Below are 72,089 nucleotides of genomic sequence, written 5' to 3' on the forward strand. Positions count from 1 at the left end.
AATGAGGTCTGCTTGTATCATGATCTTCTTCCCCTAAAGTTTATATAAACAATAAAAGGGGAAAGGAAGTATTAGAGTTAGTTCTTTTCAGAGCAAGAAGAGAGACAAAGCTGGGATGCCCTTGCAAAGATTGGTCGAGGACTCTGCAGTGTCCTCTTAAACACATCCTTTGCCCAGCCCTACCCAACTCATCCTGAAAAATGGCCCGTTGTGCACTAGCTCTTCAGAACCATTTTCATGGAGGTGTTCTTTGCACCCTCAGGAAGTTCCGAGTTTAAGACATTTGTATTAAATAAGAGAATAATGACACTTTCATTTATTCATCCATTCTATTAAGTGACATTCCCCCTATTCTGTGGATGACCACCCTGGTCTTCATGGAAATCATAGTGGGGAAGCTAACAGAGCAATGACATTTCTTTATAAATTGTCTCATTAGGGGAGGGTGTGATGAAAAATCTCAAGCAAAATATCACAAGGCAACTTTTCGCACACGTGCATACAACTCTTCCGCCAGCCCCTTATACCTGAATTCTCCATAATCAAGCACCTTATACCTGAATTCTCCATAATCTTGATTATGTCCAGGTCGAGAAAAGGCCTGGACATATTCCTGAACATTCCAGGAGGCTCGTACAATGAACCTCGTGACAATAAGCAACTTATTTAGCCTCTTAAAATATCAGCTTCCTCATCTACACAATGAAGACAGTCTGACTGACCTCATGGACTTGCTGTGAATGTTCATGAGCTACGCGCAAAGCCCTTCTCCTGGTGCCTGGAACACAGCGAGCAGGCAACAAAGGCAAGTCCTTGCCGTTTATCAGTCGTCATCGTCGCTATTGTCATAATATTTACCATTTCTGTTTGTGTGGCTTTTTCACAACTTATACAGAACCAACACATTAATATGAAGAAAAAAACTCCACAAATGCTCACAACACCTGATGAGTGTGCAGAGAGACCAACCTGCATAAATCCTGAGACTACTACTGAGCTCCTCCTAATTACACCCAAGAAAAGGGCAAGACATTAGAGAAATGAGCTCAACATCTCACCGGGCAAATCAATGACCACAAGACGCTGAAGAAGAACAAAGGAAGAAGACAAACCCAAGCAGGTGTGAGGACCCACCTCAAGTCCTTGGCCCCTCTAGGGAATGGAGACATTCATCTTTCTCCCCACATCTCAGACCCTCTGCTGACACCCCCAGCTGGGTCCCCTAGGAGACGATGAGTTGCTCATTCGATTGCTCTGAGCCCTGTACTTCCGCTGCGCCACGTTCACTGCTGGATGCAGTTATTGTGCCTTAAAGGTCTGCACACTTGAGTGGATCTCCCTCTGGTTTTCCACCCCCATTGTCAGCACATCTAGACAGGATATAGCAAGCAGGGGACTTCAATGAACCCTCCTCCAGGCTTAATCCACCTTCCCCACCTAACATTTTATTGCCATGCACTAGGGGGTTTGGGGTGCTTACCCAGCTATTTAAAAAGCAGTACTTTCTTTCCCATTTAGCTGTTGCTTCTTGCACATACTGTACTTTCCTTACTCAGGAATCCTTGGGAGAGCAAGACTGAATGTTGGGGCAGAATTGGAGCATGCCTTTGTTTGAGTTCCCCCAGAAGCAGACCCCTGAGACAGTAATCTGAGTGCAAGCTGTTTTACTGAAAGTTCATGGAACACTGGACTGAAAGTGGAGAAATAATACAGGGGAAGGAAAGCAACCAATAAAAGGTACATTAACAACCCAATTTCCACAGTGGGCGACTGAAGCTTAATCCCACAGGAAAACTTTGCAGAAAGGTGTAAAATGCATGCCTTAGTGTTGGGGAGCTGGGTTACATATACATACCCACTCCCATCAGACATTGGGTGAGGACTGCTCCTGGGGCTGTTAATTCCCTGGCACATCCAGCCTGCCTTACACATGAGCAGAATGGCTTTCCAGAAAGGCAGAGGACATGGGGGAAGCAGAGGGTCCTGTTCTGGGAAGGCCCCATAGGGTCCTGCTCAGTTACACTTCCAAGGGTTGGTATGAGCTGTGGTTAATATCTTGGTTAATACCAACCGCTTGGGGTTAAGTGGGTTAATATCTGTAATGTGTCTGACACCTAGTAAACATTATGTAAGGGCTAAATAAAATAAATGCATCTGGAGGGAAGCCCAGTAAGTTTGAGAACCATCATGAGCCATTTATTGGGCTGGCTGATGACATCCATTACTCCATAGAATCCTTGCGAGAATCCTTTGAGCTAAAGATGACTGTTATGATTTTTTATACATGGAGACTGACTCTCAAAAGCCACATACTCTACCTCATTCAAGCAACTGGATCCCCAGCATACCACACGTAGCACTTATGCAAACAACCAGTTTTATAAGAAACCGATCTAATAGTACTAATACTTCCATAATCATTCCTGTACCATGTAACTTTAGCAATAATTACTCAGCCAATCAGAATAATTGTATAAAGATGATTCCCTGGATGATGAATTGGTTTGATAATAACTTCTAAAAGAGTCGTTTTGAAGCCCATTGAGGAATTGGGTCCTTCTCCAGGAACTGGTCCAGGGCAAATCCACTCTTGTGTCTCTTAAGACGCTCTAACGAGATGGGGAAAGTTCCAAGAAAAGGAATATCAGAGCTGAATAGCAGCGCCAGCACCTTGGAAATGCTTTCAAAGACACAGGCTCATGGTTTTAATTCTCATCACATCTACTGCAGTTCAGCTTTCCTTGGGATCTAGGCATTGAATATGAGCACATTGTCTTCCCATCCAGTTTCTGGCATCCTTTCTTACCATCCTTCCTTCCTCGGGTACAGTACTGATCGTTTGCAGATCAGCTCTCTCTGTCCTCTGGGTGTTTTACCTTCATCAGAATTAAACTTGCCTTTTTAGACTTCCTGCTGACAACCGAGCCAGCCCTGGCATCCACCCTGTTTACCCTGAGTTTTTAGATATGCAGGGTTTTTCACTCCCAGAGCCAAAGCACCAGTGATTAGAGCTGAGCTTAATTAGACCAGATCTCTATCAGCGTCTCCTCCCATATGCTTGGTGCTCAGGTACCTAGAGGTCCCTCACCTCCTCCAGCAGCTCTCATGGAAGATAAATTACTTTCTTTTTTTTTTTTTTCCCTGCAAGACACTCGTTTTGGATGAAAGAGACTTTGTGAAGTAATGAAAATGTTACTGAAACTGGAGTCTGGCTACTCGCCGCTCTAAAACCAATATTCGAGAGGCAAAGTTGGTGGAAAGGAAAGTTTGCTTTACTTTGGAGGCAGGAAACTGGGGGAGAATGTGGACTCAAGTCCAAAGACCAACTCCCCCTTGACAATTGGTGGGCAAGAGTTTTTAAAGGGGAGTTTCAGGGGTGCACAGGCGGAGGGAGGGGCTACAGGCAGAAAGAGCACAGTCAGCTCTGACAGTCGTCTTGAAACTGGTCCTGCAGTGGTCTGATCAGTGTCATCTTGACTGTTTTAAGTACAGTTAATCTTTGGTTGCAGTGTCAATTTGTTCCCATTTCTTTGAGGCCAGTTCTTGAAATTGTGGCAGCTTATGTCATGGCTACAGTCTGGTCATCATGTAATTAACTTCTTCACCTGGTGGAGGTTTCAGTTAACTGTAAAACAGCTCAAAGGATATGGCTCGGAATATTATCTATAGCCCTTGAGGAGGAACTAAATGTCCTTGACTTTGTTTAATGCCTAAACCATTATTATTTTGTCCTATTTGACTGCTTTCCTTTGCTTCTGCATTTTCTCACTCTCTGATTAAACTTTATTCTTTGGCTAAAGTTTTTCTACAGACAAAAGACAGGCGGAGGACATGGGGGTGAGGGGGAAGGACCATAGGGTCCTGCTGCATTTCAAAAACAGTCTGGGATACATGTTTAGATAAACTGAGATTTAAACCCTATAACATACAGCATCTGATCATACAGCATCTGATCAAGTTGCTTGACTTCTCTGAGCTTCCAATCCCTCATCAATAAAGTGGGAAGAAAATACTAACTAGGAAGCATAAGGCCGTCTGATGAAGGTTAAGTTAAAATATGCCTGGTATCGGAGCCTGAAATGCCATCGGGCCTCACAAATAAATTCCTATTTGTCTAATATGCATACATACCTACTGTACTCCACGCATGCGGGTTGGCTGAGATTACAGTCGTGAATATGGTCCCTGCTATCAAAGACTTTATCTCCCGGAGGGTTCCCTAAGAGTAACTGTTGAAAACTGTTCACACATCACCATGTATCCCTGGGGTGAGAAACTAATTTTAAAGACGGTCTCCAAATCTCCCAGTTTCTCAGCTGATCTTGGCACGTTCTGAAGGACCTCCTCTCTTGGGTACCACATTTCCCAAGGTGTGTTGGTACATTTCTATTGCAAAGAAAGGCTAAGTTGAGCAAAATACTTCCTTACTCTCCGACTCAGCCATCCTAAGTCACATACACTTTGAAACTGGTGCACAGCCTTGGGTCTTCAGAGTTGGGCGCATCTTCCCCCTCCGAAATTATCCCCTCAGCCTCAGGAACAAGGTTTCTGGCAACCCAACTCGTACTGGACATCACACTCCTCAGCCCCCAGATAATGTTAATCAGACCAGTGGTGAATATCTCAACAAATCTGGAGAAATTGGATTTTCTCTCCCAGGAATTTGGAATCAGGACTTGAACTAAGACAGGAGAACTCTGGAGGTTGTCCTTTGCCCAGAGATGGGCAAAGAAGCAAAAAAAAAAAAAAAAAAAAAAAAAAAATTCCCCTGTGGAGAGAGAAAAATTGATCATATCTACAGAAAGAATCATAAAAAAGAGACCAGGGAGTTTTGCTGCCTTTCCAGTCCTGGTTCCTGATTCTTGCTGAGAGGCTTTGATATCTTTCAGTAATCCCCTACCCTCTCATCTTTTATTTTCTTATTCCAGTTCCAGTGGGGTTGTACCAGCAACTAAGATGACTCCTTGAAAGCCCTGGACCCTGTGAATAACTCATGTTTTCAGCCAGAAATCCTTCTGCCAGTCACATCATTTTGCGGTCCCTCCATAGTCACCCATTCATTCAACAAACACTTGTCCAATGCTTTCTGTCAGCCTGGCCTTGAATTAGGCTCAAGGAATGCAGAGATGAATGACAACCATTACAAGACCAGAAGTCACCTTCATGGGGGACGTGGGGTGAGAGCAGGTTTAAGTATCTGAGATCATGAGGCTGCATTGGAAAGTAGAAAACAATTCTCATCTCTGCAGCTAGGTTATCTTTGTGCAATTCCTAACGCCACAACGTCCGAGCTTCGGCAAGTTACTTTTCCTCTCTAAGCCTCAGCTTCCCCATCTTTAAAATAGGCATTGAAAGTACAGATTATTGAGAGGATTCAACAAGAGAACCCAAGGAACATGCTCAGAACAGTGTCTGACACATTTAGGAAATGTTGGCTTGGGGAGAAATAATACCTTTAAGCTCTTTACTTCTATCTCTTGAAAGAAAGGTGCCTTGGTACCCTTGTAACAGATAAATAGGATGATTGACTTTTTTCTGACCAGCGTTTATCACATCTTAGACTCTGTCACCACAGGAAGAAAAGTGAGAATGACTGCAAGTTGACCAAGCACAACTGCATGGGAAACAGTGTTATGGATCCCAGGATTGAAAGCTGGTAACGGGAAGGTGGCCAAGGCTTAGTTCGAAGGATTTCATGTTGAATCTCATTCTCATGCCTGCATTCGGTTTGGGAGGAGAAACATTGGTCCAGCCACAGCCTGGCCATAATCAAAGCATCCGTGTACCAAGGAAAAAGCAGGTAATGTAACCTAGTGAAATACCGTGAGTTGCAAAGATGGCCAAAATCTCCACTGCAAAGAGATGCCAAGAAACACACCCTGAAACAAACATGGAAGGTTCTGGTCTTTATAATGAGATGTCACAGCACTGCTGGACACCCCAGGGGACAGCTGGCCTGGATGGGGAAAAAAAAAAATCCTAAATCCCACTGCTGAGGCTGAGAAGCAAAAGGAGAGTCTGTCAGGAAGCTAAGTCTGCGGAGGGAGAGAGAATAGCTGGTGAATATCCCCAGCTGAGCTTCCTGCTGCCGGGAATACACAGACCAACCTGCTGGAGTTTGTTAGCATGGTGTTTGGGGTGAAACTTAGAGAAATGAAATTCCCTCACTTGGTACCACGTCAGTGATCATTCAAGATGGTATGGTTTGTGAATGGACCAGGTTGCCTCCTTGGGAAACTTTTGAAGTCATAGCGAATACTCTGGTTCTGCTTGCCCCGGGCATTTGTGGAGGCCACATGATTTCCTAGGAGGCAGAGGCAAGACAACAAAGGCCTCTGACAGCTGGTGTTGCTTCTTTGCCCACCACCTGCCTCCTCGTCCCAGTTACGATACCCCAGCCAAGCGCATACCAGGCTTCCTAACTCCCATCCTCAATGGCCTGAAAAATTATCTCCCCACAGCACAGATGATGATAACAATAGCATTAATAGTAACATTGTTATTATGGAATATTACTCAGCCATAAAAAAGAATGAAATCGTGCCATTTGCAGCAACAAGGATGGACCTAGAGATGATCAGACTAAGTGAAATAAGCCAGACAGAGAAAGACAAACATCATATGATATCACTTATATGTGGAATCTTTTAAAAAATTATACAAATGAATTTATATACAAAACAGAAATAGGCCCACGGACATAGAAAACAAACTTATGGTTACCAAAGGTGGGGGGAGGGATAAATTAGGAGTTTGGGATTAACATATACACACTACTATATATAAAATAGATAACCAACAAGGACCTACTGCATAGCACAGGGAAATATAGTCAATATTTTGTAATAACACATAAGGGAAAAGAATTTGGAAAAAAATAGAGAGATATGTATAACTAAATCAGTTTGCTGTACACCTGTACACAATATTGTAAAGCAACTATACTTCATTTAAATAAATAAATAAATATTTTTTTTAAAAATGCTCTCCTGAAACCTATTGGAGAGTTTGGGCTTTTTGAGTACTAGCTGTCCTGAACTCCTTGCTTGGTGCCCTGCAATAAACACTGCACTTTCCTTCATCACAAAAATAATTAATTAATTAATTAAATAACACTGTTTTTAACATCTATTGAGCACTTACTATGTGTAAGTTATGATGTTAAGCCTCTTTAACATCCAGTTCTCAACTATCATATAAGAAAGACATTATTATTACCTTTATTATGCTCGTGAGGATATGGAGAGTCATACAGGGTTCTTGTTACTATTCCTGCCTAATAAACAACCCTAAATCTTAGGATGTGATACAACAACCATTTTGTAATCCTCGTAGATTCGATGAGACAGGAATTTAGATGGAGCACAACAGAGATGGTTTGTCTCTGCTCCGTCATGTCAGGGGGTTCAGCCTGGAAGACTTGAGGGGCTGGGAGGTGACTCATGTGTGGAAATAACTGGAGGTATCTTCACTCACATCTGACACTTGGACCGGATGAGTTGAAGGCTCGACTCCGGGGAGCTGTCAACTGCAGCAACCATACATGGCCTCTCCAAGTGGTCCAAGCACAATATGGTGGCCTCTGAGTGAGCCGGCAGCAGCTACTTGGCTTCTTATGACCTCACCTTGAAAGTCACATGAGTCATTCCTCTGTACTTTATTATTTGAACCTACAAGATTCAAAGGAAGAGAACACAGAGCCCATGTCTCAATGAAAGGGTGGCAAAAAATTTGCAGACTTTACTTTCACCCTCCACAAACAGACACTTAAAGAGAGCCAAGATTCAAATACAGGCTTTGAAACTCCAGAGTTTGTCCTCTTAACTATTCCTACACCTGCCATGTAGGTAGGTTATTCTGTCATGATGCCTCACATTTCGGAGCTCTTGACAACAATTCCTTAAACACACAGAAGAATCACTTTATCTGAAGCATCAGAAGGGCTCCATATTATCAGTGCCAGTCAGGGCAACAGACAGAAATAGAAGATCTTAGGTTTGAATCCCACTTTCTCCTTGTGTGACCTTGAGCAAGACCCTTCAGCCCATCTCAGAATCACTTCACGTGTGTGAAATGAGAGAGTTTATATGAAGCACTCTTGTTAACTGTGATTCTACTTTGATTTACCCATGAAGATATCAAAGGAAAACTTCATTATTTTCCCCCCATGGACTTTTTTTAAAATGGAGCCTCAAGATCTCCACAAGGATGTATTTTACTTCAAAGCTGCCCACAAAGCAAGAAGGGGCCAAATGATCAAGAATCCTGTGAAATGAGGCAGACGACCAAGACAGGATCCTGGCTATAAGAAGCTAACATAGATCAGTAGTTGCCAGGGGTTGGGGTGGGAGGGAGGGGGGGATAAATAGGTGGAGCACAGAGGATTTCCAGGGCAGTGAAAATGCTCTGTATGATGCTATAATGATGGATCCATGTCATTATACACTTGTCCATACGTGCAACACCAAGAGTGACTCCTCATGTAAAATACGGACGCTGGGTGATAACAGTGTGTCAATGTAGGTTCTTCAGTTGTGACAAATGTACCATCTGACGGGGGGTGGGGGGGTGTTGATTATGAGGGAGGCTGTGCATGTGTGGGAGCAGGGGGTAGATGGGAAATCTCTGAATCTTTCCCTCAATTTTGTTGTCAACATAAAACTTCTCTTTTAAAAAAATACAGCATTTTAAAATTAAAAAAAAAAACTTTTAAAGAAGCTACCATAAGGTACATATTATATTACTGACCCTGTCTGACAGATAAGGAATCTGTGTTCAGGGAGGTTAAGTGACTAATTCAAGGTCAAACAGCATGTATCTATATTTGGAAAACACAGTCTCCTTGCTTTCAAAATTCCCCTTCCAGTTGGGGTATTGGTTGCTGTTGAGCAGTTTTCTTAAGACTTTTCAGTAATAGCCTCCTTCTTCTTCTCTCTCTCTCTCTTTTTTTTTTTTGGTTTCTATTCTGGTTGAACAACCATATGACAAATTGCATATCTAATTAGGGCCGGTGAGATAAAGAGGTACATGGTGATCTTTGCAGGCAGCGTCTGAGGTTAGGCTTTGAGAATGTGATGAAACGCCATCACTAATCAAGTTGACGAGGTCAGCCACACTCCTTCCCTTCATTCTTTTCATTCTTATTAGGATAATTTTACACTTCCTGTGCTCGGCAATTGAACAATGATTACTTTGCTAAATACTACATGAGTTTTGACAAAACAAACCCCTGAGGAATCAAAATAAGTAATTTCTATTCAGCAGAAATCATTCTCAGATTAGTCTGTGTGCCATATTATACAACCCAATTATCTCAATACACAGACATGTATAATAAGTAAAGAGCACACCACCTCCAGCATCTCACATGAGCTGGGGTTAGGCGAGCGGTGGGGTGGCAGCGTTTTGAGTTAGGACCTGTTGATTTTTAGCCTGGGACCTCCAAGAAATGGGGTGCCAGGAGCACTCAAATCTCCATCCTAGCAATGCTGAAATTCTTTTGTAGGAGACTTTTCAGCTCCATACGTGTCATAGAGATGTGTTTGCTTATTTATTTAATGTTTGGATTCAGAACACATTCGTTGGTCCTTATGTTTGTGTTCAGTGTGGTTCTGGGGATCTGACATGAACACAACACAATCCCTGCCTCATAGGGTTGTGTTGGATTTTACATGTGTTGGCCTGGGTAAGGCATGTAGTACCGTGCCTGGTTTGTAGTCGGTAGATGCCCTAATTAGCATCCTTTTCTCTCCCTCCTGCAGACCCTGATTGATGGTTCAACCCACCATCTTCTTTCATTCATTCATTCACTGCACAGTGTTTGTTTGTTTGTTTGTTTGCTTGCTTTTTGGCCGCACCGTGCAGCATGCGGGATCTTAGTTCCCCAACCAGGGATTGAACCCATGCCCACTGCAGTGGAAGTGCAGAGTCTTAACCACTGGACTGCCAGGGAAGTCCCTGCACAGTCTTTACTGAGCCCTTCTTATGTGCCCATCCCAGAGGCAAGCACTAGGGATACAGTGGGGAACAGAAGCCACTCCAGTGCCTGCCTTCATGGAGGCTCCAGGCTGCTGGGAGAGACAGGCATTAAATAATTGTATGAGCAAATGTCCAACTGCCATTGTGACAGGTATCAGGAAGAAGGGTACTCAGTACGGTGGGAACTGGTAAGAAGCCGATATGCCCCAGCCAGAAAGATCAAGGAAGACTTCCCATGAAATAGCATCTCCTAAACCAAGAGTTCAAGAGAGCAGATAGAGGTTACCAGGTCACTGAGGGCGAGAGGAGAAGGTGCACATCTCAGTTAACTTCACAACACTGTAAGGGAGGCCCTTTAGAGATGCAGAAATTGAAACTTAGAGACTTAAGATTAATTTGTCCAAGATCGCACAGCGCATAACAATGAAGCTAAGATCTGAACTCAGGGCTGGAGCCAGCAAGGGGGCCTGTTTCAGTTTGTGGCCTCTTTCTGAGGGCTATCGCTCACTCTTTCGGGTCCCTTTGACAGTTGTCATCTGACATGCAAAGCAGAAAAAACAGAAAAATGAAAGTAATCAAGACTGCACAGATGGTCCCTTAGACTTAACCCAACCCTGCACATTGCCGGCATTACCTTTTGAGTTCACACCCAGGAGCAGAAATAACAAGCCGCTGAGTAATCCCTACACCGGGGTGGGTGGGGGGGGATTTATCCACTGCTGTCTGCGCCGACATAGGAGCAAGCAGAGCGCTCAGTGAAAAAACAAATTGTCCAATAACTGGGGGTGGGGGGTGGGGGGTGGGGACAGAGCAGTATTCAACCTTCCCAAAGTGTCTGAGAGATGCCTGACCTTCCAAAGGCCTTGGCTTTGAATATGCTTCAGAGCTTCGCCAGTTCCATTTTCTAAATAAAGGCTAAGGCCAAGTTTGAGCCCCTGGGTTATTTATTAGGCAAAGCAAGGCATTCAAGGTTCCAGTCAGTGAACAAAAAGACTGCAGTGAGGAGCTCTTCCTGATTAGATGTGCTCAAAGGAAGCCTTGTAAAACAGGAGCTTGGCGCTGTAATTGAACAAGTGGCTCCAAGCAGAGCCAAGACATTAGCAGTGAAGGAGAAAGGGCATTAGCACGGGCAACATTATCTTTGCAGAAAAAGGCCCCTGAGATCCCACCCGCATTTATTGCATTTATTTATTTATTTAGCCCCAACCCAACCCCACAAAGATCTGAGTCACTTAGAGAAATAAAACAAAATAAATACAATTTTTAAAAATCAGAGTAAACATAATAGAAGGAGTAGGAAAGAAAGATACAGTCAGGGACAGAGTTATACACAAAATGCATGGCCGAAGTTCTGTGCACTTGCTCGAAGTGGGGCTTTCATTTGACTTTGAGCCTCCTGGCAGCCAAAGCAAAGAGGGAAACAGTTTTCAGAAAATTAAAATGTAGCTGCTTGGGTAAGGTGCACATTTCCCTGATACTGAAGCCTGAGAGAAGTTTGTCCTGACGGGAACACTGTTTTATGACCTCAACCACATCCCACAATAAATACATTAACTGGTTTTAAGTCTAGGTTTCATATCTTACAGTGAAATGTCTGTCAAAGAGAAATTCAGTACAAATAGTGAGGAGGGGCCAAAGAAAGATGCCAAGTACAAAGCTCCCTGGTCTCCCTTTCGTTAGAATTTAGACTTTACAATATAGAAAACAAGCTTCTAAAACTGGGTCATGTAAAACACTATTATCCCAAGTGGATCCATCCAGGTTAAAATTGGTTTGGCAATTGATTTTGGATATTCATGCTAAAGACTCTGAGTAGTCCTCTAGTAAAGAAACCTGCTTATCTTGCACACACATATATGAGCACTGGACCGTTCTTATTTACATCCCATGTTACATGCTCTAGGGATGACTAGCTCAACAAGAAAATGCTTATTAAGTGTCTAGTGTCTACCGTTAGTGACACCCCTATAAGTGGCTATTATATGTATCATTATTTCATTTCATCCTTAATGGTCCCTGTAAGATGAATGGCATGCCACCCCTTCTACATTTGGAGAAACTAAAAACCAGAAAAGTTAAGATCATTGCCCAGTCATACCACCAGGAAGCAACAGAGCCCTAATTTCTCCACTTCCTGTGGTCCTGGCAGAACTGCCAATCACACTCCCTCGGTGTATAACACAGGCCAGCCAATCCTTAATCCCTCCCACAGCTACTGTGATTGGCTCAGGGTTGGGCACATGATCCTAGGCAAGGCCAATCATTATCTTTGTCAGGGATTATGAAGGAAGGGCACTTTCTACTCCATGGCTGCCGGCAGCCATCTTGCCTACCATGGAGTGATTTCCCCTGTGAAGAATGATGTCAGGCTGACACAGGCAGATTTGTGAAATACAGAGTCAGAGAGAGAAAGTGCCAACAACGTATTTGAGTTTCAGGATCAGACAGTCTGATTCACCCTTGGACTTCTCACTTGCACAAATCCATACATTTCCTTTTAGCCAGTTTGATTTGGGCTTCTGTCACTTACAACTGAAACCATCTTCAGTGAATACAGCATCCGTGTTTGTTTGTTTTTTAATGAGTGTGTGTGTGAAACAAATTTGCACCTGAGCCACACAAAAGAGTGGTGATAAAGTCCATTTTTCTAAATATCAGAACCTATAATGGAACTAGACTCAACCAAGAAGAATAGTAATAAGGGTGGAAAAAAAGATATTTAAAGCAGAGTCTGAAATCCCCAAAGAACTCAGTTTAGCCTGGAAATGCTGACATAAGCTGAACCACAAAAGCACAAACAGCCCCACTATAATTAGTTTACCTTTCAGTTTTATCCGAATTCAACTCCTGAGGACTTCGAGCGTTCCGAGAGGAACAAAGTCTCGGCCACCGGTGTCACCACCAGAAGTCCCTGCAGACGTCCTATTGACTTTGCTCAGTTCATTCTGAATAACCTCAGAGCGGCCTAGAAGATTGCTAACCGCTGCCTGGAATTCCTTATGGGGCCCAGACTCTGGATCGCTGTCTTAGGGAGACCAGTCGGCAGGCTCTGCAACATTCCAGGCGCAAGGATGTTTAATGAATACAGAGCACAGAGCTAGAGGGGCATTTGTAAATGGAGCGAGGGAGAAGATCTGGGTACAAAGCAAGGCTGAACGCAGTATACTGCTGCTGTTTAATTATATCCAGCTCCTGAGTCCTTTGCTGGTGCAAAGGCACCCGCACATACACACACAAACACACGCGCACACACCCCACAAAGAAAAAAGAAAATCCATGCCAAGCATTCACAGTGCAGCTCTGATTGATTAGCTAGCAACCTCCAAAGTCAGTGATGCCAGCAACCCTAGTTTCTGCAAGCTCTCAGCTTCTCTTTCAGGAAAAAGAAAAAAAGAAAAGACAGAGGAGTGCTAGCTCTCCTCTGTCTTTGAAATGGTTATGAAATAAAATTATAGGAAGATAAGAAAACGTCGTAGTCACATATGACAGCATAGGAGAACTGAAGAAAAGACAGTATGTCACCAACCATCAATGCAAATGGCACCCAGTTGAGTTGTGCAGGGCAAAACAGTTCACTATGTGTGGAGGGTCTGGATGAGAGAAGAGTCAAGATATTCTGCATGCCCATTTCCCTATTGCTCCCAATGTTATTCCTGTAAAAAAAAAAATTGTGTTTGTAAAAAAATCCCTGACTCATGGCCCCACGTCTTTATCTGTAACATAAGGTGTTGGACCAGAATCTCTGAAAGGAATTGTCTAACTCCAAGAATTATCAATTATATCTTTGAGATGGGAATGACCTATAAAGGTTATCTGGTCCACCACCATGTATTTCAAACTCTTAAGATGAATGTAGTTTATTGGTTAAGGATGTAGACTTTGGTGTGAGACAGAACTGAGATAGAGTCCCATTTCTTCCACTTCCTAGATGTAGGTAATTAAATGAATCATCCCCACCTATTTTCTTGTCTGCAAAATTGGGTGATAATAGAATCCCAGATCATAGAGCTATTTATTCCATAAAATAAAGCACGTAAAGCTAGGAGTTCATGGCTGGCCCATGGTTAGCAGTTTTTAACTGTGGCTCTTGTGACCATCAATGTTATGATTATGCTCATTTTTCATATGAAGTGATGTGGGTCCCCCAGATGGTAAGGAAGTAGAAAGGGGAGAACGTCTCCCACTTTAGTGTTTCTTAACGCTCATCATTGTCACAGGGCAATGGCAACAAAGGGGGAGATAAAATTTCTTCAATGGAAGAGGTGAAACGGTACTGCCTTCATCTCCATCCTCACCCCTGCAGCTCCACAGTGCTGACCATGGAATCTAAAAGAATCAATTCAGAATATATAGCTGAATTTTCAGGGCTCTGAGAAGTCCCCGAGTCCTCAAAAACGTTTCCCATCGAAAGGAAAGATCTGAAATGTCACCATGAAGAGTTTCACCATGTAGGTAAAGACTCTGATCTCCATTACAAGCCAAATATCCATGGGAGAGAGTTGAGTTACTAGGAATGAAAACAACCAAAGGGCAGGTTTTTGACTGAAGGAGGAAAACTGAAATATTAGAGACAGGAAATAAGTAATGCATCACCAAAAGGTGAGAATAAGAGCTAGGAACTCCAACTTTACCCAATTTCCCCCTTACCAAGGGCTGGTATGAGGCTGTAGAGAATACATACTAACGTTCACGTCTTTGGGTCTTGGGTTGAAATTTAGTAAAATTTCCGAGAATTTAGAGAAACCTAATCCTATCCCCCAAGAAAACCAAGTCATTGAAAGGATAAAAGGACTGTCCGAGGTCACATAGCAAGTTGGGTAGAAGAGCTTACCCCTCCAAATGCCCAACCCTTGGTTCTTTGCATTAAATCATGCCACCTCCTCACACCATCCTTCTCATAAAGGAGAAGCAAAGGGACAAGCTAGATTAATTCAAATCTTCTGGTGCTGCAGAGAGTTAGGACTTCAGAGCTATTCCCAAGAAACCCCAACCCTGAAAAGGCAGTTCCAAGGACAAAGGCAGTGCTTCCATTGATGGATCCTGCCACGCGGAGGTGGAGGTTGCAGACTCAAGTCCTGATGGATATGTGACCTTAGCCTCGTTATGAAACCTCAGTTCCCTCAACTGAGAAACAGCAGTCATGGTCCTCCTTACTGCACAGAATTGCTGGAAGATTCATGAGATGCAACGTGAGAAATATTCTGTCAGCCTCTGATGCGTTGGATCAATGTCTCTCCTTTTTGTTTTTCCAAAATCCCTTTAGATCTGATTCTTGACCTTATACTTAGAGTAAGCCCACATTCAACGCCCCCCCACCATTACCTTTTCTCAATTTTCCCCGATATCCAGTGCTCCAAAGTTCTGATTAAATGCGGAGACCCACACCTAAGTGTATTTGACAAATGTGTCTATTTATTTTCATTTCTATTCTGCGCGATGCGTACCAGTCTGCAACTATCTTCACAATCATATCTTGTGAAGAATACCTGAAGGTACCTTTCTGATTGACTTCCTCAATCTATATGCAGATTTGTGCTAAGCCAGTAAATAATTTGTAACAATTTGCATTGAGTTTACGGTTTCTCTAATCCAACCCTGATCATTTGTAAATTGTTTCTATTCACGTGCAGATCAACTGTAATAAGATTGCTAATAAAAGAGTGGTTAATAAAATTTATAATGGGAAGACAAAGCATAATTTAGAGGCAGGTATTTTTGACATAAGGGCTTTTCCAGGCTGTAGGTGAAAATAGATTAATACAATTCTATTTGTTTTTATTTTACATTCTAAAGAATACTTCATGGTGAAATGTGGTCTTGAATCTTATTTCTTCCTCCTAGCCTTGACTGCTGGTCTTGAGTGATCAGGTTTTCTCTTGTCTTGAAAAACTTTTCCAGTAAGGGCTCAGCCTCTCAGCAACTTCGTTTTAGTGGTTAGAGAGATGAGTGGTTTGTACGCATTCACCTATTCATCTATTCAGGAAACATTATTTGAGTATCCACCGTGTTGCAGATACCATGACAGGTCATGAAATGCCAACGTGAGTGAACCAGGGCTATTCCATCAATGAACTGACAAACTGCTGACAGTCAAGACTTTATAGGTATTGTTTACCATTAGGTCCCTGGTGCCTAGGAAAATACCCAATACCTAGTTATGTGACCAATAAATGTTTGTGGAATGAATAGATCTACTGGAAAAGTTAGGCAATAAACCAGGCTAAAGCTATCAAACCTCATCCCATTCACCCATTACTCTGGGATTTTAGGAAGGAAGGCAAAGTCCATTTGGCTGAAAGAATCATAAAATATTTTATAGTCACATGACATATGTCAGAACATTGGAATCAGGTAAAACCCATACCAAATCTGACTCCACAAGAGAGGTTTTCTTCAAGATTTCTGAATTCTCCTAACTACTATAGCATCTCTGCAAGATGGGTGCTATTGTTTTATTTTGCAAATGAGAAAACCATGATTCATAGGCTTGAGCAACCATCTAAGGTCACAACTAGGAAGTGGCACATCTGTCAAACCAGAGCTCATGTTTGTGAAGAGCTGTATTTCTTTAGGTGTGTTTAGGGGGATGGAGAGAGAGAGAGGAGAAAGTCCAGGCATGTTATACTAACAGAGATTCTTCCACGTGGCTGTAAACATTATGAGGATGGAGGATGCCCCCCTTCCCCACAAAAGTCTCTTCTGCTGTACTTTGAACCTATTTCTTCTTATTTGATCTTTTGTTACCAGGCCCAAAACTTAATACCCCATCCTACACCCCAGGAAAGACAGCCTTTCTTGTGTCTGTACCTGTCATCCTAGACTTCTCCTATTACAAAACAAGCTCAGTTATTCCTTTTAAATTATCCTCCATCAGTTCCCCAAAAGGAAGTGTGGAATCCCCATGGAGGAGAAGTCAAAGGGTATATTCTCGGAATAGAAAAGCCATTGCCATCGTGGGCCAGACACATCAAGTACTTCATGGGACTACAGCACGACCAAAGGCTGTGGCGTGGTCCCAAGGGGCAGCTGCCAAAGGCATGTTGTAAGAAGATGACCTCAATTTCCCCTTCTGTCAGTCAGGCCATCTTCGCAGGCCCTGTGTCTAATTCTGTGCACTTCAAATTCACCCCGTTTTGCCCCTGGAGCTCAGGGACTCGAGCCCATGGCTTCCATAGCTGTCTTTCTCTTTCAATGCTTTTCTAGAATAAGGAGTGATTGAGAGTGGGAATTGCAGATCAAAAGGAGACAGCGAAATGTCATCAGCATTACATAATTTGTACTATCACTTGTCAACATTGATCCCCTTAATACTATCCCTTTGACAGATGAACGAGGCAGGATTGTAGAATACTAAGAAGTGAAAGAGGGGGATAAAAAGACAACCATGTTTGATTACCCTCTGCAATCCAAAGGATTTGAAAGTCATGACACTGGTTATTACTACGATCTTTGGAGAGATGAACAGAAACTTAATCTATCTAATAAAATTGCCTCGAGAGATAAATTTAATCTAAACTTCCTTTCAGCTATCTCTCAGTATAATCTAATGGATTTTTCTTGGTCTCCATTGCAACACAAGACAGCTGGGTAGAAGATAGACCCACCACGTTAATTAATCCACTTCACTCTTGTCAAATGGGCATGGTGTGTGGAACAGAGGCTGGTGCTTCTGAATGTATCGGGGTCTCATATTTAATAGGACTCAACTGATGGGACAATCACAGCCTTTCAGACCAGGGAGACTGCCAGGGTGCTGGTGAATGTAGCTTGCAAAACTTTTGGAGGAAGATGATAGGGAAGTGCCGGGGGAGGGGAGATGGGGAGTCAGGGATAGCCAAATGCATCCTTTGAAGAATTTCTGAGCTGTCACTATAGAGAAGTGCTTGGGGGTTGGGAGAACTGGCTGGTCACCATATGCCAGGAGTAGTACTGGACCCTGGGGTAACAATGGTGTATATAACAGAGAGCCTGTCCTCGCAGAGATTATAGTCTAGCACAGAGACAGTTGATTTTAAAAGCACATTTCCTGGTACAGACTATATGCTGGTTGACACCTGGCTGGAAGAACAGGTTGGGAAAAGATATTGCATTGGGTCAGGCACCTGTGTCCCTGCTCAAGAGGAGAACAGACTTTTCCCAGGAAAAGCTTGGTCATGCTAACTTCTCCAAGCCCTGTGAGATACTTTCTTCCCCTGCTTAGGTAATCAGGCCAGAAATCAAAATCAACCAGCATGTACTTGGACCAAGAGTGTGTAACTAGAGGACTAACCAGTCTCAAAATTTATGTAGCAGGGTCCAGTGTGGGCAATTTCCATCAGCCTTTCTTCCCCGGATCCATTTCCTCCCCTGAAGGCTGAAGAGAGGTGCTTGGAATGGAACCAAATCTTATTTTAAAGCCTGTAGCCCACACTGATAGAAATCATGCAGGACTGAGTGACAACCGTTCATGTGCAAAGCAAGTAATTTCCTTCTCCATCCCTGGAGAAGGGGGTCCCCACTGCTTTCTGATGCCTTCTCTAAACTCTATTTTTAATTTTTTTTCCCTTCTACTGCATGCCTTCACATATGGGTTAAGGGAATTGATATTTATGCATACTTAATATGAGCCAGACCCTTGCTCAGTGATTTGGGTAATTATGAAGACATTGTCTTTTTTTTTTAGCAGAAGGGATGGAGAGAGAGTCACCGTTATTGACGTAATTTGATAAGCCTGCTATAGGTTAGATACAAGTGTCTACGGCCTGGCACCAGGTCTAATAAGAGACAGAGAAGATGCCATGTTTGATTGGCTGGTGGGGGGCGGGGGATGGATTTAACGCTTCAGGAGCAGGTGGAAAGCAGAGCGCAGAACTAATCACTCTGTAGGGAAGGACTGAAGAAGAACATCTCTCCTGATGACCTCACTGAAGAGGGACTTTGGGATGAAGGGAAATATCAAATAGGGAATAAATTGTGTTTTGTGATGTGTGCAATGTCAACACCCCCTCTGGCTCCCATATAAAACATTCAGAAAAGGCAGCATTACTCTCTAACACATCATAAAGTAGATTCATTGGGAGAAGTACAATGGGAAGTTGAGGAGTTCATCCAGGTTTTGCCAGCCCCATTTTACAGATAAGACTAGGTGAGGGGAAGCAATTTGCTCAAGATGCTGATTTTTTCACCCAGGTCTGTCGAATTCCTTGTATCACACGATGCCATCTTCTTGAAAATGCACGTTTGTTTTTTTTTTTAAGTTGTCTATTGCTGAATAATAAATGACCCCCAATATAGTGGTTCTAAACAACAACATTTATTATCGCACAGCTTCTGTGGGTCAGGAATTCAGGTGTGGATTTGCTGGGGCCTCTGCTTCAGGGTTCCTCACAGGCTGTAATCATGATATGTCAGCTGGGGCTGCAGTCATCTGAAGGCTCGACTGGAGAAAGGTCCACTTCCAAGCCCACTCCTGTGGTTGTTGGCATAGTTCAGCTCCTCACTGGCTGGAGGCTGAAGGCCACCCTTAGTTCTCTGCCAAGTGGGTCTCTCCTATATGGCAGCTCACTTCATCAGTGTGCACACTGAGAAGGCAATAGGAGGGAATAGGAGCAAGAAGGAAGCCTCAGTCTTTTGTAACCTAATCATAGAAATGACAGCCCATTACTTTTTCTGTGTTCTACTCATTAGAAGAAAGTAATCAGGTCCAGCCCACACACAAGGGGAGAGGACTACACAGTATGAATACCAGGTGGTGGGAATTATTGAGGCCACATTTGAAAGCTACCTGTCATATACACATAAAGTGACTCATCCTGTTCTCTGTGTTGTTTTGTTTTACTATTGAAGTATAGTTGGTTGACAAGTGTTAGCTTCAGGTGTAAAGCAAAGTGATTCCGTTATACATAAAAATATGTGTGTGTGTGTATATATATATATATATATATATATATATATATATTCTTTTTCCGATTGTTTTCCATTATAGTTTTTTACAAGATATTGAATATAGTTCCCTGTGCTACCCAGTAGGTCCTTGTTGTTTATCTATTTTATATATAGTAGTGTGTATCTGTTAATCCCAAACTCTTAATTTATCCCTCCCCACCCCCTGCTTTCTCCTTTGGTAACCATAAGTTTGTTTTCTATGTCTGTGGGTCTATTTATGTTTTGTAAATAAGTTCATTTGTATCATTTTTTTAGATTCCACATGTGTGGCATATGATGTTTGTCTTTCTCTGTCTGACTTACTTCACTTAGTATAATAATCCCTAATCCCTAAGTCCATTCATGTTGCCATAAATGACATTATTTCATTCTTTTTTGTGGCTGAGTAATATTCCTTTGTGCATACGTGCCACATCTTCTTTATCCATTCATCTGTTCGTGGACGTTCAGGTTGCTTCCATGTCTTGGCTATTGTAAATAGTGCTGCAATGAACATTGGGGTGCATGTACCTGCTCTCTGTTTTGACTGAAGTTATGTACAGTCTTGAATCTGGATTATTCCTCTATAAACTGGAGATGAAATGGAATAATATTCATCTAGCCCAATGCCTGGTCCATAATAAGAACTCAAGACGTAATAGCTACCTGCAAGTGGGTTGAACTCATCCCGTTTCACCTTTATGACCCTGTGGCTTTTCCTTTCTGACAGATACTTACCTTACAAACTCCTTTCTTAGACCACTGGCAAATGATTTTTCCAGATCCCTTGGGTAGCATTTCCTCTGCCCCTTGCCAAAAGTTATGCCTTTCCTACTGAGATAAACTCATGAGGTGATAAGAGAATGTTTATCTTTAAATAAAACCTTCCTAAGCAGATGAAGGCAAATCCATTAGACCAATGTTCCTGCTAATAGATCTCTTGAATCACCTCAACATCCTGAGTCAACATATAAGATGATTGCCCTTTCCTAGTTTCACCAAGCAAATGGCAAGTTGTTTTTTTTTTTAATTTATTTTATTGAAGTATAGTTGAAATATAGTTACAATGCTGTGTTAATATCTGCTGTACAGCAGTGATTATTACATATATATTCTTTTTCATATTCTTTTCCATTCTGGTTTATCACAGGATATTGAGTATAGTTGCCTGTGCTATACAGTAGGACCATTTTGTTGATCCATTCTCTATATAATAGTTTGCATCCGCTAATCCCAAACTCCCACTCCATCCCTTCCCCACCCACCTCCCCCTTGGCAAGTTGGTTTTTATCGAACCCTTTCAAAATCTCCAATTTCATGCTGCAATCTGTTAGCTCCCTTTCAAATACCCACTTCCTGATGTTTTTCTACCTCAACATCCATAAGTGAACATGCTCTGGGTCTTTTGAAGATAAAAAAAAAAAAAGCCCCATTAAAGACAAATATCAAAGCTCACTTTTTCCTTGGAAGACAGGTAGCTGGCTGGGCAGCTGAATTCACTGGGCTCCCAAGATATGGTTTTCTTGAAGGTTTAGCAGAGAAATCCATTTGACAATAGGGAAGAAGTGGTTGCCAGGCATGAGGACAATTTGGGGTAAATGTGCAGAGTACCACAGGGCAGGAAACTCATGAAGGAGGGGAAGAGGGTCATGCTAATGGAAAATGACCGCTCAGAACAGCCATTCTAGACAAACAGACCCGCGAGTACAGGGCTTGCTGATTCATTTATTTATTTAATTGTGCATTTTCCCCTTAAAAAATAGTTCTCATCAGTGTTATCAGCATGCCCTCAAAAGGACTTTCCTATTATCACTTATAAACAAAACCTTTATCACAGATAGCTCGCCTGCTGAATTAAGACAGTGCGTTAAACAGTATATTGCTTCTGTCTGGCAGATCAGCTGTTTGGAGGAAGATAATAATACCAAAAGCAACCACAACCATCAGCTACTGTAAATTAACTTAACTGTATGAAATAATACCTCCCCTTTCAGATTAGCTTTCTGAACGACTTTATCCTTAAATTAAAGCTTGCTAGGGGTGAAGAGTAAATCATTTAAATGGTGCCGGGTTTTTCAGGTAATGTCTTCATGCGTTACTGTAATTTCAATCCACCAAAGCATGCAGATGGCTTTGGTCTCTAGCTGCTTGTCTCCAGGAACCCTCTCCTGCACCGCCATTTTGTAATTACAGTGTGGCTCGGCGCCTGCCGCTGCTAGATTTCCCAGGGTGCACCAGCAGCCAAGGCAATGTATCTTAAAATTATTATTCTTATGTGGCCCTCATAACATAAATGTAAATCTTTTATGCTAACGCTGTCAGAGGGTTAGCTCTGGGGCTCCAAGGTGTGCTGATGTAGAAATCACCCGCCATCCATCAACCGTGGACCATTTGGGATCTGGCAAATAACCCGCTTTTGGAGGAGGGGAGAGGATTGTAAACTGAATATTACTTTGGAGTCCGAGTGGTACCAAACAAGTCGCTGCCTATTTATTTATTTTTTTTTTTTGGAAGGGGAGGGTGTCCTAAAAAGCCATCTGTATGGGGGAGTCTCATAGCTCACCAGTCCTCTCCTGGGAGGGTGGGAAAGTTTACCACCAATATAGGTTACTGTAATATTGCAGTGATGCCTTCTCCAGATTACATTTTGGAGAGAAGATGGTGAGGTAGCATCTTCAGAAAGCTGCCTGGAAATTAACCTTCTTTTTGTGCTCCTGCCTTGGGGAAGACAGTGTTGAGGAGAAGCACCTCTCTCCTCCAAAGAAAGAGAGCTCATTGGTATTTGATCTTCTTGTCTGAGTGTGTCCTCCCTTCCTCCATCCCCTCTAGAAGAGTCCACAGCTCAGTTCAAGAAACTCAGGTGAGGGAGGGATGGTTCTGCCAGTCGACATGGGAACAGGGAGAAATCAGGTGACAAGGAGACCACAGAGGCAACCAGGAGATAGGAGCTCAAATGCTCATGAGACAGAGTGAGCCCTAAATCCAGAGGATCTAAAGAAGCAATCAAGAACACGCACCTGGGAGATGAAATGTGTCAAATAGCAGGGGAAAAAGAGGGAAAAAGCAGATCATAAGACCTCAGTAGATAATAATATTAATAATAATGTAATAGTAATCATAATAATAACAATAGAGTAATAACAATAGTAATGTAAAAATAGCAAAAATAATAATAGTAGCAGTAATAGTAATAACGAGAGTAGTAATAATAAGAGCAATTGTAATAATAACAATTATAGTAACAATAGCCATACTTACATAGCGATTATTACATGCAAGGAGCTGTTCTAAGGGATTTATATACGATATACCCTATCTTTACCAACCAGTCTTTGAGGCTTTTCTTTACAAACTAATAGGAATGATAGGTAACTCAACCTGGATTAAAGACAGGGCTCATTGCTTGGTAGGCATTTAAATTGGACAGTGGGAAATGAGCCTCACCTAATATCTGGCATGTGGAGGGCAGTAATTAAATGAGTGTTGGGTTGAGTTAGAGGGTGTGTAGCTTGCCTGAGACATTTCCAGAATATGTGTCCCTGGTCGATCTGGTGGACCATGGCTGCAGTGGCCAAATTTCATCAACATGTGAATTCTTTATCAAAGAATTTTGTTTCTGATCCATAAGTTTATTGATAAGAATAAAAATAATGGGGCTTCCCTGGTGGCTCAGTGGTTAAGAATCCGCCTGCCAATGCAGGGCACAGGGGTTCGAGCCCTGGTCCAGGAAGATCCCACATGCCGCGGAGAAGCTAAGCTCGTGCGCCACAGCTACTGAACCTGACTCTAGAGCCCGCAAGCCACAACTATTGAGCCCACGTGCCACAACTACTGAAGCCCGCGTGCCTAGAGCCCATGCTCTGCAACAAGAGAAGCCACCGCAATGTGAAGCCCATGCACCGCAACAAAGAGTAGCCCCTGTTCACCTCAATTAGAGAAAGCCCACATGCAGCAGTGAAGACCCAACACAGCCAAAAAATAAATAAATAAATAAATAAAATTTATTAATAATAATAAAAATAAATAAATAAATAAAAATAATGGTTCCACCTTAGAGTGCTTTATTTGTGCCAGACATCAACAAAGCACATTACATAAATCGTCTCATGTATTCCCCCCAATAACCCTATCGGAGAGATACCATTATTATCTTTGTTTTACAAATGAGAAACCTGGAGCACAAAGAAATTAAATTACTTGGCCAGAGAGTAAGGGATGAAGCCAGAATTTGAGTCCTAGCAGTTTGAACCTCAACCTCTTTAATCTATACAACCTTGGATATAAAGAATAACTGATATGACACTAACATAGGGAGAAAGGGTACCAACATTTGTAGAGTGTCTCCTAATGCCAAGTCTCACTTTAAACTCTATTTATTATTTTAATTCAACCATGTAGAGACTCTACCAGGAAATAGTAAGCATCTTTATTGAAAATGTTTGGGGTTACCTGTTTTACCTTGTCCTCTCACCTGAGAATCTGCCCCCATCACAGACTCTAATATGTACATGATACCCTTGTATTAGTCAGCTTTCTCTAGGTTATGCTGCAGTAACAAAACACCCTTAATCTCATTGACTTTTGACAACAAAGGTTTATGTCTCACTCATGTTACAAGTTGGTGGAGGGCCAGCTGTGGCTCTGCTTCCTCATCTGAAAGAGCAGCCCTGTCTAGGAGATTACTACTCTCATGACAGAGGGAAAAGAGTGATGCCAGAAGGCACTTAGAACTTCCTCTGAGATGTCCCTCATGTTACTTCATTCACATATCATTAGCTGAAGCCAGTGACATGGCCAAGCTGCTATCAATGCAGTGAAAATAAGAACCCCCCACAGACACTCAGTAAGAAGGAGCTGTAGGAGATGGAGAGTGAGTATTTTATAATAATGCTACTACCCCCCAGCCCCACCCGTGAGAGCTGCCACAGCTGATTAGACTACAGATAAGTATTCAATGCAAAGAGAGCTCATCCTTGGCTGAGGCCAAGGAGATTCATCTCCTCAGAAATTGGAAGGACACCCAAAGCTGGAACTTGAAGCAGAAAGGTCCAGATGATGTAGAGTATGGAGAATATAAGCAATCAAATATGCCAGCTGATGAGGAAACAGAGGACAGTCATCTTCAGGACAAGGAGCATAAGACAGACACATGGAAAGAAACAGAAAAGGGGGACACCCTGAAGCCCTGGGAGAGAGGGAAGACTTCCTTTCAGTAGGTCTTTAAGTTTCATCTTCAAGTTCTTATAGAGTCATTGGAGCCAATTTAAGTGGGTTTCTTTTCCTTACAAATGAAGCTGAGGACTCAGAGAGGTTAAATCACTTGCCTATAGCCACACAGCTCTTAAGTGAGAGAGTCAGATTTCAGGTGTACCTCTCTGAAAATGCCTCATGTTTTATATTTATTATGAAATTTTTTAACCTCCAAAAACATAATGAACAGCAAAATAAATATCCACGCACTTATGACTCAGACTATGAAATAAAATTTCACCAATAAAGCTGAAAACCCTACATGCCCCTCCTACACCCCATTTTTCTGTCTCTCAACTACCTCCCCACCTCAAAGGTAAATATTTTGCCAAATTTGGCATTTACCGTCCTCATACATTTATTCATACATTTTCAAAAAGCGTTTCAAAAAGCGTTAAGGATGCTTCCGTGTGTTTTAAAATATTACAAAAATGGTGTCAATCTATGCTTTCTTCTAAAGTTCTTTCTGACCTTCTAAATGCTTCTAAAGCATCTTTCTCAAAGACACTGGTACGTGAAGGTCTATCTTAGGATGTGTTCCCCGGAAAACACTCTCAGATTCTCAGGCGGGAGTTTTATTGGTGGTGCCAATCAACACCTTCGGGAGAGTGAGGTGTGGAGAGGGAGGGGCAATGCATGCATGACAAAGGCCTCAGCTGGTCCCTGGGGAGCTCTGGAGCTGGGGTGGCCTTCAGAGTCATCCCAAATTGAGGCAAAAAGGCTAGACCTTTAATCCCTATTCTGTCCAGTTCATACATTTGGGCTGCTCCTGGGACGAGGTAGTGACCTTGGGTGATAACAGCTTTCTGGGGCCAAAAGCATTTCCAGGAGAGCATCTTGGCTGGGCCATGTCAGCCACCAACGCTCTTGGCCCCAGGAGGAATGAGAGCATCGGTTCTGAAAAGGTATCTGGGCAGCGCCGCCCACTGGCCATCACAGGTCCTGGTCTTTTCAGGCTCCAGGACTGATCTGCTCTGTGCTACCTCCAGATCCCCCCATTTGGTCTGTTCCTTACCTTCCAAGAGAAGTTGCTGTGTGCTCCTTTTAGATGCATCCAGAGACCAGGTGTTAATCCCCTGTCCCAATTATAATGTGCAGGCCTTAGAGGGAATGCCTTGTTCAAGATTTTTAGAGTAACAGGCTATTATTTCTAAGAAGAAAAGATCATCCCTGGGGGGCCACTGACCTGGAGAGATTTTCTATTTTTCTCCTTCTTTTTAAAGCTTTTGTGACCTGAGGTATCAGAGCTGCAGCGTTAGGTAAGAAACTCCAAGCAAAGAGGTTTGAACTTGACTTGAAGTCTTTCTTTAATATTCTGTAAAAAGCTGGAGGTGTATTGGCCAATGGCAGAGACAAATTTCCTGTTATGTGGACCAGAGAGGAGTTTAAAAAAAGATTTTTAGAGCAGCGCCCATATTTCTTAAGAGAGGCGAAGAACAGAGCTCACCTAATTTTGCGAAACGGACTTCTAGCATCGTTCCTTTCTCTAGGCCAATCTGAAATTAGAAGGCTGGAACTAAAATCCTGCAGTCTCCCCACAGGGACCATTTCAATTTTCCTCTGAGTAAGAGCCCCAGAAGGATCGTCTTCACAGCTTTAAGGTCAAGGTTGGAAGTGGCTGAGTGTGGAAAAGATTGAACACCATGCCACAGGCTTTCAGAGATGTACAAGGCATGCTCTCTGCAGCCAGAGGAGGGAGGAGTAATTCCAGCAGGCTTCTGAATTTAAAAGCTCTGCTGCAAAGATGTGGAATGGGGCCGCAGGAAGTAGGGCAGAAAGTACTGACAACAGGTGGCTATCAATTTCCAAAGTGTACGCAGCTCAGGGTCAGAGTATCTGAGTTTGAATACTGGCTCTGTGACCTTGAGCAAGTTACTTAACCTCTCTGGGCCTCTGGTTCCTTGTCTATAAAATATAGACACCTATAGTACCTACCCCACAGAGTAAACGTGTAGGTAAATAAGACAATATATGCCAAACTTAAAAACCATGCTGGCATAGAATAAGTACTCAAAATGTTATAGTAGTACTACTACTATATTTACCCATTGGAAAGCCCACTAAAACTCACTTGAGCCTGGCGGGCTCTGAACTGATATATCGGAAGTAACCTCAGTGGAATTAGGAAGCAAGGGACTTGGTTCAACTGGGTAAATGGTTATGGAGCCCATGACGTACTGGGATCTGAGCTAGGCCCTGGGCATCCACATATGAAGAAAACATGACTCCAGTATTGGAAAAATCTATAGTCCCAAAGAGGAGACAGACACAAAAAGAGCAGTACACAGACCCAACTGCCCCACTTGAAATTATGTTCAAAGCACAGAGGTAGCCCAGGGAGTAATTAAGCCTGCTCAGGAGTGGTCTGCAAAGACATCTTAGAAGGGTAATACTGGAAAAGGGTTTTGAAAGATGAATAGGAGTTTGACAAGGTGAACAAGATGGGGAGAAATGGCAGGCAAGGTGATAGCAAGTGAAAAGGCATGTCTGGGGACTTCCCAGGCCGTCCAGTGGTTAGGACTCCGTGCTTTCAGCGCAGGGGGCCTGGGTTGGATCCTTGGTCAGGGAACTAAGATCCCACATGCCCCTCGGTGTAGGCAGAAAAAAAAAAAAAATGGCTGTCTGAAAGAATATAACTAGTGCATCTGCAAAACTTCAAGCTTCCAGCATGAGTGTGGAATCGGGGCAAGAAATTGTAGGCAGAGCGGTAATCAGGAGGGAGAACACGAAAGACCCTGAAGGTCATGATAAGGAGTTTGGACATCCTGCAAACCACAGGAAAATAAGGCTACATGTCACCTCCAGATTCCTCCACTTAGTTCTGTTCCTTGACTTGTCACGTTTGCCAATTCTTCCTTGCTGCACCAGGTCACACTTTCATTCATCACACTTTAATTGAACATTTTCTGCATGTCAGGGAGAGTGCCATTCACTGGGAAGGCTTCAAAAATAAGTAAGCTGGCACCTCTGTCCTGGAAAAGCTAAAACTTGAGTAGGAAAGACACAATCACAGTGCAACCTGAGAGGTCTCATGATACAGATAAGTGTGGGATATTGCAAGAACAGAGAGGAGAAAGCCTGGGCATGTTAAAAAAAAAAAAAAAAAAAAGAGGGGCTAGAGAGAAGTGACATTTTCATGGGATCTTGAAGTATGGGCTCTCCATCAGCTGGAGAACATCAGGGGCAACATTCAAGGTCTGGGGAAGAAAGTATTTAACTGTACAGAGACATGAAAAGGTTCAGGATACCTGAAATTATTGAGTGTGAGTGTGGGTACTGCTCTCTGTTTATTGGAGTGGAACATCTCTCCCAGAATCCCCAGATTCCTTTAAGATCCCATTGGCCAGAATTGAGTCACATGTTCATCCCTAAACCAATCATTGGCAAAGGGTAATGAGGTTACCGTGATTGGCTTAGATTCCATCATGGACCATCCGCTAGGGATGGAAGCCCACTTTCTCTGGACCTATGCCTGCCCAGACTTAAACCAAATGGAATTTTGTTAACAGAGAGGAAGGGGGGATGACTGTCAGGTAGGCGGCCAGTAGTCTCTACCACAGGGAATAGAAGACATCTCATCTAGGGGGAGCCCAGATAGAGTTGAGAAGAAGATCCAGGACTGCTGCCTGAGGATCACCAATATTCTGAAGTTAGGGAGGGGGAACATCAGCAAAGAAGCCTGAGAACGAATAGCCAATGAGGTAGGGAAAAAAATGAACTGGTTGTGGCATCATGGAGATCCAAAGAAGAGGCAGTGTTTAGAAGAATGGATATAAGAATGTAAATCACAAGAAGGCATGAGGTTTTGGGCATTTCTGTCTTTCAAGAGGAGTAGGCAGAGGAAACTATAACAGTTGAAGACCTCAGGAGTCATTTTTGACTGGTAGAATTCCAAGTACTGAGGCATCTGGCTGAGAACCCTTCCAATCACAACACAGCACAGCAGTGCCCTCCCTGTAAGCCTGGCTCCGGCTGGAGCTGAGTCCAAGGGATTTCTGTCCCAGAAGGTCTGGCAGTGATCAGCTTCAGGGAAAATGCTTCTCTGGGAGGGGGACAGTTCTTTATCTTTCCAGAGCAGAAAGAAGACAATCTCTTCTGGCAGTGAGGTGACAGGGTTGTGATGGATTCCCCTCTCCCAGATCAGACTGAAACTAAAGGCTGTCAGCCAACCTGCTGAACACTCAATCTTCCATCTTTATGGGTCTTGCCGTGACGTTATTGCTGGAGTCTTTCAGCAAGTGAAAGGGAGGTCAGCCTGGAAGAATATATGCACAGAGTCTTCTGAGTTCTGAGGGCTCAGAACGTGCATCTGGGCTTGGGAGGTACCATCTTGGACAGACAGATGAACAGAGGAATGGACAGAACTCACCATCAATCCTAGCCAAGACTAGTGCCAACTACATCCTTAGATCCCTTTCTTGCAAGAGCCAATACATTTTCTTTTGTGGTTGTGTTAGCTGGAGTGGTTTTCTGTCCCCCGTTTCAAAATGGTCTGGTCTACTACACTCACTGGCTTACTCTTCCTGAGCCTTGGTTATTTTCATTCACAAAATGGAAACAAATAGCATCACTCCTGCCCAGCTTGTAAGGTGGACGTGAAGTTGTTTTTGCAAAATGTCAAGTGTTGTAAGGATATGAGTCATTCCTGGATACATGGCCCTCCTTACGTGGAGGGCTGCAGAGCTCCTGACCCAGCAAAGTCTGCTCTTCCCTCAATGGTCCTTATTTCTGTAGATGACAGCACCTAGCTGCTCAGGCTAAAAATCATGGAGTCATTTTCGATGCCTCTCATTGTCCCAAACTCCACATACCATCCCTCAGCAAATTATTTTTATTCTAACTTCAGAATATGTCTCCAAATGTACTTCTCACTTCCTCCACAATGATCCTCGTCATCGGGCAATTACAGAAACAACACTGACCTTTCTGTTTCCACCTTTGCCTCCTAAAATCTCCTCCCCACAGAGCAGCCAAGTCAGGTGGTCCTTCTGAAATGAGAATCAGATCATGGCCCTTCCCTGCTCTCCATCTTCCAATCACTTCCCACTGACCTTCATCAAATGGGGCTCCTTCCCCTGACCTGCTCCCTGGCACCCTTCATGAGCTCACCTCCCACATCTCCCCTTCAGCTCAGCCAGCCCCAGGGACACGGGTCTCTCTGCTTTTCCCAGAACATGCCAAGTAACTTCCTACCCCAGGACCTTTGCACGTTTTCTTTTCTCTGATTAGAGCAATTCTCCGCCAAATAGCAGCATGGTTCAATCCTTCTGCATTCAGATTTCTGCCTAAGTGGTACCTCCTCAGCGAGATCTTTCCTGCTCGTCCTGTTTAAAGTTACACAGAGACCCTTGGACACCACACACAGCTGCACACTGCTTCCCACATCATGTGAACACTTTGCCCTCCCTTTTTTATTCTTCTTCAAAGTTATCATAACCTAACATTATATGGTGTTTTTATTTGTTTACCTGTTAAGAGCTGTCTCCTTCTCCAGAAAGTAAGAGCAGGGAATTTGTCTCAATTACCACTTTTTCTCCAAATCTTGGATCAATGACCTGGGATATAGTGGGAACTCAAGTATTTGTTGAATGAATGAATGAATGAAGTTAGCTTTCGACTAGCTTTAGAATGCTAAAACCAATACTGAGGTGTGAGTGTGTGTGTATATCTACATCTCTAATTTTTAATAATTTTGCTCAGTTTAACTAACATTCCACTAAGCCTGCTATTTCCAGCAGAGGTGAAACCCCGCCCTTCCCAGGGTAACCAAGCAGTGTTAGGATTTGGGCTGCTTTGTGTTTCTCTCCCTAAGCTGTTGGGGAACACAAGGTATAGATGGTTCCTGAACACTGAAGTATCCCCCAAGCTCTGGAGTTCTCCAGCACAGTGGTGGTAATGGTGGACCCACTGTTTTCTTTATTGGAAAGATATAAATCCTAACAGAATTCACATGATTCAGAAATCTGCTCTAGGTTAATAGCACTGTGGTCCCACGCAAACACGGGAGTGACTGTAAGTTGAGTATGAATATGTAGGTGAGCAAACCGTGTGCTTAGTAACATCAGCTCCAGGTCAGGAGGAAACCGACAAAAATGTGTGTAGAGTCAAGTGGTTTTACTAGAATAACCAAAGTTAGTCAAGGTACCGGCAGACGTCAGAGATATTGTGGGTTCCGTTCTAGACCACTGAAATAAAGCGACTATTGCAAGAAACTGAGTCACATGAATATGTCGGTTTCCCAGCGCATATAAAAGATATATTTACACTATAGTGTAGTCTATTAAGTGTGCAATAGCATATGTACACACCTCAATTTTAAAATAGCTTATTGCTAAAAAAATACCACAATATGAGCCATCAGCAAGTCGTAGTCATTTTCAGTAGTAACATCCAAGATCACTGATCACAGATCACAAATACAAATTTTTAAAAGCTGGAAATATTGCAAGAAATACCAGCTATGACACAGAGACATGAAATGAGCAAATGCCATTGGAAAAAATGGTGCCAATAGACTTGTTCATGGCAGGGTTGCCACATACCTTCAATATGTAAAAAAACGCAGTATCTGAGAAGTACGATAAAACAAGGTGTGCCTGTAAATCATTAATGGCTGTTCCCATTGTTTCCATGGTTCCACTTTTTTCATAAGAAAAAGAATTATTGCTAAAGTCTTTAATGACACCTTTTTCTATGCCAGACACTGTGCTAAGCACATTCCTTCCTTGTCATCTAATTTGGGAAGAGAATCCCTTTCTACAACCATGAGGGGGGAGTAGGATGGATGGCAATCTCCAGTTTCTTGCTGGGCAGCTACTTCCCCAGCTGCCTAACGAGGCACCCTCACGTCATATCCCACAGGCACCCCAGATTCACTTTGCCCTGAATGAACTCACCATCTTACTTCCCAGCCTCTCCTCTTGGGTTGTCCATCCTCAGTGAATGTCATCACCAGGCACCAAAGCGTTAAAGGGAGAAAACTGGATGTCCCCTAGACTCTGCCCTCTCCTCCTCTTTCTAATGCACAGTCTCTCTGGAATGGCTAGAGGCTAAGTCTCCACATCTCTGTTAATTCTACTACCTTTGGGGCCCATCCCTACTGGAGGATTGTATATTCTTGTCCTGTTGCACCCAAGAGTAACAAGACCTGCTTTGGCAAATGGATTATCAGTGGAAGCATTGTGTGTCCCTCAGGCAAAACCTTTAAGAGCCAGTAAGTGACTCACAATGTCCATTTTTCCATCTGCCGCAATAGCTGGGATGTTCCAGGAAGCCTCTCTCTCAGCCTGGATCCTGGCATGAGGGTGGGATGGAGAAGAAACCCAGATAGCCTATGATGGGGGTGCAGTTTTAATGAGAAACCAGTCTTGAAAGCCAGGGAGACTTGAGGGCTTGCTTGTTACCACAGCACAACCTAGCTTATCCTGACTGATACATTTCCTTCATAAATATCTTACTTGGATACCAATAGTTTCCACCTCAACTTCTAAACTTCCAGGTCATCTTCCAAACCTGGGAGATGTGATAGTGATTTCTGTAGTGTGATCACATCATTCTCTATTTTCTAACTCAGGCATCCACAAACTTTTTCCGTCAAGGGCCATATAGTAAATATTTTAGGTTTTGCCAGCCATATGGTCTCTGCCACAACAATTTGACTCTGCTGCTGTAGTGAAAGCAGCCACAGACAATAAATATTTCAGATTATATAGAAAAAATTTAATACAAACATACCTGTAACCCAGCCAATTAGCTTTTTTTTAATATTTATCTTTTTAAAATTTTTAAAAATTTATTTATTTATTTATTTTTGGCTGCGTTGGGTCTTCATTGCTGTACATAGGCTTTCTCTAGTTGTGGCAAGCAGGGGCTACCCTTCGTTGCAGTGCACGGGCTTCTCCTTGCAGTGGCTTCTCTTGTTGCAGAGCACAGGCTCTAGGCACATGGGCTTCAGTACTTGTGGCTCATGGGCTCAGCAGTTGTGGCTCTCGGGCTCTAGAGTGCAGGCTCAGTAGTTGTGGTGCATGGGCTTATTTGCTCCACGGCATGTGGGATCTTCCCGGACCAGGGCTCGAACCCGTGTCCCCTGCATTGGTAGGCAGATTCTTAACCACTGTGCCACCAGGGAAGCCCTCTTTTATATATAGTAGTGTGTACCTGTTAATCCCAAACTCCCAATTTATCCCTCTTCCCCCTTTCCCCTTTGGTAACCATAAGTTTGTTTTCTATGTCTGTAATACCACATTCTTCATAAAAACTTTCCCCATGCCAGAGGCCAATTTAGTTGCTCTCATTCTGTGTTCCTATATGTGCCTTTGCATGTGCCTTTATGGTAGAACTCATTAACTAAGATTCTGAAGTAGGACTTCTCAACCTTAGCACTACTGGCATTTGGGGCCAAATAACTTTTTGTTCTGTGAACTGTCCTGTATACTGTAGGATGTTTAGCAGCAACCTAGGCCTCTACCCACTAGATAACACATTCTCCCCAGTTGTATCAGCCAAAAATGTCTCCAGATATTGACAAATTCCCTTTGCCCACCCCCACCCAATGAGAACTGCTGTCCTAAATATTTACTTGGGCATTTAAACTCGTAGCCCTTTGAGGACAAGGCTCAATATTCTTCTTTATTCTCATAAGCACCAAGCATCCAGGCTGGCATATAGCAGACCTTTGGTAAATATTTGATGCATAGAAAAATGAATAAGACATTGAAAATCATTGACCCCATTAGCATCAATCTGAATAATCTTTTAAAAGATGTAATTCTAGTCATTCTGCTGTTATTTTTTTCTTTACCTTTGCAGGAAAGCCAGTTTTGTAAAATCTGAGCATCATAAAAGGATTTTTTAGTACATGTGTTGTTTTATTTATGCTGCTCTCACAAGTGCAATTAACACTGCATCTGTTTTACTAACAGTTCCCTTTGTTTTATGTAGTGCTTTATATTTTTCTGAATGTGCACAGGCCTGGGCTTTCCACAATCTGCAAGTAGGAAAAAAATCACTGCATGTGGATGGGGGTGGGGGGAAAGACAACCAAAAATCTTCTAGAGCCATTTCCCTATTCATTGGCATATCCCAGGCTAAATGTGCTAATTTGTTTACACATGCCATCCCACTTCCTGTAGATCAGAGAAAAGATAAGAGGAAATAATGCTCTTCAGTGAGAGCATTGTATTTGGGGGCTTGTGGAATCTTCCCTTTAATTGATGTTTGGATGCGTCCCGCTGGAGTAGCTTTCCTTTTCACAGTCAAACGTGCTCAAGTAACATCCACATTAAACCCAGTTGTAAAGATGCATCCAGTGCTCATGGGCTCTAAGGCCCATTTGATCGAAGGAGATCAAGCTTGAAGATGTATATATGTTCCTATCCAATGTCCTAGATTGGTCAAATTGATGCCAGAACAGATCCCATTTTCCTGGCTTGGATATTAAAGATGAGAGGTGAGTAGTTGAACTAATAATGCAAGTTTTCCCTTTAGGAGAATTAGGATAATAACATCTTAGCGGGACAGAGCAAAGGTGAGCAGCGTGGACTGTTGAGCCAGGTCACCTGGGCTGCTACCCTGACCCTGCCCTTGCCAGTTGGGGGACTTTGGACGTGCTTCTTTTTGTTTGTTTGTTTGTTTTTAATTTATTTTATTGCACTATAGTTGATTTACAATGTTGTGTTCATTTCTGCTGTACAGCAAAGTGATTCAGTTATACATATATAATATATATTCTTTTTCATATTCTTTTCCATTATAGTTTATCACAGGATATTGAATGTAGTTCCCTGTGCTATACAGTAGGACCTTGTTGTTTATCCATCCTGTATATAATAGTTTGCATCTGCTAATCCCAAACTCCCAATCCATCCATCCCCTTCCCCTGCTCCCCCTAGGCAACCGCAAGTCTGTTCTCTATTAGACGTGTTTCTTAACCTCTCTGTAGATGCTTTCCTCTTTGGCAAAAAGGGATAAGAGTAGTACTAACATCCTAGGATTGTTATGAAAATTAAAATATGAACACATAAAAAGCACTTAGCAAAGTGCATGGTAAACACACAATAAATGCCATCTACTATTCATAAGATCCCATGGAGCCTGGTACCATGAAAGCAGTCAGTTAATGTTAGCTATTATTATACCAGGAGTTAAAATTGTTCTCTGGAGATCATTTGGTTCACATCTTTCCTTTAAGAGATAAGGGCCCTTAATTGCTACACCAAGAAAAAAAAATTTTTTGAGTGGTCAGAGATGCTGTGACAACTATCTAACAGATGAAGGGAATGAAGATAAACTTGAACTTCCATGTTTTGAGCACCTAATATGTGCCAAGCTTTCTAGTTGTATATTTTCCACCAGAGAATGTAAACTCCGTGAAGTCAGGGACCTTGCTTGATCCATACACTAGAATGTGACAACACAATGACAGAGGAAATCACAGGATATTGGGGGAGAATAAATATCGAGGTCCCAGGGATGAAGCCCTCATAGAGATGGCAACTGAGTCGAGTCTTAAAGAAAAAGTAGGCAAGAGAGAAAAGGATTGTGTATATGTGCTGCCCTTTTTTCTTCTTTTTTTTTCCAAGCCTGAATCACCAAACCCTCCCTCTACCCATACCCTGGGGTAATATATGTGCAAGACACAAACATTAACATTGGAGACCATTTTTTATTAGTATGTCTTTACCTCTGCCCTGAGGGGGAAATATATTTATTCCAAGCTTTAACGAAAGCTTGATTCCAAGCCTTGATGAAATGTTACTCACTCCTTCATGAGTAACCTGTGTTGATAATCCTCCCCTAGAGATCAAGCCATGTCTGAGAACAGTGATTGCCATATTCTAAATTTAACTGACCGCATAGATGCATCACTTGCAAGCAAGAAAGAATGGCTCCCTTCCTGACCTGGAGAAATGGGGGGATGTTTATGACCTGTTTAAAAAGTCTGCATAAAATACAGCTTCAGAGTCTTGTCTGTGAATATGCTACCTGGAGTCAAGTGTGTCTTTTAAAATATGATGCATCATTTGCAAGAATGGTTTCTCGGTCTCTTCCCCCCACCAGCCTTCGGCCCCCTCAAATCAATTGCTCTCCCATAAATAACAGTGTGAGGTGATGGCTTGACCACTACTTTCATCGTGCCCCCACCTGTACGGGATGTCTTCCCTGGTGGATTTTTGTTAAGAAACAAAATACAACTTTTATTGAGATCAATAAAAGATTAAGGTGACAAAGTGATTTATTGACTACAGAGGAGGCTCATTTTCCCCTCACAACTGCAATAGCTACCGGCAAGGATGTTTTTTTTACCCTGGGTCTTTAGGAAAGTTGGGAGAAACCAAGGCTCATTTATCAAATCAAAAGAGAAGGATTAAAAACCATAAGGAAACAGACAAAGAACACACATGAGCAAAAGTTGGCCTTTCATGGGTTACTTCGCTGAAATACCAGGTCATAGAGTATGAAGGGAAAGAGGAAATACATGGGGTGTTATGTAGAACGAAGCTCAGTGGCATATGGGGAGCAATGGGTCAGAACTGCTCAGGCTGAGGTTGGAGCAAAGAAACAACTGCACATTGGGAGATAAGACACCAGACTGAGAGCATGGAATCCATCATTAATCATGGTTGGGGGCAACCTAGAGATCTGGGAACAGCATGACATCAGGATGGGAGGGTTACCCCCTATGCTTCATTTGGACCAGATTCTTCAGGTTTGCAAACGCCCCAGTGTTCTGCCTCCTCCATCCCTTTTCCCATACTGTCCCTTCTGCCTTGAAAGTCCAAGCACCCGACTCCCTTCCCTTCACTGAAAACTCATGTTCTCATCCTTTAAGGCAAATTCACATACCTCCCCCTCTGCTCCAATCCCCCCAAATAGAATGAGTCTCTCTACACTCTGATGAGGATAAATGCCAGAAACACCCACGCACTAGAGCCTCTAATATACACCAGGCATAATGCAGAGCACTACACGTGCTGATAATGTCCAGGGAGTCAAGGAATTGTGTGAATTGCTTTTTAGGTCTACATTCCCTGAGCCTCACGCATGGTTGGTATTTAATGAATATATTTTAGCAAATGACTACATGAGCTAATGAAATCCTCAGAACAGTCCAGGAAGGGTAGATATTATGATCCCCATTTTACAGAAAGGGAAACTGTAACATCCAGAACTTCACTCAAAGCTTAAACATAGCTGACTTGCTGCAAGAAGTAGCCCTACTAAGCACACCCCACCCTATCCCCCTAACCTAACAGCACAAGGGGAGTAAAAATAAGCTCTGAAACCATAGACAAAGTCAAAATTAGAGATGTTTATAGTATAGAAGATAACCCCGACTTCAGGGCTGCTTTTAAAGAAAGTTAGGTCTAATGCTCCTGTTAATGGAAAATCATCCTATGAAACTCTCTGCCATGTGTGGCCTCTGAGACTCCTGGCACCTTCTCAAGGTGGAGAGTTGGGTGAGGGGCTAGGGATGGGCTTCCAGCTTAGCAGTCATCATGAGTTCTCCATTAACTATATAATGAGTTAATTTTTAAAATTTATTTTATTGCACTATAGTTGATTTACAATGTTGTGTTCATTTCTGCTGTACAGCAAAGTGATTCAGTTATACATGTATATACATATTCTTTTCATATTCTTTTCCATTATGGTTTATTACAGGATATTTAATATAGTTCCCTGTGCTATGCAGTAGGACCTTGTTGTTTATTCATCCTATATATAATAGTTTGCATCTGCTAATCCCAAACTCCCACTCCATTCTGCCCTTACTCCCCCTCCCCCTTCGGCAACCACAAGTCTGTTCTCTATGTCTGTGAGTCTGTTTCTGTTTCATAGATACGTTCATTTGTGTCATATTTTAGATTCCACATGTAAGTGATATCATATGGTATTTGTCTTTCTCTGACTTACTTCACTTAGTATGATCATCTCTAGGTCCATCCATGTCACTGCAAATGGCATTATTTCTATAATGAGTCCATTTTAACTTCTGACGTTGTGAAACCCAGTAGCGCCACTACCCTCTGGATCAGCATTACCATGAACGCCCCTCTCGAGAAAACGGAGCTTGCCAAGCATTGATTTTTTTTTTAAATAAGCCAACACAATTTCACTTCTAGGAATCCATCCCACAGATACAGTCGCATTTGTGAGAAATTAATTACGTAAGCACTGTGTTATTCATTGTAGTCATGTCTGCAAGAGCAAAATATTGGGAACTGCCCAAAAGTCCGTCAGTAGGGGACTGTAAAAGAATATATGCGTGGGCTTCCATGGTGGCGCAGCGGTTAAGGATCTGCCTGCCAATGCAGGGGACACAGGTTCGAGTCCTGGGTCCGGGAAGATCCCACATGCCGCCGAGCAACTAAGCCTGCGAGCCACAACTACTGAGCCCGTGTGCCACAACTACTGAAGCCCACGCACCTAGAGCTCGTGCTCCGCAACAAGAGAAGCCACCGCAATGAGAAGGCTGCGCACAGCAACAAAGAGTAGCCCCCACTCGCCGCAACTAGAGAAAGACCACACGCAGCAATGAAGACCCAATGCAGCCTAAAATAAAGAAATTTAAAAAAAAAGAATATATGCGTGCTCAGACAATTACATAATAAGCAGACGTTAAAAAGAGCAAAGCGATTCTTCACGTCCTGATGCGAAAGGATTGCCAAGATATTAAGAAAGAAGGATAACAACAGTCTATATATGATGCTGTGACAGGTATAGATACATAGGTGGAGGTCACAGTAGAGACGATAGAGCCAGGGATAGGGGTAAGGATTAGGATGGAGAGAGAGACGGAGATAAAGACACACAGACACACAGAGGTTTCTCTGTATAGAATATCTCTGGAAGGATTCAGGATATAGGATAATCACTCATAGCAGTTGCTTTCAGGGAGTGAAAAGGCATGTCTAAAGGACAGTAGTAGGAAAGAAAAATTTCCTTCCCCTACCCTTTTAATTTTGTGTTGCATGCATGTGTTGCCATATATATGTCATTCACCCAATCTAAACTAAGTACCTATTATGTTCAAGTACATGGAAGTAATCAACAGACAACAATCCCTAAGCCCTGCTGGCACGGAGATAGAAAATAAATTAAATATGTCATCACATATGCCAGTCATACATGTAAGGAGAAAAAAATAAAACAAAGTTGTGGGCCATGCATTGGTGAAGAGGGGTTGAAACTTGACGGCCAGTTACTGTTGAGTAAAGAAAGTGAGGAGACAGAGTCGGATGGGTGTAGGGGGAGGCAGTCCATCCAGGAAGAGCTGGGACCACGGTGTGATGGATCGTGTTCCAGGCATGTCTGCGGATGAGTGAGATCCATGTGGCTCCGGAGCGGGGCGGGGCGGGCATGGCTAACGAGGTCAGAAAGGTGCCGTGGGTCAGATCATTTGGGTCCTGCAGGAGGGAGTTGGGCTTTTACTTTGGGTGAAATGGGAGCCACGGAGGGCTTGGAGGAGCGAAGTGATGTGACCAGACTTAATGCTTTAGCATCAGTGGTCACTCTGGCTTCTGTGTGGAGAATGGAAAATAGGGGGAACGCCAGAACCAAGATGACAAGTTCGGAGGCTATAACCAGAAGAGAGATGATGTTAGTGTCCAGCAAGGTGGTGGCCGTGGGGTGGAGAGGAGTTGTTGGATTCTGGATGTATCTTGAAGGTAGAGCTGGCTGGATTCGATACTGTACCAGATGGGAGATATTAGAAAAAGAGGCGTCAAAGGTGACACTGAAATTCTGGACCTGGACCTCGGGAGGGGGTGGGGGAGAGAGGAAGAGGAAGAGAGAGAGGAAGAGGGAGAATGAATGGGTAAACCGACAGCCAATCTGCAAGAACACGGAGGCATCTGGGAAGAAAGTGCTTTGCTGGACCAACAGCCCAAGCACTACCCAAAGCTATGAGACAATACTCGGTGATACGGGTCCCAAGAAAGTCAAGGGAGAAGACCAGCTACAACCCAGGAGCTCGGCCAGATCGCAATCTCTCTACTCCCAAGAGGTTAAGAACATGGGCTCTGTAGCTAACATGTCTGGGTTCTTTTCCTAGATCTACCATTTGCTAGCTGTGTGACCTCAGACAAATTACTTAACCTCTCTTGGTATCCTTTTTCCTGTCTGTCAAATGCAGAAAATAACAATAACTGCTTCCTGGGGTTGTGGTCCACGTGAAGTAGTTTAACTCATGTAAAGGGCTGAGCATCATATCTGACTCACCCCATCAATACCAGTTTTGCTCCTGGGAAAATGGAAATTCTTTTACTTGGGTCATGGGTTTACCTTGGGGATTAAAGGAGGTAATGGGTGGTAAACGCTAGACCTTTGTACTCTATACAGTGTCACTTATACCTAAGTGGAGATTGATGATGATGGCGATGATGTTGGTGATGATGATGGTGGTGATGATGGTGGTGGTGACTGTGGTGGTGATGATGTTGGTGATGATGATGGTGGTGATGGTGGTGGTGACGGTGGTGGTGATGATGTTGGTGATGATGATGGTGGTGGTGATGGTGGTGATGATGGTGATGATGATGATGATGTCACCATCCTCTTGACCCTTGATAACATAATAGAATGGGAAGATTAAACCCTCCAAGGGGGCTCAAAGGGGAAAACCAGGGTAACTGCAGAGGGCAAGCTGGTTAACAAAGAGACAGGAACTTGGGCAGCTGAAGGAATAGTGTTGTTTTTCCTGGAAACAAGGAGATTTCAGGGCAGGGAGCCACCCGGAGCTGGCAAAAGAATGGATTGTTTCAACCGCCTCCAAACCCCTTCCTTTATGGGGACTAGTGTAGGTGTTTGCGAAGGCACCTGTGTGTGGGCCTTGTTAGCAGCAGAAAGAAAAGAGGCATTGATTTCAAAACAGGTTAATTCTGCCCCATTAGTGTGTTTTTGGCACACGGCTGAACAGAGCAGAGGGTTGGAGCTGTCCTGAGCGACCCTGCAGGCCAAGCCTCAGACGCATCACAAGGATGGCTGCCTGATGCCATGATGGTCCAAGCCCATCATTCTCCTCAAGCTTGAAAACGAATGGTCTGCTTCCATCCACGGACAAACAGGGATGATGCAAAAAGAGAAAGGATTCAAGTGACATGGATACACACACGCAAAACCCGTACACCAAGAGAGACCCCCAGAGACAGCTTATCACAGTTACAAACAGATATGCAGGCACAGAGAGACACAAAGACATGCAGTGAGACATACAGACACCAAAACACCACGCAAAACACATCCACAGAGAAACCCATACACACGTGCAGGAGATGATGGAGGACACAAATATACAAAAGCACAAATACAGACAGACACAGTGAGAAATACAAGATGCAGACATGCATAGACCCACGTGTGTACGTTTGCAGGGATGCACGCGCACACACACAAATATGCATCACGCAGTGCAATGATGAAAAGCTAAACTTCAACTAGAAATCAGGATGGAAAGAGTAAGAGAGAACGATGGAGAGAATTCTACGAGTTCCCAGGTTCAAAGAGGGCGGATACTCTGCCCTCTCCCTAACACGGATCCTGTGTGGATCTCTATCTGCTACAGTTTGCTCTGCACGTAAGCAGTTCTGATTTAGATGATAGATAGAAACTATTTATACAGTTAAACACGGTAGGGGTCTAAACTCTGTTCCCCGCAGAACACCAGATGTGAATAGATGAACATTTGATCGTCCTCACGTCTGTTTGTGACAAGCTAACAGATAAGAAACCATCCCACTGAATTCCCAGAAAACTGGAGACCACGAATACAGATAGCAACATGCGGGAAGAGCCAGGATTTATTAAGGCAGATTTCTAAATATTAAAGAGAAGGCAGCTGGCCATGCTTTCCTCAGCAGACTTTGTAGGCGGGATATCAGTTGAAAACCAAGATAAATGAGCAGAGCATATACTGGGGAGTTTTCAGAGCATCGGAACGACCTCATGCAGGCAGTAAACAGGCATCATGTGCACATCTGGACGTAGGGGTATTTGGAAGTGGGGAGGTCTCACTGCCTCAAATTGTCTCTTCCTTATAGCTGCCTGAAATTCCAGTAGGAAGTTTTCCAAATTCTTTGTTAAAATATAAATGCAAACATGAAAATAGGTTCAATATCACTAGTCATTAGGGAAATGCAAACCAAAACCACAAGGATATGGAGAAATTTGAACCCTTGTGCTTGGCTGGTGGGAATGTAAAATGATGCAGCTGCTGTGGAAAATGGCATGGTGGTTCCTCAAAAAAATTAAACATAGAATTACCATATAATCCAGCAATTCTACTCCTGGCAATATACCCAAAAGAAGTGAAAGCAGTGACTCAAACATTTGTATGCCCATGAATATAGCAGCATTATGCACAGTAGCCAAAAGGTGGAGCTAACCCAAGTGTCCATCGACAGGTGAATGGATAAATAAAACGTGGTCTATACATGCAATGGAGTATCATTCAGGTTAAAAAGGAAGGAAATTTTGACACATGCTACAACATGGATGAACCTTGAGGACGTTAATCTAAGTGAAAGAAGACAACCACAAAAGGACAACTATTGTATGATTCCACTTATATGAGGCACCTTAGAGTGGTCTAAGTCACAGAGACAGAAAGTAGAAGTGTGGTTGCCAGGAGCTGGGAATGGGGGATGGGAGTTACTGTTTAATGGGTACAGAGTTTCAGTTTGAGACGATGAAAAGAGTTCTGCAGATGGATGGCGGTGATGTTTGCATGACAACATGAACACACTTAAAGCCACAGAACTGTACATTTTAAAATGGTTAATATAGTAAATTTTATGTTGTGTGTATTTTACTACCATAATACATCTCTACCGCATTATGAGCCAATGCATGAAAATACTTCCTATCAATGGGATCATAAAGATTAGTTTGCATCCAACAGAAAGCAAGATCTCCTAGAAAGAAAGGAGGGAATTCTTAGAAATGAAATCCCAGAAAAATACCCCCAGCGATAGAGGGTATCTGGATATCACAGTGACTTCCCCCAAACACGCCTCCTCTCCTCATCAAAGCTGGCCTGCCCTGTGTCCCAGTACCTGCCAATCATCGTCACCTGAGCAAGGTAGCTGAGCCCACAATTAAGACTCTTCTGTTCCCATTGTTTTACCCCAATGAGATCCTAAATCTAGAGGGAACAAAGGAAGAAAACAGCCAACCAAAGATAGCCCAAATGTCTAACATTCTAAAGGCATTCTAAGGAATAACTAACACATTGTGCATCTTTTTTTCTTTTTTTTTTTTTTGCACATGACCCCTGTACTGGGGGTTTTACGTATATTATGTATACTCACAACAGCAGCTAGAGGACTTATCATCTCCATTTTGCAGATAAGGAGACCCGAAACAGAGGCCATTTTTTAAATTTGCCCCCAGTCACACAGCCTGTAAGCGGTAGAACCAGGATTCAAAACTAGAAAGTTCACGTCCAAAACGCCAAAACCCATGTCGTTATCCAGCTACTGAATCCCAACAAGAGGGGGCATTCCATGAGACACATGTAGCATTTGTAAAAACCTAAACATCTCTATATTGGTCCGGGTAAAACAACTCAAGCCCCCTAAAATAAAATCAGTGTCATTTACTTTGTGCTAGAATTATATCAGGACGTCTCCAGTGGCGGAGATTTTGCTCTCCTCCCCAAGGAACGTTTGGCAGCGTCTGGAGAGGGTTGTGGGGTGTGTGCTAATGGCACCTAGTGGGTAGAGGCCAGAGATGCTGCTAAACATTCTAATCCCCCCCCACAACAGAGAGTTATCTGGCCGCAAATGTCAATGGAGCCGAGGCTGAGAAACCCTGAATTTTATCAAATGTGTGTGAGAAGGTTGGTCGTGCCTCTGCCTCCATCTCTGTCTTCACCTTTGCTCCTCATCTGCTTCCTAATTCATCTGCTCAGTCACTTACCCAAAAAGAAAAACACCTACCCCTGCTAATTCCCTGATCGTTTATTTAGGAGTTGCAATGTTCTAAGTGCTCATCAGATTTTCTGATCAGACACGTGCAGAGTGGGCAGGCAGAGAATGATCGCCAACGAGAAGACTATTCCAAAAACATGGATTGGGAGACACATTTTTCCAGACCACATAAATTATGTAGAAATCGTAATGATAATTGCTCTGTTTTAAAGGTGCAGAGTAGCTTCCCTAAACTCAGGGAATCTTATCAGATTGGCTTGGACACCTAGAACTGACATCTCATTCATCTCATTCATTAGTATATAAACTCAGAAGTAGACCTGGCCAAGAAAAAAATTTCATTTCTTCTTGGACAGTATTCTAAACAGGACCACTGCTTACATATGTGTTCAAAGCACCCCATAAATATGCCTCTCTCCCTCCGTCTCTTCCTTCTTTCTTTCTCTCCCAGCAGCTCAGGTGAAATATACTCAACTTGATCAGCCCATGGGGGTGGGTCAGGGAGGCAAGGTGGACAGACTCCAAGGAGACCCCCATGATTCCTACCTTCTTGTATCCACACTCTTGCATAATCCCCTCTCCCTGAGTATGGGCAAGACTGTGACTTGCTTCTAACCAATAGAACATGGCAGAGGTGATGAGCCATCCCTTCCGTAATGATGTTACATCATGCAAGACTGCATCTTGCAAAGCAACTCACTAGGGACTCTTCTTTCTGGCTTGATGATGTAAGTGACCATGTTGGAGAAGTTCCTGTGGCAAGGAACTTTGGGTTAAGAGCTGAGGGTGGGTGGCCTCTGAACAACAGCTAGCAAAGAGCAAAACAGAACAAAACAAAAAAACTTAAGCTGCAATATCAACGAACTGAATGCTGCCAACTACACCACCGATGGGGAAATGACCCCTTCCCCAGCTGAGCCTCCAGATGGGAACTCAACCCTGGTTGGGTTGCAGCCTCATGAGTTCATAAGCAAAGGCCCCATCCCAGTTGTGCCTGGACCCGTGATCCACAGAAGCCATGGGATAATAAATGTGAGTTGCTTTAGGAGGGCTGCCTTAGTAAAGCACTTCTTCCTGCCCTCTAATCCCTCCCACTAATGCAGAGCCTTCCAGAAACAAGGACATTTTCCTCAGCCCTGAGTGCAGTTAGATGAGAAGTTACAGAACCACCATTCTGTCCGAGCGGCCATGGATTTATGAATGGCTTGCACTTCCATTAGGCTGTGGGAAGGGGCCGGGGTGTCTCTGCTTGTGTTTAGAAGTCCATTTGTTTCCATTCCTTGTCAGCAGTTTGCATAAGTGAGTGGTTTTATTTCTTCTGCGAGAGAAGGGAAAATGCACGAGTTACCACAGCAGTGGAAGATTTGTCAAATAAAGCTTTTAATAATGGGACTGTTTGACAGTTTTATAGTTCTTCAACTTCCCGGCCATTTGAAGGTGGTAGGTTTTCAATAAAAATTAAGTCTTTTTCCAAGAGAAACTCAGTCCCCTGTTATTTTAAAACAACTAGTCCAGGGTGCACTGAAGCACCTTAATTCCACTACCGAAAGTAAATCTCCCTCCTTTTCCGTATTAATAACTCGGGCAATCCATCAGCCTGAGACGGACTCTGAGCTTTTTGCACTAGTATATCCAGGTGGCCTGATGGACCACATCTGTAACTAGACTTGCTGGGTGATCATTAGGCTATTCCTGAAAATAAATGGCCTGGCCTCCTCCACAGCTTACTTAAGTACAGCAGGGAGGGGCCAGTGACCTGGACTCCATTCTTTAATTTCCTTGGATTCTTCTAAAGTTCTTCTGGATCAAAGGAAGTGGTTCAGAAATTAGACTCTGATGAGGGAAGTAGCCTGTTGGAAAGGACCCCAAATTTGGAGTCTGAAGACCTCTGTTCTAGAATGAGCTCCATCCCCCCCAAGTTGTATGAACATGGGTTCATCACCTGACTCCTCAGACTTTTTTTTCCATTTGTCAATGGAGGAGTGGTGAAAGAAGGATGAAAATGGGCTTAGAAGTCAGGATTCTGGGGCTCAAATCCTCGCTCCATAATCTACCAGAGTGATCGGGGGAATATATCCAATCCCTCTGGGCCTGAACTCCCTCCTGTGAAAAATATGATACTAATTGCTGGCAGTTCTTAGAGTCTCAAAAAGTCAAGAAAAATTTTAAGCCCAGAAATCAGAAGTTCATAGTAATTTTAGGGTCCTTCCTTTGCCAAGGCCTGTTCTTTCTGCCCCCATCAGAGAGAACAGCCCGTGTCCAATGGATCCTGTGTTGGGTCCAGTGTCTCCATAAAATAAGCGCCATAGCAACTGGCATCTCTGAACATCAAGTGATGCTCTGGACCCAGGACAAACAACCAAAGGAATGGTTGGCTCCAAAGATAAAGACTCAGCAATGGAAAGGGTTGGGGGAAGGATCATTATCATTCATTATAAGCCTCGTGTATAATTTGGATTGTTGTGCAATGTGCATCTGCTTCTTTGATTGAGATGTACTTTTTATTATAAATGCAAAACCAATGAGATAAAGGGTGTGCACTTGAAGGCACTAGAGGGACGCTACCTGTTACTTGGGTTGACCCCAGGCCTGGACATTCAAGGGCATCTTTCACCAGGCCTGAGGTTCTCCTCATCTTCCAGGGCTGCCATTGATGACCACACAGAAGTTCCCCAGACCCAGTTTCTAGGAAGCAAATATGTTCAAGTCCCGTCCTCTCCAAAGCCCCAAAGGCATGACTCACCATAGGCTCTGTTGCCTCCTGACTCCTACTCTTCGTATTGGAAACTCCAACACCCATCCTTACTCATCCTTACTTGGTACCACAAGTCTCTGCCCAGACTCCATCAGTGCTGACGTTCCAACCCCGTGAAGCCTTCCGGGGGCCAAGATACGCTCCCCAGTAATGGTCTCCTACCTACAGCCTGTTGTCCTGAGAGCCTCTTTCTTCCCACGGCACGAACACGGAGCACCTTGTGTCCTACAGCATCCAGAGCCCCCAGCTAAATCCCCATCCATTGCCAAGTGCACTATCGCAGGTGTAAATTATTGTCATCATTTGCTTCATCATCTCCATCATCACCTTCACTATCAGTTACTCTCCTTAATAAGTCAGAAATCCCAGGAATTCTCTGGCAGTCCAGTGGTTAGGACTCTGCACTCTCACTGCCGAGGGCCCAGGTTTAATGCCTGGCTGGGGAACAAAGATCCCACAAGCTATATGGTGCAGCCAAAAAAAAAAAAAAAAAAAAAGTCAGAAATCCACCCCCACCCATAGATCCCTGTGTCCTTGCTCAGAAATCACTTATTTTCTTCTTTCAAGTTTAAATAGTTCAGACTCCTCCATTCCTAGCCCTTGTCTTTCCAGGCTGAACATGCAGCACCTCCACAGTCTAAATTATATTAAAATCATTTTTTACACTTAAGTTTCTGAATCTCATGTCTTTTTTGAAACATGGTGACCCTTTGCCAGTGTCGTTCTGACCTCAGTCACTCCCTCCTCTGAGTGGCCACGATCCCCTCTGGCTGGTCTCCTTCCTGGCCACTTTCCCTCCATCCCCCACGGTCAGCAGATGAGTTAGCCCTGCCCAGGGTCTCCGCTCTGGCAGGGGAAACTGCTTGGAACAATATGGCTCCATTACGATCACTCTCTGTCATTCCTTCCTGGAATTTAATTGGATTTTTCTCTTCCCTTTGTTAGTCGAAATCACATAATAAAAATCTCCCCGAGTGCAATCACTTTCCATCGGCACCTTTCCAAGGAGTGTCATGATGAGGCTTAATAGAAAAGAGGCTCTCTACTAGTCCACAGAGGAAATAAATATTTGACTTGCAACCAAGGCTTTATTTATGGGATGGATTAACTCACCTGACTCCCTAGAGAGGAAGCGAAGAGGGGGGTCTCCAACTCCCTACTTAACGGTGAAGGTCAATTCATCAGCTGCTTTCACAAAGGAATCCTGCACATGAAATTGTTTTGGGATTCCAGCAGGGCAGAGTTTCATAAAGTGTGGTCCACAAACTAGCTGAATCAGAATTTCCCAGGGTGCCTGATAAATATTCGGATTCCTACACCCAGCCTCAGGCCTACAGAGCCCAAATCTCTGCGAGATGGAAACTGAGAGTCTATAATTTTAACAGTAAGGCAGCTGTTCTCAAGTTTTCGCATTCATTGATCAGTTAAGATGCTGGGGGGTGAGGAAGGAGGAGACCCCAAAGTAGATATTTCTGGATGAAATCAAAGAAGAGGAAATATTTGGTATCCCATCAGACAGTTGGGTTACAGCACTAGAAGCAGGCATGAAGACATTTCTTTCCTCCCACATGGAGAACCTGTTCATTTAATTTACCCTTATTGCTTCCCAGTCTTCATTACACTCCAGCTCCTATGCCTTGAGGGTGAATTTGGAAAGAACTTTTCCACTTTGTGGAAGCTTGGTTGGCCTTCTCAAGAGCTGGACACCAGACTCAGAAGAAGGACTTAATAATTTGTATTTTTAATACATATTTATAGTATATATATGTACGTACACACACCTATACATAAATAAAAACATTGGTTCTGAAATATTTAAGCAATCAATATTGCAGATTGATATTGATGTGCAAAGTAGTTAACTATGCATCATTTCAGTTATTATTCATGTGGATCTAAGGCCAAAACGTACCCTGCATTTTCAAAGATAAGGACCTATTTCAGGAGTAGTCAGATCTAGTGAAGGAAACCACAAGATAGAAAGTTGATGAAAACTCCTCAGGATGAGGCAGAGAGTCCTGAAAGTTTTAAGAGGAAAAAGTTCGTCTTTTTCCATCCCTTTGCTATCCTTCAGGATCACCTCCAGACCTGTGCAGATGTATTCATGGTATAATTTGAGTCCTAGAGCATGTTCCCATCCACAAGACTCCCCACCCTGTTGGCTCTGAAATGCTTGACAACATCAGATTCAACTTGGCTTTCATAATTAACAAAACTTGGCTAGAGAATATTTTATTTAGAATATCAAAATCATGCTATAATCCATCTCAAGCATGTAGCTTTTTCTTCCATTATTTCCTTAATGATGAATGTCAGGTGTAGGCTGTACTTGGGTACATAACTGAGGGGTAAAAAGTTAGAACTATTTTTATGACTTTTGATGCATACTCTCCTTTACCTTTCCAAAAAGTGTCATACCACTTGTAGTAATTTTCTATCGCTGTTGGGACAAATTACCACAAACTTAGTGGTTTACAACAACATAAATTTATTATCTTACATCCCTATAGGTTAGAAGTCCAGCATGGGTCTCGATGCACCAAAATCAAGGTGTTGGCAGGGCCACATTCCCTCTGGAGGCTCTAAGAGAGAAATCTGTTGTCTTGCTTTTTTTCCCAGCTTCTCAAAGCTACCCGCATCCCTTGGCTCGTGGCCACCTCCTGGCCAAAGCCAGCAGGGTAGCATCTCTCTGACCCTGTTTCTATCCTCCTCTTCTACCCTCTGACCCTCCTCTTCTACCTCTCTCTTCCGACTTTAAGGACATTTGTGATGACATTGGGCCCACCCAGATAACCCGGTATCATCTCTCCCTTTTATGTTCAGTTGGTCTGCAAACCTTAATTTCTCCTCCAACCTTAATTCCCCTTTGCCATGGAAGGTAACATATGGACAGGATCATGATGTGCCTGCCACACCACTTATGATTTCCAGCTACAGTGGGATGCATTCACCAAGAGCCCAGCATCTTTCTTAGCACCCCTTGTAGAAACTAGGTACCAGGTAGACCCTTGTCACAGGTGGGGTCCTGAGCAGCAGAGTCTAGGAGGGGGGTCAGTGGGAAGTACATGTATCAGGGGGTGCTCTGGGGAGCAACGCCCGCTGAAAGGTGGGGAAGGAAGCAGGACCTGGACAGAGGGAAACTCGAAGCTGTGATGTGGGCCCAGCAAAGGCCTCAGGCAACTCCACTCTGGAACTGGGATGCCCGTCAGGTGTGTCCCAAGCTAGGGGAGGGCAGCGGGCCTTAATATCTGTGCCTGGACGAGGGAGTCCCAGGGACAGGGTGTCACCTTGGGTGAGGCAGGTTTTTTCAGCTGAGATGATCCTCAAAGAGGGCTGACAGCTGAGGGTCACCCCAGGCAGCACCCCCAGCCGCCAGGAGAACGAGGCTTCATGCCAGAGGGGGCGTCTGAGCCAAGCATCGGAGCATCCCTCAAAAAGACAGGACGCATCTTAATTAACACTGAATGCAAAACGTTGTACCAAATCTCTTCTTGATGAGCCCTCTCGGCCCCTATCATCAGCTTTTCCATTTCAGCTTCTGGCCCCTGACATCACCTTGGTTCTGTCTCAAGTTACCAAGTGCCACAAACATTTTTCTTTATCAGCTTCTGGCTCGTTTTCCAGAACTTCTTCCACATCCCAGGTTTCCTTCTTTCTGGACAGTTTTCCCTTCTCTGGCTAGCCTACCTCCGCCTTTTGTAATAAAGGCCTATTATCCCACTTGGTTCCTTTTTTTTATTTTTTTTAAAACTGACACTGAAAGCATAGCCTGCCTTTTCCAAAGCAAGGCAGATGATTTCGAACTACAACCGACGTAGGTTAAGCTCTGCTAAACCCTATGACATGGGGATTATAAATTAAAGGTCAGCCCGTTCCTTCACATGGTTGCTGTTGAAAAAACCCTCGAAATGGACTAAATTCAGATGAATTGGCATCTTCTGTCAAGGCTACAGAAGAAACGCCAGTGTTGGAATAAAGTTCTGTTTCCAAGAGCGTATGTAGACAGAGCAGGAGTGATTCCGACCCGGCGCCCCCTTAATCAGACATTTGTTCCCCCTTCCTGCCTGCAGCCGCGGATGGCCGTCAGAGGGCCGCACCCCCAACTAGCTGCTCAGTCCTGTGGCGCGCAGGGTCTGTTTGACTCAGGGAATTTTGCAAAGCTTCACCAAGAAGTGAGTTTCCATCTCCCCAGGGCGGCAGCTCTCAGAGTGACAAAGGACTGACCCCCAGGTCAACAGCCAAGAATGAGTGCAGCCCTGTCAGCCCCAGAAAACACTAACGAGGGACCTGGCTCTGCTAAAACAAGGGACATTCTGCCACCCTGGGTTAAGCCACTTGACTGACATGCTGCATAGACCCAGCCAGGAATGCATGAATCGCAGTTACTCCTATTTGCATTTGACACAGCACCAGCAGGTGTGTTATCTCATTTGGGTTAATCCACAACCCTGTCAGACGGGTAGAGCAGGGATCGTTATTTGTACAACAATTTTAGTTGGTTTCTTTGTGCGAGGCAGCAGGTACCCAAGGCCACCATGCTGCACCAGGATGTCCAGAAGTGGGTATAGACCCAGGCAGACCGAAAGAACCAGCTCTGACCCTCAGACCATTACAATTACACTCAGAGCCCAGAGGGTGGTGCAAAATAGGCCTTTCCTTCTCCCATCAAGTCTCCTTCAGTCTTAAGCATCCACCTCTAACGGGACTGCTGTCATCCTGCTCCCCTTCCTCTTGGACAAGGCTCTCATTTCCCCCAGTCTGGGCTTTTATCCCACCTGTGCTATGGCGTGGAAATTGGTTTTGTTCCTGGAAGCCAAAGCAAGCAAAACTCACTTTCCCTGGATCTTCAGTGATCCTAGAAATTTAATAGACAGACCTGCAGATTCCCAGGGTCCTACTCCAGTGACTGATTTATGTGATCCAGAACCTCCATAGATCCAGAACTCCCCTCCCCCACCCCTCCCCCCAGGAATTCTGATGCAGGTGGTGCGGGTGAAACTAATGGAATCCATATACACCCCACTGGTCTCATCGGCGCGAAACTACAAAATTCAATAACACCTCGTCTTTCTCCTTTTATTTTAAATGTGCATGTTATTTGAATAGATCTCCAATCACAAAATATATTAACAAATACAAGTACGTAGAATAAAATTTAAAAGTTCCCTCACCTTTTCTCTAAACTTGCTCCTCCCCAACGGGAAGTGGTTAAAGGGAGAGCTAAGTATAACTTGACTTTGTAAATCGGGACAGGAGGTCAGATTACCAAGAGCTTTGTAGGTTGTGATGAGGAGTTTGGATTTCATTCTAAATGTGATGAAAGCTTGAGAGAATTTCAGTGAGGGGGTGTTGTGATCTTCCGAACATTTTTAAAGATCGTTTTAGCTGTTTTGGAGAACGGATTCAGAAAAGAGATCCATAAGAGTGAGGCAGAGGACCAGTAAGAAGGCTCTTGAACTAGCTAACTGGTGACCTGTTTAACTGTACACAAGCCAAATTCCACTTTTACAATCTGTGACATCAGCGAAGTTGGGTGTGCCACCTTCCCTTTAATTTGACTCAAAGTGCTTTGTTGCACAAAGTTCTCAGATTTTTTTTTAACCATGCTATACATTAGATCCCCAGAACTTATACAAAGTTCTCAATTTTTTAAATTGAATCTATTAGTATTTTTCTTGTAATTTCTTCTATGAGTTTCATGCTTGGAAAAATCATATCTCAAAATGAGATTAATATTTATCTGCATTTGATTCTAATTTTTTTCAGTTTTTACAAGGTTTTTTTTTCACATTTACCTCTTTAATTCATTTGGAATATATTTGGGAGCATAATATAATTGTGAAGATCTAACTTGCTTCTTTTTCCCTAAACAACTGTTTCTCCTAACAGGAGAAAATACTTGTTTCCCATTGGCTTATGACGCTTTCTTTGTTGTATTTTTATATGATATGTATGCTCAGGTTTTAGTCGGTAGTATTTCTTTTATTCCATTGATTGTTCCTTGTACCAATACCACCGTGTTTCAATTATTACAGTTTTATAAAACATTTTAAGACCTGGTCAGGCAAGTACCTTTGTTTTCAAAATGTCATTGGATTATCATTTTTCTTCTTTCAAAATGTCTTTAGATAATCTCACCCATTAATTCTTCCAGATGGACTTTAGAATGATTTTGAAAGATCTTTGAAAGTCCCTATAGGATTTTGATTGGGATATTGAGAACCTATATATAAATTTTCAAATAACTGACACCTTAATAAAATTTAATCTTCTCATTTAAAAAAAAGATACATTCTTTCAAATATGCCCCTCAGTCAAGTTGGGTCTATCATAGTATTTATTTGACTTCATTATGTGATGCATTACATTTAAGTTAGTTTAAAACATACTTTAACATTTTTTTTTTGGCTGCACTGCATGACTTGTGGGATCTTAGTTCCCTGACCAGGGATCAAACCCGGGCCCTGGCAGTGAAAGTGCCGAGTCATAACCACTGGACCACCAGGGAATTCCCAACATATATTTCTTAAATAAGATTTTTCTTGTGAAATATTTAGCATAGTACCTAGAACACAATAAGGATTTAATAATTTTTATTTGTAAATTACTATTATCATTAATATTATTTATCAAAGACTAGAATGAAATGGTATTTGTTGACCTCCTCTGTGTAGGAAAACTATTAGCATGCTTTTCTTTCCCATCATGCTTCTTTTTGTTTTCTCCAATACATCGCTTGTCTTTCAAAAAGTGTATCAACATTTATAATCAATTTTATTGCCAGTTCTTTTATACCGAAATATTCTCAGTCTTGCATTTTCTGCTTTAATTACTCTCCCAGTTGGCTAGAGTGTATCTTGAAGTATTGTTTCAAAGAAACAGACAGGGCTTCCTGGTGGCACAGTGGTTAAGAATCCGCCTGCCAATGCAGGGGACACAGGTTTGAACCCTGGTCCGGGAAGATCCCACATGCCGCGGAGCAACTAAGCCCGTGCACCACAACTACTGAGCCTGCGCTCTAGAGCACGCGAGCCACAGCTACTGAGCCCACATGCCACAATTTCTGAAGCCTGCACGGCCCAGAACCCGTGCTCTGCAACAAGGGAAACCACTGCAATGAGAAGCCTGCACACCACAACAACAAAGGGTAGCCCCTGCTCACCACAGCTAGAGAAAGCCCGCGTGCAGCAATGAAGACCCAATGCAGCCAAAAATAAATAAATAAAATAAATTTATCAAAAAAAAGAAATAGACAGATTTATTTTTTCTAAGCCATTGCATAACCAAAAATAACCAATTACTTTAACATAAAATATAAAAAGATTAAAAAAAAGAAAACTTTTTCAACAATGTTCTGTCATGACAATCAGCATTCACAAAGCAGAGATCAGCCATTGCCATGTAGTCATTAGGCTGTGAAGTAGGAAGAAAAGATCATTTCTCCTTCACTGTGTATAGATATCAAGTTTGTCCTGTTCTAGATATCAAAATATGTGTCACCCATAATTATGTAGTTCTCAATTTGGCTCCATAAGTCTTAGCATTAGTGGAATGTTCTTGCAGGTTTTGACAACTGTTTCAGTATCAGCCTTGGTTGGTTTTTTTTTAATATAAATTTATTTATTTATTTACTTTTGGCTGCGTTGGGTCTTCATTGCTGTGCGTGGGCTTTCTCTAGTTGCGGCGAGCAGGGCATACTCTTCGTTGTGACGTGTGGGCTTCTCACTGTGATGTCGTCTCTTGTTGCAGAGCATGGGTTATAGGCTCACAGGCTTCAGTAGTTGTGGTGTGTGGGCTCAGTAGTTGTGGTGCACGGGCTTAGTTGCTCTGCAGCATGTGGGATCTTCCCAGACCAGGGCTCAAACCCATGTCTCCTGCATTGGCAGGCAGATTCTTAACCACTGCGCCACCAGGGAAGCCTCAGGTTTGGTTTTCAGGGCTGTGTGAATTTCCATTTTTCTATGTCTTCTAGTAATTTTCTAATATGAAATTAGAAAGGATTGTGTCAATACAATGTTTAAACAGAAGTTCATTGATCATGTTCAGTCTGTTACTATATACTTCTTGGCAGTTTAGGTATGAGCATTGAATTCAGAAAGACCTGGGTTTGTGTGTCAGTTACAAATTTTTTTGTTTCATGGAACAGAAAATCCAAACTAAAGTGTATTAAGCAATAAAGAGAATTCATAGATTCAAGTGGCTAAAACATCTACAGGAGGGCTTCAGGTAAGGCTTGTGCTAGTGAGACCAGCAATATCGTTAAAGACCTGGTATCTCTCAGTCTTTCTTCTGTCTCAGATGCTGTAGTACCCTGTACTGGACACTGCCTCATGGCAGCAAAATGGCCGTAGCAGCATCTACCCTTACACCCTCATACCACATCTTCCAGGGAAGGAAAGCAAGAATTTTATGAAGGCTCCTCCAGAAGAGAATAAAAATTTCCCCTGAAGGTTCAAAAAGTATCTCCTTGCATCTCATTGGCTTTTTGGGGATGAGGTTCCCATCCCGAAACCAATCACTGTAGCCAGGAAATGGAATGCACTTGCTTAAACCAATCACAGACAACCCCTAACATTAGAGTCAGTCCCACCCAAAGTGCACAACTGAGAACAGGCAAGATGCTAATTTACCCAAGGGAAAGTCACAACTCTGTGGGCAGAAAGGGAAATGGATATGGATGAAACAAACAATAAGCATCCATTTAATCCCTTCCAACTTGTCTGTCTATTTTAAGTAACAGAAACCTATTGCATTAGTTATCTACTGCTGCATAACAAATTACCCTGAAATTTAGCAGTTCAGGACAACAAGCATTTATTACTTCACAGTTTCTATGGGTAAGAAATCAGGGTCTCTCATGAGGTTGCAGTGTGGGTGTCAGTGGGGGGCTGCATTCATCTCAAGGCTGGAAGATACACTTCCAAGATGGCTCATGCCCATGGCTGTTGGCTGGAGGCCTGAGTTACTTAGTGTGTGGCCCTCTCCACAGAGCTGCTTGAGTGTCCTTACAACATGGCAACCTTGACCTAAAGTGAGTAGTCTAAGAAAGAGAAGAGCAAGGAGAAAGCTGCAGTGCTTTTACGACCCAGTCTCCAAAGTACACCATTACTTCCACTTTACTGTATCTGTTAGAAGCGAGTCACTAAATCCATTCCATAGGCAAGGAAAAAAAGAATTAAACGCTACCTCTTGAATGGAGGAGTATCACTTTGTGGATATGTTTAAACCACCAAACCCACCTCAAGCATGCTTGAACCACAAAGGGGATTTGTTGGCTTCAGTGTGGACTGAAGTACTCCATAAACCAAGTCCTGGGAAAGGAAGTGGGGACTGAACCCTATACTACTCTGATTCTCCCTCCATCTGTTTCTCATCTTTGTTTGCTCTGATTATCTTTGCCTGTTGGTCTCTTTTTTTCCCTAAGGCAGAAAGAACATCTCCACATGCTGAGCAAAATAACCACTGGCATTCAGCTTAGCAATCCTAGAGGGAAAAGACTCCTTCTTCCTCCCAGCAACTGAACCTTAATCCCAGAAATGGATTGTCATTGGACATACTGGGCCAGTGTACACTCCAATCAGCCAAGATTGCCGAGAAGATGATGAGTGTGGCCTACATCACATGCCCAATCCTCAGGTCCAAAGGCGAGGCTCATTTCCAAAAGAAGGGGGCGTGGAAACAAAGAACTATCACGGTCCACTGTGGCCACTCACTACCTATGTGACCTTGAGCAACATACATGAACTTTCTATGCCCAGCTTCCTCATCTTCAAAATGAATAATAATGCCTCCCTGTAAGATTGGTTTAATGTTCAGTGAGGTGATGCATGTAAAGAGCCTAACTCAGTGACTGACATTCAGTAAATGCTCAAGAAATATAGCTCTTACTGTTACCAAAAGCGGGGGTCTGGCTGCTCGCCCCTCAAAAGCCAATAAAGAGGCAAAGTTGGTGGAAAAGAAGGTTAGCTTTATTTCAGAGGCTGGCAACCTGTGAGGCAGGGCGGACTCCGTCCAAAGGCTGACTCCCCCGCCCCCCACTGACAACCAGTGAACAAGAGCTTTTAAAGGGGAGTTTCAGGGGTGCACAAGCGGAGGGAGGGGCTACAGGCAGAAAGAGCACAGTCAGCTCTGACAGTCATCTTGAAATTGGTTCTGCAGTGGTCTGATCAGCGTCACCTTGATTGTTTTAAGTACAATTAATCTTCAGTTCCAGGGTCGCTTTGTTCCCATTTCTTTGAGGCCAGTTCTCGGAATTGTCGCAGCTTATGTCATGGCTACAGCCTGGTCATCACGTAGTTAACTTCTTCCACCTGGTGGAGTTTTCAGTATCTGTAAGACAGCTCACAGGATACGGCTCAGAATATTATCTATAGCCCTTGAGAAGCAACTGAAAGGTCCTTGACTTTGCTTCCTGACTAAACTATTATTATTTAGTCTTGTTGGACTGTTTTCCTTTGTTTCTGCATTTTCTCACTTCTCTGATTAAACTTATTCTTTGGCTAAAGTTTTTCCACAGAAACCTAAAACCTAAGGCTAAACCTTCCCACAGGCAGGTGGAGGACATGGGGGGCAAGGACCATAAGGTCCTGCTCCATTCCAATACCACTCATTATCATTAATTCTTGGTCTTGATGCCTTTTGTGAAAACAAGCTCCTAGAAGATATAGATCAAGCCTCCACCACCACCATAATAACTTTAGTCTTTATGGTTTTGCCAGAATGGGAGAGGAAAATGTGCCACCCATGGGTTCAACATGGAGTGTCAATGTGGCTCATTACAAAAGTGAGCAGGCCGAGTGGAAGTCTCTGTGCGCTCTTGGAGGCCAGCAGAAACCCGTGGACACGCTGTCTATAATATATTCTGCTGGTGCTGTTGGTAATAAAATAGCAGATGTTGAACAAGGAGCCTGCCCCTGGCAATATCTGTTAATTGATGTGATGTGTGTTTTTATGGAAGCTTGATCAAGGTGTTTTATCTCTGGCTGTAAGGGAAACCCTAGAATGGGAAGATTCAAAGCATTCTTCTAAAAGAACTTCCGGGAAAGTGATTATCTAAAATCTTTATCAAAATCCCTACACCAGCAAAGAAATAACTACTTTATTTAGTCTTTAAAAAGATGAAGAAGGTGGCAAAACAAATGAGTTGCTTTCTTTTTTCTTTTTTTATTATTATTTTTTATTATTTATTATTTTTTTAATTTTTATTTATTTTTATTTTTTATCAAAGTATAGTTGATTTATTTACAATGCCATGTTAGTTTCAGGTGTACAGCACAGTGATTCAGTTATACGTATAGATATATATGTATAAGAATATACGTATGTATGTATATACATACGTATATTCTTATACATTTTTTTCAGATTCTTTTCCCTTATAGGTTATTACAAAATATTGAGTAAAATTCCCTGTGCTATGCAGTAGATCCTTGTTGGTTATCTATTTTATGTATAGTAGTGTGTATATGTTGATCCCAAGCTCCTAATTTATCTATCCCCTAACCATGTGAGTTTCTTTTTTTTTTTTTTTGGCCGCACCACGTAGCATCTTAGTTCCCCAACCAGGGATCGAATCTTAGTTCCCCAACCAGGGATCGAACCCACCCCCACTGCAGTGGAAGCACAGAGTCTTAATCACTGGACTGCCAGGGAAGTCCCGTGTTTCTTGAAAAAGGAGTAGAGAGGGTACTAGGTTCTCATTTTGGATAAGGGTTTTATTTTCACAAGTTTGATGTGATCACCATAGGTAAACAAAGAATCTCACACACTGAGACATACACATGGACACAGACACACTCAAGGAATATTCATGAACCCACCAAATGGGCACAGGAGAGACAAAGAGAAAAAAGAAAACAGACACACACAGAGACATGAGAAGAGGTACAGAGATAAACAAATTGAGAGAGACATACACAGCTACAAGCACACTTTTCTTACAAACCCATCCACCTGGCCCATCTGCTCTTCTTGGGAAAGAATAGCTGATTCAGCGCAACAGGGAGCAGCTGAATAATTGACCTTGAAAGATTCCTTGGCCAGAAGGCTTAAATATATGACCACCTCCCCAGGCAAGGAGATATAAAGCCTCATGTCAGGTTCCAACTTGTGGGTCCAGTTAATCCTCAGCTTTTGAAATGGGACAGACAAAATCTACCAACCTGGTCTATCCATCAATCCTCTATGCTCCCTCCTGGCACCAAGACAGTGGGGAAGAATGATCTGTGGTGGCAAACCTGGTGTGTCTTCTTTGTGGCCTCAACTAACTTAACTCATACATGGAGTTCTAGTCCCATAACATCATAGCCTTATTTTAGAGATTTGGAAACACAGCAAGAGTCAGACGAGTTAACATCGTGTGATTCATGATGTGTGAGTCAGCCACCCACAAGGTATTTCTACAAAGAAATTGCTAATTGGCCACCAGGAGGGATTAAAGTTTAGGAGCATCCAGCTGTGGGGTCAAGTTGGGTATTTAAACTTTACAGATTGGAATAAATTATGAATCAAACCTAATTAGCCTCTTAGGCCAAATCAAGTGACTTCTGGTTTAAATCTGGATTGCAACGGAGTCCATGACTGCAAGGGCACCCCAAATCCCCAGATTTAAAAAGGGACCCCCAGTTTCCCCAGTTTCTTTACTAAGAATACATGCAATTATTGAGCTACTCTGCAAAACTATGGTCAGTCTTCAGTAGAGGAAGCAGCAAAGGTAGAGCTTCTGGGAATGAGTGGAGGTCATCTCAGCCTGGTCAGGAGGGTACAGAGGAATTCTAAGTCAGTGCTCTTAAGTTGCAGAGAACAGTAATCTGGTCTACCTCATCGTGCAGATAAGAAGATGAATAAATGATAGTCTTCATACCCATCAAGCAAAGTTTTACAAAAGTTCAGTAAAGAGTCATGATGGAGGGACTTCAGGCAAATGGGAATGTATTGTATTGTAAGTACTCAGGGTTCTGCTATAGGATCAAAGGGCAGGAATCTAGTGAGGCCATAGGAAGAAGCTGTGAAATGAAAATCCACCAGTGAGGAGGCACCTTCAACATGGCGGAGGAATAAGACGTGGAGATCACCTTCCTCCCCACAAATACATCAAAACTACATCTACATGTGGAACAACTCCTACAGAACACCTACTGAACGCTGGCAGAAGACCTCAGACTTCCCAAAAGGCAAGAAACTCCCCACATACCTGGGTAGGGCAAAAGAAAAAAGGAAAAACAGAGACAAAAGAATAGGGATGGGACCTGCACCTCTGGGATGGAGCTGTGAAGGAGGAAAAGTTTCCACACACTAGGAAGACCCTTCACTGGCAGAGACGGGGGTGTGGACGGGGGGGAAGCTTTGGAGCCACGGAGGAGAGAGCAGCAACAGGGGTGCAGAGGGCAAAGCGGAGAGATTCCCGCACAGAGGATCAGTGCCGACCAGCACTCACCAGGCCGAGAGGCTTGTCTGCTCACCCGCCGGGACGGGTGGAGGCTGAGAGCTGAGGCTTGGGTTTCGGAGGACAGATCCCAGGGAAAGGACTGGGGTTGGCTGTGTGAACACAGCCTGAAGGGGGTTAGTGCACCACAGATAGCCAGGAGAGAGTCCGGGAAAAAATCTGGAATTGCCTAAAAGGCAAGAGACCATTGTTTCGGGGTGTACGAGGAGAGGGGATTCAGAGCACTGCCTAAACGAGCTCCAGAGACAGGCGGAGCCGCGGCTATCAGCATGGACCCCAGAGACAGTCATGAAATGCTAAGGCTGATGCTGAAGCCACCAAGAAGCCTGTGTGCAAGCACAGGTCACTATCCGCACCTCCCCTCCCGGGAGCCTGTGCAGCCCGCCACTGCCAGGGTCCTGTGATCCAGGGACAACTTCCCTGGGAGAACACACAGTGCACCTCAGGCTGTTGCAAAGTCACGCCAGCCTCTGCCGCCGCAGGCTAACCCCCCATTACGTACCCCTCCCTGCCCTGGCCTGAGTGAGCCAGAGACCCCTAACCAGCTGCTCCTTTAACCCCGTACTGTCTGAGTGAAGAACAGACCCCCTCAGGTGACTTACACACAGAGGCGGGGCCAAATCCAAAGCTGAACCCCAGGAGCTGTGCGAACAAAGAAGAGAAAGGGAAATCTCTCCCAGCAGCCTCAGGAGCAGCGGATTAAATCTCCACAATCAACTTGATGTACCCTGCATCTGTGAAATACCTGAATAGACAATGAATCATCCCAAAATTGAGGAGGTGGACTTTGGGAGCAACTGTAGACTTGGGGTTTGCTTTCTGCATCTAATTTGTTTCTGGTTTTATGTTTATCTTAGTTTAGTATTTAGAGCTTATTATCACTGGTAGATTTGTTTATTGATTTGGTTGCTCTCTTCCTTTTTTTTTAATATATATATATATTTTTTTCTCTTTTTGTGAGTGTATGTGTGTGCTTCTTTGTGTGATTTTGTCTGTATAGCTATGCTTTTGCCATTTGTCCTCGGGTTCTGACTGTCCTATTTTTGTTTTTTGTTTTTGGAAAGTTTTTAGCGCTTGTTATCATTGGTGGATTTGTTTTTTGGTTTGGTTGCTCTCTTCTTTCTTTCTCTTTCTTTTTTTAATTACTTTTTTATTTTTAATAATTTTTTTATTTTAATAACTTTATTTTATTTTATTTATTCTTTCTTTCTTTCTTTCTTTTTCTCCCTTTTCTTCTGAGTTGTGTGGCTGACAGGGTCTTGATGCTCTGGCCGGGTGTCAGACCTGAGCCCCTGAGGTGGGAGAGCCGAGTTCAGGACATTGGTCCACCAGAGACCTCCCAGCCCCATGTAATATCAAACAGAGAAAGCTCTCCCAGAGATCTCCATCTCAATGCTAAGATCCAGGTCCACTCACTGACCAGCAAGCTACAGTGCTGGACACCTCATGCCAAACAACTGGCAAGACAGGAACACAACCCCACCCATTAGCAGAGATGCTGCCTAAAATCATAATAAGGTCACAGACACCCCAAAACACACCACCAGACATGGTCCTGCCCACCAGAAAGACAAGATCCAGACTCATCCACCAGAACACAGGCACCAGTCCCCTCCACCAGAAAGCATACACAACCCACTGAACGAACCTTACCCACTGGGAGCAGACACCAAAAACAACGGGAACAATGAACCTTCAGCCTGCGAAAAGGAGACCCCAAACACAGTAAGTTAAGCAAAATGAGAAGACAGAGAAATGCACAGCAGATGAAGGAGCAAGGTAAAAACCCACCAGACCAAACAAATGAAGAGAAAATAGGCAGTCTACCTGAAAAAGAATTCAGAGTAATGATAGTAAAGATGATCCAAAACCTTGGAAAAAGAATGGAGAAAATACAAGAAACGTTTGACAAGGACCTAGAAGAACTAAAGAGCAAACAAACAATGATGAACAACACAATAAATGAAATTTAAAATTCTCTACAAGGAATCAATAGCAGAATAACTGAGGCAGAAGAACAGATAAGTGACTTGGAAGATAAAATAGTAGAAATAACTACTGCAGAGCAGAATAAAGAAAAAAGAATGAAAAGAATTGAGGACAATCTCAGAGACTCTGGGACAACATTAAACGCACCAACATTTGAATTACAGGGGTCCCAGAAGAAGAAGAGAAAAAAAAGGGACTGAGAAAATATTTGAAGAGATTATAGCTGAAAACTTCCCTAATATGGGTACAGAAATAGTCAATCAAGTCCAGGAAGTGCAGAGAGTCCCATGCAGGATAAACCAAGGAGAAACACACTAGACATATATTAATCAAACTATCAAAAATTAAATTCAAAGAAAATATATTAAAAGCAGCAAGGGAAAAGCAACAATTAACATACAAGGGAATCCTCATAAGGTTAATAGCTGATCTTTTCAGCAGGAACTCTGCAAGCCAGAAGGGAGTGGCAGGACATATTTAAAGTAATGAAAGGGAAAAACCTACAACCAAGATTACTCTACCCAGAAAGGATCTCATTCAGATTCGACAGAGAAATTAAAACCTTTACAGACAAGCAAAAGCTAAGAGAATTCAGCACCACCAAACCAGCTTCACAACAAATGCTAAAGGAACTTCTCTAGGCAGGAAACACAACAGAAGGAAAAGACCTACAATAACAAACCCAAAACAATTAAGAAAATGGTAATAGGAACATATATATTGATAATTACCTTAAGTGTAAATGGATTAAATGCTCCAACCAAAAGACATAGGCTGGCTGAATGGATACAAAAACAAGACCCACATATATGCTGTCTACAAGAGACCCACTTCAGACCTAGGGACACATACAGACTGAAAGTGAGGGGATGGAAAAAGATATTCCATGCAAATGGAAATCAAAAGAAAGCTGGAGTAGCAATTCTCATATCAGACAAAATAGACTTTAAAATAAAGACTATTACAAGAGACAAAGAAGGACACTACATAATGATCAAGGGATCAATCCAAGAAGAAGATATAACCATTGTAAATATTTATGCACCCAACATAGGAGCACCTCAATATATAAGGCAAATGCTAACAGCCATAAAAGGGGAAATAGACAGTAACACAATAATAGTAGGGAACTTTAACACCCCACTTTCACAGTGGACAGATCATCCAAAATGAAAATAAATAAGGAAACACAAGCTTTAAATGATACATTAAACAAGATGGACTTAATTGATATTTGTAGGACATTCCATCCAAAAACAGCAGATTACACTTTCTTCTCAAGTGCTCTTGGAACATTCTCCAGGATAGATCATATCTTGGGTCACAAATCAAGCCTTGGTAAATTTAAGAAAATTGAAATCATATCAAGTATCTTTTCCGACCACAACGTTATGAGACTAGATATCAGTTACAGGAAAAAAATCTGTAAAAAATACAAACACATGGAGGCTAAACAATACACTACTAAATAACCAAGAGATCACTGAAGAAATCAAAGAGGAAATCAAAAATACCTAGAAACAAATAACAGTGAAAACACGACGACCCAAAACCTATGGGATGCAGCAAAAGCAGTTCGAAAGGGAAGTTTATAGCATTAAAATTCTACCACAAGAAACAAGAAAAATCTCAAATAAACAACCTAACCTTACACCTAAAGCAATTAGAGAAAGAAGAACAAAAACAAACCCAAAGTTAGCAGAAGGAAAGAAATCATAAAGATCAGATCAGAAATAAATGAAAAAAGAAATGAAGGAAACGATAGCAAAGATCAATAAAACTAAAAGCTGGTTCTTTGAGAAGATAAACAAAATTGATAAACCATTAGCCAGACTCATCAAGAAAAAAAGGGAGAAGACTCAAATCAACAGAATTAGAAATGAAAAAGGAGAAGTAACAACTGACACTGCAGAAACACAAAGGATCATGAGAGATTACTACAAGCAACTCTATGCCAATAAAATGGACAACCTGGAAGAAATGGACAAATTCTTAGAAAAGCACAACCTTCCAAGACTGAACCAGGAAGAAATAGAAAATATAAACAGACCAATCACAAGCACTGAAATTGAAACTGTTATTACAAACCTTCCAACAAACAAAAGCCCAGGACCAGATGGCTTCACAGGTGAATTCTATCAAACATTTAGAGAAGTGCTAACATCTATCCTTCTCAAACTCTTGCAAAATATAGCAGAGGGAGGAACACTCCCAAACTCATTCTACGAGGCCACCATCACCCTGATACCAAAACCAAAGATGTCACAAAGAAAGAAAACTACAGGCCAATATCACTGATGAACATAGATGCAAAAATCCTCAACAAAATACTAGCAAACAGAATCCAACAGCACATTAAAAGGATCATACACCATGATCAAGTGGGGTTTATCCCAGGAATGCAAGGATTCTTCAATATACACAAATCAATCAATGTGACACACCATATTAACAAACTGAAGGAGAAAAACCATATGATCAGCTCAATAGATGCAGAAAAAGCTTTTGACAAAATTCAACACCCATTTATGATAAAAACCCTCCAGAAAGTAGGCATAGAGGGAACTTATCTCAACGTAATAAAGGCCATATATGACAAACCCACAGCCAACATTGTTCTCAATGGTGAAAAACTGAAACCTTTTCCACTAAGATCAGGAACAAGACAAGGTTGCCCACTCTCACCATTATTATTCAACATAATTTTGGAAGTTTTAGCCACAGCAATCAGAGAAGAAAAAGGAATACAAATTGGAAAAGAAGAAGTAAAGCTGTCACTGTTTGCAGATGACATGATACTATACATAGAGAATCCTAAAGATGCTACCAGAAAACTACTAGAGCTAATCAATGAATTTGGTAAAGTAGCAGGATACAAAATTAATGCACAGAAATCTCTTGCATTCCTATACACTAATGATGAAAAATCTGAAAGAGAAATTAAGGAAACACTCCCATGTACTATTGCAACATAAAGAATAAAATACCTAGGAATAAACCTACCTAAGGAGATGAAAGACCTGTATGAAGAAAACTATAAGACACTGATGAAAGAAATTAAAGATGATACAAACAGATGGAGAGATATACCATGTTCTTGGATTGGAAGAATCAACATTGTGAAGATAACTATACTAACCAAAGCAATCTACAGATTCAGTGCAATCGCTATCAAGCTACCAATGGCATTTTTCACAGAACTAGAACAAAAAATTTCACAATTTGTATGGAAACACAAAAGACCTCAAATAGCCAAAGCAATCTTGAGAAAGAAAAATGGAGCTGGAGAAATCAGGCTCCCTGACTTCAGACTATACTATAAATCTACAGTAATCAAGACAGTATGGTACTGGCACAAAAACAGAAATATAGATCAATGGACCAGGATAGAAACCCCAGAGATAAACACATATACATATGGTGACCTTATCTTTGATAAAGGAGGCAAGAATATACAATGGAGAAATACAATAAGTGAAGTAAGTAAATACTTACTTCAATAAGTGGTGCTGAGAAAACTGGACAGCTACATGTAAAAGAATAAAATTAAAACACTCCCTAATACCATACACAAAAATAAACTCAAAATGGATTAAAGACCTAAGTGTAAGGCCAGACACTATAAAACTCTTAGAGGAAAACATAGGCAGAACACTCCATGACATAAATCACAGCAAGATCTTTTTTGACCCACCTCCTAGAGAAATGGAAATGGAAACAAAAATAAACAAAGGGGACCTAATGAAACTTAAAAGCTTTTGCACAGCAAAGGAAAACATAAACAAGTCGAAAAGACAGTCCTCAGAGACATTCTTTCCCTGCACACCTACAGTACACATTACAAACAATAATAATAACAACAACGACAGTAATAATAGGTACACCTCAGCCCCTGAGTTTCTATAGACCAGCTTGATAGAGACTGTAGCCTTTTTAAGTCCAACTCCAAATTCCATGTGAAGAGTCCATGATTGGCCCAGCCGGGATCAGGTGAGCCCTCCTGGTCCAATCAGCCACAGCCAGAGGGCTCAGATCACACAGCACCACCAGCAGGCTATTGGGATTTGCCCTTGTGATTCTCTGGATGGAGATGGGAAGTTTTCAGAGGAAGAGCGACTTTTGTCAACAGGTGAGACCCACCAAAAGGTGTCTGCTACAAAAATTTAGGAGGAGAAGGGAACAGTGAACAAGCTGTTACATAACATTTTTGAGTGTTTCTGTGTATCAGGAATTGTGCCAAGGTAGGACTTAAAATAGGTTACATCAACTCTTTCTTATTTTTTCAACTTATGCATCTAAATGCTTCTTTCCATAGGGGTTCAAAACAAGCCCAAGGGACTCCATGAAGAACAAACATCATTCCATACCTCTCAGTTCTCCTTTCCCACACTATGGCTCTCTCCCACCAAAAATAATATTTACTCTCCCACTTACAAAACTCCCGTACTCATAAATGGAGACAAACAATGCCTAAGGGGGATATTATTTATGTCAGCAGCGACCAGTCAAGAATGTTCAATTATGTTTATTTTGAGCCTAATCCATCTGCCTCTAACTTCCACTTGTTTAGCTCAGTCCTATGGAAAACAAGTTGAATCCCCCCTGAACAAATCATCCATTCAGATCTGTATTTGTTTCCTAGGGCTGCCATAACAAAGTACCACAAATTGGGTGGCTTAAACAACGGAAATTTCCTTTCTCATAGTTCTTTAGAATAGCAGCCTGAGAGCCAAGTGTCAGCAGGGTTGGTTTCTTCTGTCTTCCTTGGCTTATAGATGGACAGCTTCTCCCTGTGTCCTCACATCACCTTCCCTCTGTACGTGTCTGTGTCCAAATCTCCTCTTCTGATAAGGACACCAGTCATATTGGATGAGGGCCCATCTATATGACCTCATTTTATAAGGAACCTATTTCCAAATACAATCACATTCCGAGGTACTGGGGGGTTAAAACTACAACATATGAATTTGAAGGGGTACAATTCAGCCCATCACAAAGTCTCTGAAGACAGCTCCTCTTCTGCCCCCAAGCCTGTAATCTCACCATTAGAGAGTCATTCCTTACACTAAGACTCTTTGATTTCCAGGGTGTACTTTATTAAGATGTAGGGTAAAAGGGTGTAAGACTTCTCGCATGGGTGGAGGTATGCTTTAAGCTAATGCCTCATTGGAAAAGAGCTGGCTGCTATCTTAGATTAAAAAACAAAAACAAAAACACCACTCCAGAGAATGCAACTTGGTGGCTGCCTGGGTTGGAAGAAAGAAAGTGTCATGGAAACAAAATCAGAAATAAAGAAGACGGACTTCAGGCAAATTCCACCTCCTTCCAGCTGTAGCTCTAGAAGCATCTTGTGTGACACAGTTTTGACTCCTTCCACAGCAACTTTGAAGACTTAAGGAGATGACTCAGAAGGATGACAGAGTCCTTTCACCTGCTAGGTACATGCCACATGGTGTTTAAGACCTCAGCATCTTCACAACACTCCTTTACAACAAAAGCAACCTGCATCTGACTGTGACCTTTGTCCCTCTCCAAGGAGGACATACCCAGGTCAAGATTCACCATGTTTCTCCTTAACCGAGTGTCAAGAGTTTTGTCTATTTTCCTTGGGATCCAGGAAGGTGGTTGAGTTCCAAGTTTAAGCTTCACTTTTCCAAGAAACTTCCACAGGCAAAATTTCAAACTCCTGGGTCCACAGAGAAAGGGGTGGTGGTTGGTGAAGAGCTAATTTAGTACCTGCTGCCAATGTACTCAGTAGTTAAACAGACTAAATTAATTCTCCTCAGAGCAGCAGTTTTCCACCCAGGCTGCACAATGTATTCACCTTGGGAGCTTTTAAAAAAAATACTGATGACTGAGTCCCACCCCTAGATTCTGGCGTAATTGGTCTGGGGTGCAGCCTAGGCACCAGGATATTTAAGAGCTCTCCAGGTGGTAGAAATTGCAAGCAAGCTGAGAATAGTTGCCTTAGCAACTCAACATGGTTCTCAACATGTGGTTCTCAACATGTGGTCCCAGGACCAGCAGCAGCAACCTTCCCTTGGTGCTTATTTGAAATGTACATTCTCTGTACATCTGAGACCTAGTAACTCAGAATCTCTGGAAGTGGGACCCAGCAATCTATTTTTACACACTCTCCAGATCACTGGAGTATATGCTGATACACAATAAAGTTTAAGAACCACGGTTCTGGTGGTCCTCAGTGTCGGACCACACTCTCCTTGTTAACAGACATCGGTCAGGTCCTGCTCTGCATCCTCTTACCAACTCTGCTCACAGCTAAAGTTCCTTTGCTTCACCTCTAAATTCAGCCTCACCTTCATCTTCAGATCTAGTTCTCACCTGAGGTAGGAAGGGTGTCAGGCATCCAGGCTCAATGCTCTTAACATAGGGTTCATCTTCCTGGCACACTTTTTCTGATCTCTTGGTGCCCGTCTCTAAGGGGTGGACCTGGCTTCACAGACCCAGTTCAGATAACCAGTTCTGACAACCATGTTGTTGTCATTCTTAAGGATCAGAACTTCTTATCTTAATCATCTGCCTCATACCCCCAATTTCTCTAAAATTGGGGACCCTAATTGTATATACTGATGCCATCGTCCCCAGAGACCTATGTGTTCCTCTGAATTTCCTCTGAAATAACTGCCTATGTCTCTCTGCAACTACCTTCCTACATGGACTTCCTTAAAGGAAATAAAGAATTATGTAGGTGTAGATTTATTGTCTAACTTTTACTTTGACTTTTTTTTTCGGCCGCACTATGCAACTTGCGGGATGTTATTTCGCTGACCAGGGATCAAACCCAGGGCCCCCGCAGTGAGAGCTCTGAGTCCTAACCGCTTTACCACCAAGGAATTCCCTATTGTCTGACTTTTAAAAGTAACACCCACTCATCATAGAAACTTAGAGAAATCAAAAGGACAAAGAAGAAAACAAAAACCATCTTTCATTCCCCCTCTCTGTAACAACCATGGTTAACATCTTGGTATGTTTACTTCCTTTTTATTTCTTCTTGCACTTTATGTTTGTATGTATGTATGACCTACTTTGTTCCAATAAGTATATGATACAAAGGGGCATGATACAAGACATAATGATTTTGAAATATCCTATTGATCAAATTATTGGTCTCAATGCTTCACTCCTCAGTAGTGGATCATATATACACATCCTTAACATTGTGGGTGGAATATATATCCCCACACACACTCCTTGGCTTTGGAATTGGCCATGTAACTTGCTTTGGCTAATGGGATGTTAGCAATACATGATATAAACAGAGGCGAAAAATCTGCTTATTTTGTTGACTCGCCCTTTTATACTCCAGTGATCTGCCATTGCCCCTTCAGCTAGGGCCCCAAAAGGGCAAACATGGAGCAGACTCCTTCCCACACCCAAGCAAACCAGCAGATGCTCGAGCAATAAAAAATTCCTTATTATTGTATGCTATTGAGTTGAGTTTGGGGTAGTTTTTTATGTCATTTTATTGTGGCAACAGTTGATTGATATATAGCCTGTCTCACTTATTCTTAGATACACATGTTTTCACATGGTAACATCGTTGAAGTCAGGCTATGTCTTATAATCAATGGCATGCCATAATTTTTTTGACAAAGGGTTTTTTCTAAAATTTCTTAGTGGTGTGTAAAGGAATGGTATTTATTATATTTGATACCATCCTAGATTTTATGAAAACTAATAGGTGAAAAATCAGTTGTAAATTAATATATATAGTGCTTGACCATTAACATTCATTTATACACATATATTCTTTATATATATCTTACATATGTGTGCATTTTATAGATATATATTTTATGTGTGCCTGTGTGTATACAAGTATGTGTGTATATATATATTCATATATGTCACTTCAAAAACTAAATTTTGGTTGTTCTAGAGTACATAAAAATATATATTAAAGAACTAATTTCTCTTTAGGGTGGGAGTACAGGTGGATAGTAATTTTTGAATTTGAAATTCAAGGCTCTTTATATATGTCTAGATGAAATGAAATGACAGGAGAATTAAACTGCTGAATATACTAAGAGGATTATTTAATTGAATGCTAGTTGATCAAGATAGTAGTTGGGATGGTGGGAGCCTGGAACTTACAGAAGAGCATGACAGTAAGAAATTCCCAGTGGTACAGAATTGTCGATGAATTCCAAGAAGAGTGATGTTTAGCATATTTTGTAATTAACCCCAGCTTATCCCAGCCCTTTATCACATCACAGCCTTTTTGAGAAGATACACGGAAAGGGGCCAGTGTATCCTTTGGGGTGATAGATCCCTGGAGACAGAATGGGAGAAAATAGAGTGAATTCACTAAATCCCCAGATATCTTTATAAGGCCCTGGACCGCCCCCAGATTAAGAAGTAGAGATTCAAGCTATGTTCATTGCAAAGGCAAGAGTGTTTCCAAAAATTCTGAAGATATGAAAAATCTAGGGTAACACATACAGGGAGAAAACAAGAAAAAAAATAAAAAGCTTAAAGGAAATGCTCCAAAACATTGGCAAGAGATATCACTATCTCTTGATAGTGGGTCCTTTTTTTTTCATACTTTTCGATACTTCCCAAGTTTCCATGATGTAGATGTATTGACGTCAGAAGCATAAAAACAAAATATGTTTCTATTAAGTATATGAGAATGAAGAAAATGGTGGGACCATAAAATGGAAACAAGAGTGTGATTGAGACAATGTTCTGTTGTGTACCCTGCTCATTTTTCATGGATCAAGAGTATTCCCCCATTTTATTGCAAATTCTCCACAGTGTTGTTAGTGATGGCTATATAACAGCCTATAAATGAATGAATCGTAACTGATTTAATCCTCTACCATTATATAATTGAGAAATAATTGAGTTATTTCCATTTTTCATGCTATTAGTGGTAACTGTGCTAAACATTTTTGTATGTAAATCTCATCCATCCCCATCAGCATTTTCACATGCCTGGTCTTCTGATTACCTAAATGTCTTGCCGTTTACTCTTCTCACTTTCTGGAACACTCCATAACCAGTAGCTAAATATCCTCAGTGCCTTTTGCTTCCTCACCTGCTTTCCATCACTGTCTCCACATAATACCGTGTTCTGATTCCTGAGCTGGAGCCCCTTCCAGTTCCAGCCCAGCATCTAGAAGGCCCAGCCTTCTGGTGCTTCAACTTGAAACAGCATTGCCACCACACTGTTCATTTCTCTTTAAACAGGGCCTCATAAAAACATTTCTAGCAGCTGTGAACTTTCATCACTGGAGCAATAAATGCTGCTGCTGCTGTGATTCATCAAATGTGCAGAGTAATCGTGTCACTTGGGTACTCCCAAGTTCTTAATGATTCTTCAGAAGTCAGCCCCAATACCTCCCTCTGTCTCTGTCTGTGTCTCTCTCTGTCTCTCTGTCTTTTTCTCTCTCTCTTACTTTGTTTTAAGATCCACATGAATCAGGGACTTTCCTGGTGGTCCAGTGGTAAAGAATCCGCCTTCTAATGCAGGGGACGCGGGTTTGATCCCTGGTTGGGGAACTAAGATTCCCACATGCCGCGGGGCAACTAAGCCCATGCACCCCAACTAGAGAGCCCGCGTGGAGCAAACTACACGCCCACAGAGCCTGCGCTCATACCACAACTAGAAAGCCCACATGGCACAACTAGAGAGGAGCCCATGCGCCGCAGCTAAAGATCCCACGTGCCTCAATGAAGATTCGGTGTGCCACAACTAAGACCCGATGCAGCCAAATAATAACAATAATAATAATAATAATAATTTTTAAAATATATAATGAAAAAAAAATCCACATAAATCAGCAGCATTCCCAGTAGGTCACATGGGAGATGGACA

This window comes from Balaenoptera musculus, chromosome 15, assembly GCF_009873245.2.
Source record: "Balaenoptera musculus isolate JJ_BM4_2016_0621 chromosome 15, mBalMus1.pri.v3, whole genome shotgun sequence".
Lineage (NCBI taxonomy): Eukaryota > Metazoa > Chordata > Mammalia > Artiodactyla > Balaenopteridae > Balaenoptera > Balaenoptera musculus.